General features: G+C 52.4%; 3 protein-coding genes and 1 pseudogene across 7 annotated transcripts in view; 2 read left to right on the top strand and 2 right to left on the bottom strand.

The window, feature by feature from the left end:
- LOC111152979 (chemokine like factor) overlaps positions 1-1,051 on the bottom strand; it is a 13,495-nt gene extending 12,444 nt beyond the window's left edge. Inside the window, exon 1 of one of the 2 annotated variants that reach the window (XM_022511762.1) lies at positions 867-1,051. In XM_022511762.1, coding sequence (XP_022367470.1) covers positions 867-941 — 75 coding nt within the window. In that variant the 5' untranslated portion in view covers positions 942-1,051. The remainder of the gene's footprint in view (positions 1-866) is intronic. The other variant, XM_022511761.1, reaches the window with a different exon arrangement.
- A 2,001-nt stretch (positions 1,052-3,052) lies between these two features.
- LOC111152794 (thymidine kinase 2, mitochondrial) lies at positions 3,053-33,177 on the top strand. 4 transcript variants are annotated; one of them, XM_022511432.1, is made up of 11 exons: positions 3,067-3,182; positions 4,013-4,050; positions 6,887-6,961; positions 10,770-10,823; positions 13,253-13,342; positions 15,236-15,309; positions 24,155-24,243; positions 24,824-24,903; positions 27,103-27,183; positions 28,338-31,544; positions 32,545-33,177. In XM_022511432.1, the coding sequence occupies exons 1-10, from the start codon at positions 3,068-3,070 to the stop codon at positions 28,434-28,436; spliced, it is 795 nt and encodes a 264-aa protein (XP_022367140.1). In that variant the 5' UTR covers position 3,067; the 3' UTR covers positions 28,437-31,544; positions 32,545-33,177. The 4 variants fall into 4 exon arrangements, with proteins under 4 accessions (XP_022367143.1, XP_022367140.1, XP_022367142.1 ...); XM_022511435.1 differs by having other exon boundaries at positions 3,053-3,182; positions 28,338-33,177; XM_022511434.1 differs by lacking the exon at positions 6,887-6,961 and having other exon boundaries at positions 28,338-33,177.
- Positions 33,178-50,952: 17,775 nt separating this feature from the next.
- On the bottom strand, positions 50,953-61,790 carry LOC111153053 (brain expressed associated with NEDD4 1). Its single transcript, XM_022511856.1, has 4 exons — positions 61,724-61,790; positions 59,458-59,718; positions 52,262-52,412; positions 50,953-51,292 (listed from the first exon to the last, which is right to left on the bottom strand). Exons 1-4 carry the CDS (start codon positions 61,788-61,790, stop codon positions 50,953-50,955), a joined length of 819 nt encoding a protein of 272 aa, XP_022367564.1.
- Positions 61,791-62,317: 527 nt separating this feature from the next.
- LOC111153052 lies at positions 62,318-66,517 on the top strand (annotated as a pseudogene).
- The last annotated feature ends 2,593 nt before the right edge of the window (positions 66,518-69,110 follow it).

Genomic DNA, 69,110 nt, shown 5'->3' with positions numbered 1-69,110 from the left:
TTCTTCCCTGATTACTCCTAACCCAAAGTAATCTCTGTCCTTTGAATTCCAGAGTAGTTTCCTAAACCTCTCATATACACTTTAACTTCTATTACATTAATTTCTCAGAATCACACACTTTTGGTGTGGGAGGGACCTTGTATGCAGTTTGTTCTACCCACTCACCCGAATTACAGCATCCTCCCTAGGTGCTTATCTGTGCATTTTACCTTTGCTGTTTGGGAATGTACTGCCTTCCCAAGTGATGTGGCCACTTAATTTGGGAAACTTTCCCAATAGAAAATTCTTCCTCATATTAAGTGGAACTCTTTGCCTGTAGCTTTTAACTATTTCTATCCCCTCCCCTTTAGGGATCACGTCTTTAAAATTTAAAAATCCCCCCCCCCAGTTCCTTCAACATACTCTCCTGTGACAGTCTCCACTTCTCTAACTAGCCAGGGCACCTCCCTCAAATGATGGCTCATTCCCTCCAGACCTCTGTGCAGAACTAACTGCAGTGCGCCCGGCATGCCTGACGCCCCAAAGCCGGCAGTCCCGCTGTCATGTGCGGGGTACAAGCGCAGCTGCCGTACCTGCTAACCTGGGTATCTGGTGTGCAGGTCCAAGTGGGGGCCACTCATGCAGACGCGCTTCCTTGGCTTTAAGAATGTGTCTGTGAACCCCTGAAGGGCAGGACAGTGCCTTCTTTTTCTCCTTCTGTCCCCAGGGTGCCCCGGGAACCGCCTTGCCTCTGGGGAGGCCTAGGCTGAAAGAAAAGGTAGGGGATTCCTCTTTATCCTTGAGAGCCATCCCCCGCTGCGCCTGAGCACGCCCCAATACCACCCCCACTCGTCCCAATACCGCCCCCACTCGTGGCCCGGCCTCACCAGCCTTAGGATTTTCACGTGGCCTTTTACGCTGAAGCAGAAGGGACGATGCTTCGGCTTCAGGGTGGGCATCATGTCTGCAGACTTGCAGCAGCAACACTTCTCCCCCTCATCCCCTCTCCTCGCCGCACAGCTCTGCCAGGCCTCGAGCGGCGACAGCAACCGCCAAGAGGGCTGTGAACCACCCTTCTAGGATTCCCGCCCTCGCGTGCGCATGCGCACGTCTCTACGGGGGGGGGCGCCGCTCGTGCGCATGCGCCTCACTGGGGCTGAGCAGCTCTGACTTTGCCGCCTTCTGGGGTTCGCCTGCTGCATTTCTGTGGATCTAGAGGGGTCGTGTGGTGGGGGGTGGCGCCTCACAGGCAGGCGGGCCTTTCTTATCGCTGCCCGGCTCCGCCGGACACAAACAACTGCTCTCCAGGTCTAGGTAAGGGCTTTCCAGTCAGGTAGTGCTTCTGGAGAGCGGTGCAGGGAGGGATTAGGAGGGTTCAGGAATGGCTGCAGGGTTACCCCGGACTATGAGCATCTCAAATACCAACTCCCTAGAGAAGCTTTCCCGTGGTCACCCCGTCTAGAACAGCCACCATCACCCTCTTCACAGCACTTATCAGTACCCAATATATTTTACTATAAATTGCACAAAAGCCAGGACCTGCCCGTGTATACTTCTCTCCCTGCAGGGTTCCCAGGGTCTGGCACATAGTAGATTTAAATTATGTGCTGTCTGAATCAACAGCCTGGGCCTCATTCCCTGCCCTTGACCCCAGGGTATCACAGTCTGAACTAACAGCCTCATCGCAAATCAGAAAAACGTTGAACTTAATCTTGAAGAGGGCGTGTTTATGGCAGATAATACCGGGTCCGTGGCAGATAATATAGAAAGCACCAGATGGGGTGTGGCTTTCTGGTAGCAGATCCAGAGACTGAGGGAGCCCTCTTGCAAATGACTTCCTCTCCTCTGTCCTAGAGGAGACTGCTAGCACCTTGCACTCCTGAGAGAGGAAGGAAGCCCCTCCACCCAAGGTGTATAAAGGGCATGCCCACACCGTTCGTAGTGCAGCTTTTTAGGTTTCAGGGCCTGGGCCTGTTGAATTATATAGACCCCATCTACCTCACTCCTGGGCCGAATTTTTGCTACCTGACTACAGATGAAATTTGCAGGCTTCCTTCCCATCCCCAGCTGTCTGTTCAGATGGAATATTGGTTGCACCTTTGTTAAAAGATAAACTGAGATGTATTAAACATCTTAAGAGTTTGGGCAAGAATTGATTTGATTTGGGCAGCATCCAATCTAGCAGATAGAAAGGAGCTCCAAGGAGCTATACAAAATGAAAACCTTTTATAGGCAAAAGGAAGCAGGAACAAGGAAATAACACTGGCAAAGAAGCTGGGTGTTTGTTGCAAGGTTAGTTTGCTTTAGGTGTTGGCCAAAGTCTATAAAGCAGATTACCTAACTAGTATTGATCACCTAGGCTATTCCTTAAGGACTGGCCTAATGTTCCATTTCTAGAAGAGCCAAAATAATTAAGTCTTGGTTTGGTGAAGTGGGGTTTAGCATAAGCAACTCCATTTTGGGCCCTTGTGGTTTTTTCTGTGGTTTTGTTTTGTTTCGTTGTTGCTGTTGTAACACTTTCTTGAGGCATCTAGTACATTTATAGTCTAGACCCTGGTTATGTTCAAGTGCAGAGGAAAGAGTGCAGGCTGTGAGGCAAGATAGATGGCTTGAATTCCAGCTTCGCCCCTTAATGAATGCTAAAAAAGTCACTTAAATTTCCGAGGATCAGCTCAGCGAGGATTATGCGAGTGACAATATCCACTTGCAGGACTGTTGGGAAGAATAAATGACATCCTAAGTGTGTGTCAGGTGTCTGGATACAACACGTGCTCAATTAAGTAATCTCCAATAATTAATTCACCAACCAGTTGAGGGTATTGTTGGCCACCCATCCCCCAAGCCTTGCCAAGTCGGGGTTCATTACGCCAGCGTCCCGTTAGCGGGAAGATTTCTTGGCTGCAACCTGTTCAGGTCCCGCCTTGAACTGTTTTCCCTCTCGGAAAGCGGGTGAAAAGCGACCGGGTCTCTTTAAGAGCCCGGTCCCAGCAGGCGCCCCGGCGGCCAGCGTGGGGATGGAGGCGGTGCGCTACGCTGGCGCAGACTCGCGCAGGAAGGAAGCCGCGCGGTCGGATCCGGCAGCCGGGATATGCTGCTGCGGCCGCTGCGGAGCTGGGCAGCCCGGGCGCTGCGGCGCGAGGGGCCTGGAAGCCCCGCCCCGGGCCAGGGGACGCGGGGGGCGCAGCACCGGGCCTGGCTTCGCGGTAACACGTCTCTCTGTTCTATCTTTGGCGGCCCGCGCCTGGCGCTCCGTGGCCGCCGGTCTCATTCCCCCCCTCCATTCCGCCTGAACCCAAAGCTACTCCTAGGCGCCGGGATTTTGTCCTGGCGGCTGCCGGGCGGTGGAGGGGCGAGGGCGGTCATCGCCAGCGGGCCGCGAGTGGGTGGGGCGGTGGAGATCCCTCTAGAGAGGAGTAAGACCCTCCCACCCCTGTACGCGGGGGCTGCTCCTGTCCCGGTCCCGCTCCAGTTCCGATTCTCGTGGCCTTGGGGGAGCCAGAGGCCTGGAGATGCAGCTAACCAGTCCCCAGCGCGGGGTGGGTGCTTTAGTCATCGAAGCCTTCCTGCTCCCACTGGGAGTGGAAACTTCCCCATTTCGGAAACGGGAACCGCCGGCGGAATAGCTACGTTACAGCGTTCTTTGGCCTCGGGCTGTTGGGTGGCACCTCAGAACCACCTGTGCCCGCTGCCCCCAGTGGAGGGCCCCCTTGCTTCCCTCATCTGTGAGGATCATAAATATGAAATGTGTGAAAAATGGAAAGTGTGATATACTAAGTGAAAAAAAGCCGAGTACAGGTGGGGCCCAGAGGTGCCAACTGGACCCAGGCAGCAGCTGCACAGTGTCATGTGGAGGTAGACAGCAGTGGCGGGTTTGCCTCCACCCACCCTCAGAGGGTCTTCCTTGTCATTGGAAGACATTTTTAGGCCAGGGAGTAAGTGTAAACATTACTGTTTTTGTGGTGGTTTCCAAAATTAGGAGAAAGAGTGAATAACTTAAAACTGACCTTAAAAATTGATTTTGTTTCTTTTGTAGATAAAAATAGAGAAAACGAAAAAGAGAAAAAATCAGTGGTAAGTCTTTTATGTGCACTCCCTAGTGTAGTGTGTGTGTGTGTGTGTGTGTGTATAATAGAGTGGGAGGATTATATATTCTGAGAGAGAAGGGGAGAGCTGAGGGCAGTGAAGGAATGTGTGCACATAGTAAAAGACAAAAATATGAGGATCTCCAGGGATGAGGAAGTCTGTCTCCACCGCTGGACCTCAGACCCCCTGCCCAGAGGCCGCCTGTCTCCAGGTGCTGGTATGTCCTTATCAAGAGTCTGCACTGTTGGGAACATACATGTATTCAAAGCCTTTAGGTGGGTTTGGACTGTCAGCTCGACGAATTATTACAAAAGGATTTGAAAAATGCTCCTCTGTGTGGGGAAGGTTGGTTTTGCCCTGGGTTAATGGGTGGCTGCCTGGCTTTGAGACAAGGTCTGCTCGCTGCCGCCCCCTGCCGTCCAGTGTTGAAACTAGTGGGTGGGTGGGGGTATCAGAGAGAATCCATGGGGGTCCACAGACATGGCTTCAGCCATTGTAGTGACTTTGAGATGCCAGCTGTGGAGTGGGCCTGGGGCTGGTGTGAGGTTGAAGGTTAAAGAGGGCCAAACTAGATATGTTCATGGGGATGCTGGAGGCTTTAGCTGGCTGGGGTGGGGAATAACATTTTGGTCACTGTCAGTCCAGAGGCTCAGTTCCTTGAGGAAGCTAGAAGTTGGTGGATTGGTAGCTTCTGTGCTCGGAAGGGAGTGGTTTGTCGGGTGGTGGCAGGACTACCTTGGCTGAGATCTGCAGAGGGCAGAAAGGGTGGGCAAGCCCCTGGGGTATTGGGGGGAGATGGAGAGGGCCTGGGAAGGAGTCAAGTCACACGGAGAGCATTGGTGATTGAAACACTTGAGCTTTATGGAAGTGTGTTGAAATGAGAGGTGGAGTGGGTTCTAAAGGTGGGTACCGCAGGAGAAGGGGTATTATGTTGCACTGGCTGGGAATTGATGCATTGCTGTGCTAATTATCAAGCTAGCACTTATGTGAGCCAGGCCTGTCCTGGGTGCTTTCAGACACATAGTAGGTCCATCAGAAGTGGTATGGAGTGTGCACTTAGGCCCAAGGCTACTCTTAAGCATTCAAATCTTCTGAGTTCTTGGGGACCAAATAGCCCCTGTTATTAGTGAGTACCTATTCTGATGGGGGAGATGGCAATAAATAGGACCGTGGTGGACCCAGAACAGCAGTGAATCTGGGGGCTGTTGAGTAGAGGACAGGGCCTCCAGAGGACAGTGACTGAGGGGAGCCTTGGGGAGCTTTGAAGCCTCCTGGGAGATGAAGGAAAAGGGGAGGCAGGAGTGTTGGAGCAGAGGGAGCTGCAAATGTGAGTCAGAAGGAGGAGAATCTGCAGGCCCGAGGATTGGGCCGGTCCTCAGAGAGCTGGTGAGGAGGGGCTGGAGATAGGTCCCAAATCCTAGAGCCACTGAAAGACTTGACTGGGTGTGATCTGGTTTGCCTCTCAGGAAGAGGTGGTGGTGAACTGCGGGTGGGGTTGAGGGGCACTGGTGGGCCAGACTGAAGGCACAGAGGCCACTGGGGAGGCTGCTCCAGTCACGTGGGGGTAGAAGCCTTAACTGGGGGCCAGGGGGACAAGCCAGGTTCTGCAGATGAGTGGGAAGCAGGGCCTGGAGCAGTTGCTGAGTTGCTGGGTGAGGGCCGGAGACACCCAGGGTGTTGAGGGGTGGATGGTGCAACCTTCCCTGAGGACTGGAACAGGAAGAGGAGCCGTATATGGGGGTTGGGAGGTGACAAATTGAGGTACCCAGGGGACGACACACGAGACAGGATGGTTAGGGAATGTCTGTGCGGAGCGAAGTCAGTCACCACCGTGGAATAGGAACAGGAACTTCTAGAAGAAGGTCTTATCTAAACAACGTTTTCCTATAGTGAACAGGAAAGAGACAGTCTATGCAGAACAGTGTTAGATTGAGCTCTTCTTCATTTTCTCGGAAGACAAAAAGTTGTTTCCTTTAAAGAGCAGCAACAAAACATCAAATCCTTTAGGGCCCTGATAGGATCTGCCTTTTGTACACTCTGTTAGGCTCATTTTGTGGTTTTGCATCCCAAGGGATTGAACTGGCAGGGACCCGGAATTGGAGGGGGGCCTGGCATCTGTCAAAAGTGTGATTGTCTGGTCTCCTGGATACCTGTTAGGATCAAGAAGGAGGGAAACCTTCACAGCTGATGGGCAGAGTTTCTAGTAGGGGGAGTAAAGTGAGATGGCCCCAGAGTGTGGGTTCAAACTGTCCTCTCTCCTTTATTCCCTCCTATAAGCCTCATTTTTCTCTTCTGTGAAAGTCTTGTGACCCCTGCTTAGCTGGCAGAGTTGAATATGGTACTGGTGCACGTTACCCATCTCATGGCACCCTTAGCAAGGTGCTCAAGCAAGTTCTCTCCTTCCGGATACTTTCTAGTCCATGTTTTTCTCTGTAAAGCAGTGAGTGGGGTACTACAGAACATACACGTTTCCCAGCCTCAAATCCGTTGGGCTCTGGTTAAGGAGGCAGAACACTTGGGCTTAAAATCTAATAGTTTGAGGGGCGGAGCTAGGGAAGGGGAGAGCTGGGTGGGCAGTGAGTCCAGGAGCCGACATAAGGGAGGGTCTGTCCTGGAAGTTGGTGGCCCAGTGGCCATCAGTGGTGGGCCTGGAGCTGAGGGTCGGTTTGTTACTGCTCGTGGCAGGACCCTGGAAATGTGTGCACATTGAAGTCTTGGACTGAATCATTTATGCTATTCACCTGAGCCTTTCCCTAAAAATTCTTCCCTGATACTCCCCTGGGTGCACGATTTTTGGTTCCAATGTGCATTTGTCTTTTGTTAGATCTGCGTTGAGGGCAACATTGCAAGCGGGAAGACGACGTGCCTGGAGTTCTTCTCCAACACAACGGACATGGAGGTATGGCCTCCATACTGGGTTCGAGAGAACCTATAAAAGCTATGGGATTTATTTGTCATAGAAATAAAATGCGAGCCACATGTGTAATGTGATATTTCTAACAGTTTTGCTAAAAAACAACAACAACAACAACAACAAAACCCGGAAAAGAATATTTAATTTGACATAATATATTCTAAATGCTATCATGTCAACATCTAATCCATATAAATACCATCAATAAGCTATTTTGCATTCTGTTTTTCACACTGAGTCTTCGAAATCTGGAATGTAGTTTATACATATGGTATATCTCAATTTGGACCAGTCACATTGGAAGTTTGTAAGAGCCACACGTGGCTTATGGCCACCATGTTGGGCAGTGCAGGTATAGATTCCCCTGTGGTCTGGTTAAGAGGGGTCCATGGACTGTTGAGAGTGGCTGGAATATGATAGTGTTACGTCTGAGATACCCGTGTCCATGCAGGGGGACATTACTGGGGGTAGCCCGTTAACATAATCTCATTTATTTTCAGCCCAGTCACTCAGAATAACCCCACAGATACTTGAGGAAGGCCTCTACACCAAGACCCTGACTCTTCTTCCTGGAAGAGTTCAGTGGTGTAATTTTTTCTGTTTCTCTTTTTTGTTAACTCTAGTTTCTACAGTTTTCATGCGTGTAGAGGTTTTTTCTTTCATTCTTTCCCTTCCTGCTTTTTACTTCTACTAAAAATATGTATGGCTTGAGGGGTGCCTGGGTGACACAGTCTGTTAAGCATCCGACTGTCAATTTCAGCTCAGGTCCTGATCTCAGGGTCATGGGATTGAGCCCCAAGTTGGCTCCTTGCTCAGCACAGAGTCTGCTTGTCCCCCTCTCTCTGCTTCTCCTTTCTCTCTCTCTCAAATAAATAAAATCTTTAATATATATATATATGTATACATATATATATATATATATATCTATGGTTTGATAAAAAGAATAAATTTTCTGGGGCGCCTGGGTGGCTCAGTGGGTTAAAGCCTCTGCCTTCAGCTTGGGTCATGATCCCAGGGTTTTGGGATCAAGCCCCGCATCGGGCTCTCTGCTCAGCAGGGAGCCTGCTTCTTCCTCTCTCTCTGCCTGCCTCTCTGCCTACTTGTGATCTCTCTCTGTCAGATAAATAAATAAAATCTTTAAAAAAGAAAAAAAGAATAAATTTTCTGTAGCCATAGTCTTGCTTGTATAAAAAAGAGTTCGCAGGGGCGCCTGGGTGGCTCAGTGGGTTAAAGCCTCTGCCTTCGGCTCAGGTCATGGTCCCAGGGTCCTGTGATCGAGCCCCACATCGGGCTCTCTGCTCGGCAGGGAGCCTGCTTCCCCCTCTCTCTCTGCCTGCCTCTCTGCCTACTTGTGATCTCTATCTGTCAAATAAATAAATAAAATCTTTAAAAAAAAAAAAAAGAAAAGAAAAGAGTTCGCAGGCCCAAGACTGCTGTCCTCAGCGGCTCGTGTGCCAGGTTGGCCCTTGTTTAGCGTGTGGGAACTTAGATTTTTGGGAGAGTTTTACCATTTCCTAACTCAGAGAAATAACTCTCTGTGCCTGAACTGTTTGTGCAAACAATACGGTTTATTCTGGATGCCTGCTTTCTTTCTGGAGGCTGGAGTTTTTCTGTGTGCTGGCCAGAGACGGCCTACATGCCCAAACTCTGATAAAAAGCCTGAACTGCAGGGCTCAGGCCAGCTTCCCTGGTAGACGCCGCCTCACATGTGTTGTTCCGGCTTGCTGCCGGGGGAATTCAGTTCTTCTGGTGTGACTCCCCCAGAAGAGGCCCCTTGGAACCTTGTGCCTGGTCTCCCCGCAGACTTTGCTCTGTGCCCCCTTTTCTTTGTGAATTTTGTTTTGTATCCTCTCCCTGTAACGAGTTGTAGCTGCGGTATCTTTGTAGGCTGTGTCCTGGGCGTTCTCCTGGTGAGTCATCACATTGGGAGGAGGCTCAGGGCTCCTGACATGCCTGTCCTGAGCGGTGGCACTCTGCACGGCACTTAGGGAGCACTTAAGTTCTCGGGTAAGACCTCGGACCCGGGGAAGAGCGACAGAAATAGTAACAATGATGAGAGTAAGCACCTGAGGAGGCTCCTACGGTACGCCAGGCACGGTGTTGAGGCTTCATTCTTTGTCTCACTGATTTTGTCCTTCTAAGGGTCCTCTCTGTGAGTAGGTACGATTACTACCTGGGCTGCAGAGCAGGAAGTGGGCTCTGTGAGGTTAAGAAATGGCCCGGGGTGGGGCAGCACAGCTGGTGTATGGTGGCGCCTGATCCCAGCCCCTGTCACTGCCTGGGCGACCACACCCTTGTTTGGTTCTGTAATTCTGAGGCCTTTGTTGGCTGTGGGAAAGCCTTACTTGGCCTTTGGATCTTAGCTCAGTGCCCTCAGACCTCCCCAGCGAGGTTACCCTTGTTGGTGGAGAGTCTTCTGATCTCTTTGTATCCTTATTTTGTACTACTTCTCGGGGTTTGAACATACATGATTTCTGTGATGATCTGATTAAGGTCTCCTTCTCCCAGTAAGGTGTTTTTGTTTTTGTTTTTTTTTTTTTTAAGATTTCCTTATTTTAGAGAGAGAGTTGGAGAGAGTGTGGGCAGGAGAGTAGTGGGAGGGGCAGGGAGAGAGAGAGAGCGCGAGAGAGCGAGCACGGCTTGAGTAGACTCCCTGCTGAGCACACAGCCCCATGTGGGGCTCGATTCCAGGACCCCGAGATCAAGATCTGAACCTAAACCAAGAGTCAGATGCTCATCTATCTGATTGAGCCACCCAAGTGCCCCAAGTTCAAAGTTCTGTAAAAGCAGGGACCGAGGTGGTTTTGCTCTTGCCTAGCATGGTACCTGGTACAGCAAGTTGTCAGTAAATGTGGCCTGATCGTGCCTTGGCTGGGGCACAGGTCAGGGCCGCCTGTGACCAGCCTCCGGTGGCGGCCTGAGTAGAGCAGCACATGCCGCTCGGGACAGGAATAGAGTGCTGAAGACCCAGAAAGAGAGGACATTTGGGAGGGTCAGGGCATGACTCACAGAGGAAGGAATACTGGAGCTGGAATTTGAAGGATGTGTAGGAGTTTTCCGTTTCATGGAAGTTGATGTGAAATCAGGTCACATGGGCATACTGGGCAGAAGGAACAGCATGAGCAAAGGCACAGAGGTGTGGGAGGTGGGGGGAGGTTACTCATCATGGCTCCCATGCATTGGTTTCCTCTGGTCTTCTGTGACCTATAGACCCTGCTCACATGTACTCTCAGGTCTCCAGATGGATCCAGGTACTTTCAAAATTTTGGCCCCAATGGCCCCATTTAAATCCTTTCCAGCACATACCTGTACCCCAGAGAGGGTCTGGCACGGTTTAGGAAGTAAAATAATGCAGTGTGACTCTTAGCTGTCAACATGCCCAATTCAGAGAACAGAGGGAAAAGTGGAGGGGGAGCAAATTGACTGAGGTCACAAGAGAGCCACCAAGCGGGGAAGCTGGCCCGAAGTGCCTCAGGTAGCTTCCCTCTTGCCTTCTCTCCCCTGTCTGCCCAGCTGGACATGGGGACAGTCAGGGCTGCGGTGGAGCACACGGAGGAGAGGTTGAGAGAAGCGCCTTGCCCTTAGGGAGCTCCCGAGGGAGCTGGAAAGGTGGCCTGTGTGCAGACTTGCATGCAGGGACAGACACCGTTCCAGGGTCACTTTGGGAAAGCGTGTGAGAAAGCCATGTCCGGGTGGAGTTGTGGGTTCCAGGAGAGGGTTGCCCAGCTTTCAGTCATCCCAGGGGCCTGTATCCCGAGGAACGGCAGACTGCTCATGTTTCCTTTTTTTGCAGGTGTTACCGGAACCAGTGCCCAAGTGGAGAAATGTCCGTGGTCATAATCCTCTGGTGGGTGTGCTGTCTCCTGTGTGAGCTGCCAGCTTCCGCCTCAGTGCTCGGGCCTGAGCCTGCTCCCTCCCTGCACAGGCCTTTTCCAGGCTCTTCCCTGGGCTGGAGGAGAAGAGGGAGGGGAAAATGGAAAACGGCCTTGAGTATGAGTATGTCCTGAGGTCAACGGTCTCTGAGGCCTGGCTGGGTGTTCGCAGGTCATGGGGATCCCCTGTCAGCTGTCCGAAACTATCCCAAGTGGTCTCTCTTGGCTATGGGGATGTCCATTTCTTGCTGCTCATTCTTCCCCTACCCTTTCCTAGAAGCAACTCATTAGGAGCGAGGTCTCCCCAGGCCTAACCCCTAGGACCTCTGTCTGTAAGTAACCAGGTTCCTTGGTAAGCCTCTGATTTGGGTTTGCACGTGGCAATGTCCAAGGACTGAATCTGGCTCACCCCAAGGCTACCTGTCTGCTTTCCCAGGTATGGACCTAGCAGCATGGTATGCTTGTGTCCCTTCCCCTGTCTGCGCCAGGCGGAAGGCTCTGCTCTGGCTGCTTCCAAGAGATGGGTGGGGTTTGAGTCCGGTAAGAGGGAGCTGAAGAAAGGGATATTGTTTCTGGGCTCTTGCCCCGTGATGGACAGATGCTTAGTTTTAGTTTTCACGTGAGGGAATTGCAGCTCAAATAAGCTGTCCAAGGTCTTATTGCCGGTGAATGACAGACCTTGGTCTGACTAGAGGAACAGGGGAGCTGGTGCTGTCTCTTCATTTCCAGCAATGCTACTGACATCTTGTGTGGTTCTGTAGCCTGTGAGTTCCACTAGTGGCAAGGACTGTGTCTAATTTGGCTGACTGTTGTTTGCTAGGACATAGTGTTCTGCACTTGGTGGGTTCTTAATCATTCCTTCTCCCAGAACTTACTGCATGCTTACCACGTGCCAGACTCTGTCCTAGGCACTCGGCAGGGAGCAACTCAGAGCTCCTGTTCCCTTGGCCTTCATAGTCCCGTGCGGGGAGGCAGAAGGCAATTTGGCGTATGATTTGGTGGGTGGTGATAGGAGCTATGAAAACATCTAAAGCAGGAAAAAGGATTTTATTTCATAAGGCAAAGACTGTTAGAGTCTTTGAATAAAGAATCCCAGAGACATGAAAAGAATCCCAGAGACATGAACAGTTTCATCTCTGTGCATGTGGGAGAAGAGGGAATGCCAGTCATTCTCATTTGGGCATTAACAAAGAAGCCTCAAAAACACTCATATTCTCTGGGAACCAGGGCTGGATTATTAGGTTAGACAGGTCACAGATGTGTGTTAGGGCTCAGAGGTGACATTTTACAGGACGCAGTCCCAGTCTCAGGAGTCTGTGTCTCTGTGGTACAAGGAGTATTTCCAATGACAGTATTATAACATGAAATATATAATAGAATTAGATATTTTTAAACACGTTTCCACTCTGGACAGAAGAGCGAGATTGATAGTTTTGTGAAAAGTCTCATTTCATCACTTTGTCTGAATCGGCTCTCCGATGCAGGAAGGTGTCTGTTTGCACAGCCTTCAGACAAGGAGGGTTTCTCCTAACTTGTCTCAGATTTTCTTTCACCTGTAGGTACGAATCTGCAGTTTCCTAGGCGAGCACTGGAATTTCATTTGTTAGCACCAAGAGAAAAAAACAAAAGCAAAAATGTGGAAAAGAGCAGAATTTCAGATTATTAGCAAGAGGAATGTGGAACACGGACTGTTCTATATGTACAGGCAAGAGAGAATGCTGGGCATGGGGCTGCTCATTTGGCTAGGATAGTTGGGGAAGGCATTTCTGCTCAGGTGACATTGGAGCACAGACTTAAACATATATCTGGAGCAAGAGTGTTCCATTAGAAGGCACAGCAAATGCAAAGGCCCTGAGGTGGGATTGTGTTTGGGTGTTTGGAGGAACACTGAGGAGGCTCCTGTGGTTGGAAGCACATTGAGTCAGAGGGAGGATGGTATAGGACAAGGGAAGATGGAAGTGATTTCCTAGGGCCCTGTGGGCCTTGATAACAGCTTTGGATTTCATTCTGGATGCAATAGGAAGCCACTGAAAGGTTCTGAGTAGAGGAGTGACAAGAGCTGACAAGGAGTGACAAGAGCTGAGGTTTAGCAGGTGCACATTGACCGCTGGGTGGGGAAGGGAATGCAGGGGGCTCCACAAACACTTGTTAAGCGACTGAATGAGTGGTCCTTGGGGACTTTGTATAGGCTCCTGTCACAGCTATTACTTGGTTGTCCTGTCAGTGCTCCAGTGCCTCTCCACTCTGTCCACTCTGTCCTCAGGGCCCCGACACCATGTTGGGTTCATTCCTGGCCCCACCGCAGTCCCATGTGGGTTTCACGAGAACCCCTCGGTGACTGAAGAGACCAGAGTGCTACAGCTAGAGCTCTTTGAGGTAAAATGCTGCCTTCTCCCTCGTGCAGGGGCTGATGTACCATGATGCCTGTCGATGGGGCCTCACGCTGCAGACGTATGTGCAGCTCACCATGCTGGAACACCACACTCGTCCTCAGGTACATTTCTGATGCTCGGCTTCAGCCTTCTCAAAGTGTTCTTCACATGGGGGGTGTAGGGTTGCCAGGAAGGGAAACCCCACAAGGAAGCTGCTCGGGACCTGGAGCGCTGCTCAACCGTCTCTGTGTCTGGGGCCAAGTTTTCCTGTCCCTGCAGCTCTCCCAGGTCCAGCCTCTGGCGCCCCTACCCAGCAACCTCAGGTAGCCCCAGAGTTGCTAGGGAGGCCACAGTGAGCCCCGGTCTTCACGACCTGACCGCTTCTGGGCTCAACATTATTTACCTCAGTTCTTCGAGTGTGCCTGGAGCTGGAGCAGCAGAAGCACCGGGAACTTGTTAGAAAGGCACATTTTCAGGCCCCATTCCAGACCTGCTGAACCAGACATTCTGGAGCTGGGGCCCAGCAGTCTGTTTTATCAAGCTCTCCAGGTGACTTCAGTGCATGCTTTGTTTGCACATTTGAGAACCACTGATCTAACCTTCACAAGATCTGGCTCTTGGTTCCGATTGTTGGGAGAAAGAATTGGACTGGCTCAGCTTGGGTCCTGTGTCTAGCCCTGGGCCAGCTGGGTGTTGAGAGAGAGCACAGGGCACAAACATGCTGCTTAGACCTCTTCCATCAGGCCTCTGAATGGGGGTGGAGTCTCTTAGAAACCTGGCTGCTGAGGAGAGCCTGATGGGCACCTGTGGTTCAAAATTGAAAGCACCACTTGAAAGGCGAGCTTTGGGTGCTCTCCAACGGGAGATCCCTACAGCCAGCAACGTGGCCACAGCTGTCTGCTGGGCGGTGCGATCCAGGGCTGGGCAGTTGTCACTGTAGCTCTCATTCTACAAACCTGTGTCTTTTAAAAATGGAAAGATGGAAGAAGAACCACATGAATTTCTGTCTCCCCAAGTATCTGTCTAAATGATACAGATCTGAGCATCTGAGGTTGGCACTTTTCCCCTTTGCCCACTTCCCCCGAGCAGGACTGGATTGCAAATCTAAATAGATCTGAATATAAGGGGATATGCGTGTGTTTCTCTGTTTAAGGAGATCTACCATGAAAGATGCAGAGAGAGGAAGAGAGATGGACAAGGAAAGAGAAGTGGAAGGAGAGAGGATGAGTGGGGGGCTAGCAGCAGATGGGCAGCAGAGAGTCCTAAGTAAGGAGAGAATGAAAAAAATAGGAAGGAAGATGGACGGACAGATAAACGCAGGGAAGGAGAGTCAGGAAATTCCTGGGTTATGGCCTCAAAGGTGTCTGTGATTTGCTGGTCCAGGTGCCATGCATGCTGTGGGCCAGGCTGAGGGAGAGCAGGGTGTGCCCAGTTGGGCACAGTCCTTCCCAGTTTCCAAAGGGCTGCAGTGATCCCCAGCCAGCCCTGTGAGGAGGTCTCCCATCTCTGCAGGATTCCAGAAAGCCAGGCTCTCAGTTGCTGAGGGCAGAGTCCCCGAATGTCAGCGGGGGTGCAGCCACACCCCAGCCCTCTTGGGGCTCTGCCTCCGGCATACAGAGCCCTCTGCTTGAGCAAGTGCACACTATTTAGCTCCATAGCCACCACACTTCACTTGACAGCCTTCTGCTGGACAGCACTTGGCAGTTTTTCTAGCACTTCCCCCAGTCGATAATCCGGGGGAGCCTCACCTCTCCTGTGGAAGAGGCTGCTGCTGACGAGCCGTCAGTCCCTGCATTGCTGCACTGGCCACAGAGCTTCGGGGTGTGGGGAGGGTCCCCGACCGAGGGCGGAGCGCCGCTGAGCCCCATGCCAGACCCACACTGTTGCTCTGGTCACTGCCTCCCTCTCCCACAGCTTCTCTGTTCTTGTTTGGTGTAGACTGTAGGCAGGGGGAGCAACAGGAGTTGTTCAAGCCTTCCTGACCTGAGTCAGTGAATCACTTTGTTTTCTTTTAGACATCACCTGTACGGTTGATGGAGCGGTCGATTCACAGCGCAAGATATATTTTTGTAGAAAACCTATATAGAAGGTACCGTAGTTTGCACAATTGATAATTTGTGGAACCATTTATTTTGTAGAAATGAAATTGGAAACTGTTTATTCACGTGACAGCGCTTGAATGCCTACAGTGTGGTATTGCTTAGTTCCTGCCACAGTAATGCGCTCTCACAACCAGCCACAGACCCTTGGGACGGACAGTTTGCTTGCAGGGATTGCTCAGGCGGAAAGGGTGGTCGACCTTGATGGCTGGGCTCCGTGCTGTGTCTCAGATGGCTCTGACAAGGGTGACTGGGGTGACTCATCTCTCTCTTCTTGCCTCTAATCCTCCTCTGGGACCAGCAAGCTAGCCTGGACAATCGTCCTGGTGACGGCAGAGAACAGGGGCACCAGCAGGAATGCACCAGTGCTATTGAGGCTGTGTTTCACATTTGCTAACATCCCATCGGCCAAAGCAGAACCCCCCCCACACCCCGTCCCCCTGAACTGACCCCAGGCCTAGAGGCTGGGAGGGCCCACATGGGTCACATGGCAGAGTGGGAGGGTATGGGGCTGGCTAAAGACCCAGAGCCACAGGGCATTCAGTCATTTTGCGCAGTGTTTGTTACAGTTTCACTCCAAGCTGTCTTCTGCCTTCATGGGAGTGAACTCTGTCATGTAGACATAGTTAGGGGCCTTCTGGTATCCCACCGTGCTGAGGCCTCAGAGGCTTGGGAACCTCCCGATTTCTGTGCTCAGTGGACCGCTGATTCCAGCGGAGGCGGGCTACTGGCTGCCGTCTGAAGCGCGGGCTCCTTCCACGCCCCTCCCTCCTCAGTAGCTGTGTGCCTGGTCGCCCTCGCCTTGCCAGCCCCACCTTACTGTGTCTTCCCGCCCTGAGCTCGCTGACCCAGAGGTCCTGATGTCAGATTTGTCCTGACATCTGCCTGCTGCTCTCCACATGCTGGCTCCCTGCTCCCTCATCTGCCGCTGTCCTCAGTGTCACCTTTCCCGGCCCCCAGCCACCCTGTCCAGGTTGTCAGCCGCTTTCTCACTTTTAATTATTTCTTCCTGTTGCCTTTCTTCATAGTATTTAAGACAACTTTTAAGTAGGTTGAACCATATGGAATCATGAATATTTGACCAGTTTTGACCTACATGAATGGCAGTAGCACGTGGTCCAACTTCATCCATGTTTATTTGTTCAGTTGTCTATTGTGTGTCGTCCCCATCCCCTCCCCCCTGGCTGGTTCATCAGCTCCTTGGGGACAGGAGGACCAGCCATGCCAGCTATACTTGCCTAGCACGGACCCAGCCCAGGGCTGGCACCTGGGGCGTATTGTTAGCTGTTGCTGGGCGATGAGACTCGGGGCTGCTCTTGGGTCTCCAGCCAGACGTGATCCTCAGGCTCTGGCCCCAGCTGCTTCACACCCCTTCCTACTGAAAAGGCTTCTCCCATTGGTCCTGAGCTGCCATGGGTCATGCCCGTCGGCCTGTGTGGCCCCAAAATGAGAGCCTCTGCTCTCATCTCTTCTGAGCATTAGACTGATGCCTTGGGGTCAGGACAGCAGCCGGGGCAAGTCCTGACTGTAGCTTTGTCCTCCGACCTTCCAGCAGGGGTGGGCCTGGTGTTAGAGCCCTGTCCTCCCCACACTGTCTGGGATTTCAGTGGGGCCGAGGTGTCCACTGCAGGCTTACCCAGGCCTTCACTCTCCTTTGCTCCCTGCTCATCAGTGCCTCCACTGGAGGGAGGGACAGGAGGGAGGGACAGGCAGAGGAGGGGAGAGAAAGAACAAAGGAGCCCCACCAGTGTTTGTTTATTGCTCTGATGAAAATGTAGCCTGACATGTGGACCCTGGGCAGCAGGGTGGGACTTCCTGCGCCCTTCCCCTAGCGAGGCCGGCTCTCTTGTAACTGCCAACACCTTGGCCAGTTCTCTGTGGCAGCCAGTGGCTCCTTTTGAAGAGGGTAACCTGGAACGCCATGACCAGAGGCCCAGGGGAGAGAGTGAGGTACAGGGTTCGAGGAACCTGGGTCCCCTCCTGGCTCCGGAATTTGCTATCTTTGTGAGCATGGCCAAGTTCCTAAAGCTCTCCCAGCCCTTCCGATCTCTAATTCCTGTCGGCTATCTCTGGAGAGCCTATGGGGCAGTTGCCTAGTGTAGGTTTTGTGCCCCTTATGCAGGTCCTTGCCTACCCTGCTCTTAACAAAATTCACCAGTAAACCCCCCCCCCCGACATCCCCAGTCCCCTGCCTGTAGGCTGCCCCACACCTGGTGGATTTCCCCAGGAGCCATTAGTCCCTGTTTTCCTAGGAGGCAGTGTTAGCGGATGTCCGAGGGCTTTGGGTACTCATGCCCGTAGCCCTTCATTCCAGCACTTCTGATGGCCGGTTCTGATTTCCTGATCTCTGTGGCTGTGGTTGAGGTCATAGGTCCAGAAAACATGGCTCTTGCCCTGTGAGTAGTGTAGGAAAAGACTACAGCTTTTAATTTTTTTGAGCTCTTTTCCTGCCCTGTTAACTTCATATTTATGCCTCACCCTGGCCCTCCAGAATGCCCAGCATCTGTGGTTAGGGTTTCTGCAGAATAGTGAACCACAGGAGAAATTTGTCCTGTGTCCCTCTTCCTTTTCTTGGCATCTGATTGGTTCAAGTTCCTACAGCCTTGGGAGAGCATGGATTCCCCTAAAGATCTCTTTGGAGCCTGAAGATTGGTGGCTGCTATCACTTGAAGCAGCCCAGAGGCTGTTGGTTGGTGTGTGACCTTGGGCACTCCAGGGGCTGCTGGGAGCACCGTGGCAGCCTGGGGCAGTGGTGGCAGGGTGAGGGTGAGGCCATCTGCCACTTCGGTTTCAGGGAGATAGGAGAAGGCGGTGCTCCTCCAGCCCTTTCACTGAAGTCCTCCAGAAGCCGAGGACTGCTCACACAGGTGGCTGCTTCTCCACGGCCCTCCGAGCCCACGGAGCCCAAAGAAGCCTGCTAGCAAACCGGAAGTTACTTTGAAGTCTCCTCTTTTGTCTAAGAAATTCACATGGGCTTTGCATTCTGTTCTGTAATGTGTTCTTCTGTTTGTTTCTGTAGGAAACACCATGCTTACAATGTGGCTTGGAGTACCCCCTTCCTCGGCCACATGTTCCAGAGTTCCCAAATTTGGGAGGCCGAGAGGACTCCTGGGGGAGGGGCCCTGAGAAGACCCTTCCTAGCGTGGGTGATCCTCTTGTGGCCTGCACCAGGTTGTCTGTGCTCCCCGGAAACGAGGGCATTTGCTCACGTGGTTGAGGACCAGGCCAGGAGCCACATTTATTGCTGGTTCTTCACACTCCTCTCCTTTGAGCCCTCAAGGCAGCTCTGATTTATAGGTTCTGTTGACCCTTTTGGCGGAGCAGACACTGAGATGGGATCAGAAGGTTGGTGCTCCTTCCTGACCCGGCGGGCGGCTGGGCAGGGGGAGCTGCCCTCTGGTCTGCCGTGTGGGGCAGCAGGAATGAGGGAGTGGTGAGAGACCTCTAGGTTTCTCTCCTTAAGGCCAGAGGCTTCAGACTGGTTGGGACCCCCAGGTCGGCGCCCTGGGGGAGCTAGGCCTCTGTCTCTTTCTACCCAGGCATGACCGTGGGCTTCTCCCACAGATCACCATACATCTTGTTAACATACACATGCTGCTTTGCGGAGTCCAGGGTGGGGTCTGAGAACCTGCATTTCTAACTTAAGAGCCCTGGGAGAATCCTGCTGGTTGGGGAGCACACTTAGCAGAATAAGGCCTCAGAATAAGCCAGCCACCAGCTGCAAGGAGCGCTCTGCTGTGAGGCTGGGCCCTTTTCCCTGGCAGTTTTGTTCCTGTGGCTTCCTTGGGGTCAGGCAAGAAAGAGCCCAGTCCTGCGGGCTTTCTTGGGGGTGGGCAGCCCATCGCGGTGAAAGTTCTGCAGTGCGGGGCTTCCTGTTTCCTGCTCTGCCCACTGTTTGTTCCCTTCTCATTCGTTTCTTCGGGTTTTAGTTGTTGGGGGTTTTGTTGTGTTTGCTTTGTTTTAAGGGTCTGCAGGTTTACTCCTGCGCCAGGAGAGGTGCAGCCGTAGGCCAGAGGTTTTCTGTGTGGAGGCAAGTAGCGTGTTTGTAGCCAGAGCTACAGGTAGTGATGAGTGCTGGGTAGCGTGGAATGTGAGCTTTCCTCGCCGTCAGTCTTCTTACAACACCAGCTTTCCTTGATGCTGTGGGTCAGCCCCCACAAAGTGTTGTTGACAAAGGAGGTGTTTCGAGAGGTTTCTGCTCCCCCCAAATACAGATGACTGTCCTTTTGAGCCTAAACCAAATGTATGCTAGGACTGAGTTTGGCTGGATCCTTGGCCCACACCTAAAGGAAGATGTTTTGGTTCCCACCTGTGGGGAGCTCAGCTGGGCACTGGGAACCCCAGGATGGCATGTGTGGCATGTCAGCTGCTGTCTGACCTGTCTCCCCCCACCCTCAGGTGCTCAAGGAGAAAGCTTCCTACCATGCTGTGATGGGGGCAGCCCTTTCCCAGGGTGGGGAACATGTTGCTGCTGCCCTTCCGTGTTGGGGTTGTTCCTTTTCTCTTTCTCAAAAACCGTTGAGAAACATTCCAACCTTGCCTTGGAATCTGGGGGCATGGTGGAAGGTTCCAGCAGGCCACATCCCAGTGTGCAAAATTTCTTGAAGGTGTCCTTGCCTTTTGGGCCGCCTAGGGAGAGACCTGCCTCTTCTGGACCCCCTACTGCAGCGAGTTCTGGGCGGACAGAATGTAAGTGCACTTTGGCTGGCCAGGGGTGAGAGCAGTGTGGTAATTGCTGAAGAGGAAGATTCCAGTTACATTGTCTCCTTAACAACCGCACTTGTGAGGCGCTGAAAGGAAAAGCTGAAGGTGGCCAGAAAGCCTCACGGGCAATTATGTGGCCCAAGCCCCGGGGGGCTGAGTGATTGAATTCGAAGGTTTTACAAGATTGCTGGCCGCCTTGTTCTAAGAACAGAAGTGGGGGAACTGAGTGGGACCCATCTGGGAAACGACAGCTGACTCACCTGGGGATGGTGAACATTGATTAAGACCCTGCATTTGGGAACAATAGGCAGGTTGTCCTACCTCCCTAGCTGGCCTGGGGGCTCGGACTCTTCCCCTGCTCTGGTCGAGACTGAGACCGGTGACTTGGGCCTGGGTCATGACCTTGACAAGAGCTGTGCCTTTCTTCCCAGCTGAGGCCAAAGAAGCACTAGAAAGTCCAGAACAGCCCCCACTCCATGGACAGACCAGGGAGGGCGAGTGACATCATGGAGATCATATGGGTTTGGGGGCCACGGAGAGCCAGGCTTAAATTCCTGCATTCCTGCTCAGACTGAGTTGGGCTTCACTGCTCTGGGCCTCAGTTTTCCTCATCTGTAAATCAGGACTAAAAGTGTCCCCACAAGGTCTTGTAAAAACAAAACAAAATAATGTAAACAGGCGGGCTGGCATTGGAGTGTGAGGTTTCTGTTCTGACCTGTGCTTTGCAAACTGGGGATTCTGTGGGCTGCAGGGGGGAGGTTGCAGCAGACCGTGCCAAGCAAAACAGCCAGCAGGATTCGTGTGGGCCCAGGACCTGTTTTGCCACCCTAAGGAAGGGGAAGGCACCGTGAAAGCTTCTCAGTGCACCCAGGCTGCTGTTGGTGGGTCACGTGGTTAGATTTTCCGTAGAGCGGCGCTGCCCCTGGCAGGGGCTTGCTCGTGCTGCTGGGCGCCCCATGCTTGAGGCAGACGCAGGAGGAGCCAGGCAGGGTTTCCTGGAGGAAAACTGCAGCCGTGGATGAAACCGTGCCTGCTGCCTGGTGTCTCTGTCCTGCACACCAGGCCTAGGGTTCCTCACTCAGTCAATGACAGTCTGTTGTCGATACCCTCCCCCGCTGCAGCCCCTCACGGTGCTCCCAGCAGCCTCCAGAGGGTTTCCTGGAGCTCTGCCTGCTGACCTTGCCTTCAGGGAGGCTGCCCCAGAGCACTGTCCCCATAGAGAACCTCTCCAGGAGAGCCTTGGAAAGGGAAGTCCCACTTCCTCTGTCTGCTCTCAGCCCCATCGGGGAAGCCTCCAGTTTGGGCTGGGGCGGCCCCTGAGCCATCCAGGACGTGTCCTGAGAGCACCTGGAGCTGATTGTCCGGGGAGCAGCAGCGCTCAGGCTGCAGAGACCCCCACACATGTGAGTCCCGTCCCTACGTCTTTGTGTCCTTCTGTGTACATGTGCCACTCTTTTTTTTTTTTTTAAGATTTTTACTTATTTATTTGTCAGAGAGAGTGAGTACATGCAGACAGAGTGGCAGGCAGAGGCAGAGGGAGAAGCAGGCTCCCCGATGAGCAAGGAGCCCGATGTGGGACTCGATCCCAGGATGCTGGGATCATGACCTGAGCCGAAGGCAGCTGCTTAACCAACTGAGCCACCCAGGCGTCCCACATGTGCCACTCTTTTCTGGAGGTGTTGGTTTAGGTTCTGATATAACGCTCAAGTGTACTGTGTTGTGACTCAGCAGTGGCTGCTCTGGGATCCGGCAGCATCTGCCTAGACCCTTATGGACACGAGTGGTGTTCTCCAGGGCAAAGTCTGATGCCTGACTGTCCAGGGTCCTTGACTTGTGAGATTGCCGCCCTGGGCAGCTCTGTGCCCTCAGCCCTGTATTGCTAGTCTGCTCTATCTGTGTGTTTGGTGCTGGAGGAGGGAGGGGCTGATGAGCGGCTTCCATTTTGGAAATCCTCACTCCCTCCCAGTCTCTTCTGTTCTGGAGAGCAAAACTTCGTTTCCCAGAGAAGGGAAGCCTGTAAAGAGAGTGGTTTGGTTTCTTGAAATCAGATACTCTCAGCTGCAGCTAACCATAACCCAACTCAGAGTAGCCTGAGCAATGAGGTTGTCACTGGGTGTCTTAATGGCAGGCTTTAGAGTTGGTTTCATTCGGTGGCTCTGGCCCTGTTTTCCTATTCTAGTCTTGTTTGTGTCCTCAGTATGATTTCCTCATGGAGACAAAATGGCTGTGGTAGAAACAGGCTTCTCACCTGCTGGCCAGAAGGTAGGTGTCTTGCCAGTGACTTTTCTCTAAGTATGAGGAAGCGTGGTTTCCTTCAGCCCCTGCAAACCTCCCTCATGTCTCACTGGTCTGGGCTGGGCCCCTGTGTGCAAGGGATGCCTTATCCTGATTGGCTTAGCTTGGTGAGAAGTGAGTATTTCCCTTCAACCAACTGGGCTTCCTCTGGGTAGGGAGGCCTGGGCTTGGGATGGGGTCAGGTTTCCCTGGAACACTCAGGCCTGTGGCTAGACCCTGAATAAATAATGGGCTACTCTGACGGAAATAAGAGGAAAGAACTAGGGTCTAGTTCTTTTTATGGTCTTAAGACCATACTAGCCTGTGGTCTTAAAGCCCTTACCTCTAGTTCCTGGATTTCACTGGCTCTGGTCCCCCCTGCAGTGTTGTGGCCCTTCCTCCCACTGCCTTCCCCCACCTTTTCAGGGAGCCCTCATGTGTTAGTCTGCTCTGGTTTCCTGATTGAGGTCCAATGCCTGAAGGGCTCCCAGGTGCCAACAGCTGCTCCTCTGCCCCTGCTGTTCTCTCTTGGGCACTGTCCACCTTCCTGCTGTGCAGGCTGAGCACAGCCCGTCTCCCCTATGGGCACCATGGCAGTCTCAAGGACTAGGGGCTGGTGTCCCTCTTCAGTCTGTGCCATGTTGTCATTTGGGCCCCCGGCAGGGCTGCTTGTGGCCTTAGTCTCCCAGAGAATCCCCCCTCCGAAAGTCTGAGCTTCTTGCCTCCCTCCGTGCCCTTCCCTACACCCCTCCTCCCTGCGAGGTGGAAGTCTGTTCACAGTGCCCCGCAGGGGAACGGCTCCAGACCACCCTTCCAGTGGGCTCTTCTCCCACTCCAGCATTCATCGGCAACCAGACCCCCCTCCCCCCATGTACTCTGGGCCCAGGCACAGTTCCTGTCCTGTAGCCAGGCCTGCCAAACCCTGTTCTGAGTGGATCCAAGATGGTATCCAAGGTGGGTGGGGTGTTAAAAGAGAGAATTCCCCTCCTGGGCGGCAGAGGGTCACCCAGCCTTTGACAGGTGTGTGTCCTCTGGTCGCCTGTCCTCTGGCTCTTCCCTGTGGGTTTCCTTCTGAGAGGGGGAAATGCTCAGGGCCTGGGAACAGATGCCCGGCCTCTTACACTCTTGGTTTCTTGTCTTGATTTCTTCTTTCCTTTTTCAGTTAACATTTTAACAATGTAGTTACTTCCCTTCTTCCCAACCCTTGATCTGGGAACTACTATGTTGCTGATTTTGGAACCTACAGGAAAGTAGAAAGAAAACATTCAAGTCTCCTATAGACCTGCAGCTCAGAGAAAAGCACTGGATGCATTTTGTTGTCTTTCTTTCCAGTCTTTTTTCAAAACGTGTGAACGGTTTCTCACGAAAATACAGTTGGGTCACACTACGCACAATTTTATGTCCTGCTATTCTCACTGAACGCTCAATTGTGAGTGTTTTCTGTGTCATTAAGTACTATTTCACGACAGCATCCTTCAGTTCCTGCATGGTTTGCGGTTATCTCGGCATGCCAGGATTTCATTTTTCATTATTTTTGGTGGTGCTGCCATGGGCATCCATGATTATTTGCACAAAATAAATTTCTAGAGGTAAATTGGTTTTCTGCTCCACCTTCCAACCTGAGCACTGTCCCTGTTCTCCAGGGATGGGCCTCAAAGCCCCCTTCTGTGCTTGGAGTTCAAATCCCAGCTGAGCGTTCCCATCAGCTACTTCCGTGGCACTTGCTGCTGCTGAGCGGAAACCGTCCCCTGGCGGCAGAGGGTCATGCTGTGCCCTGGTGTCTTGGGCTGTGCTCTTTACACAGAAGCCACCCACGGATCCTTTTGAAGCATAAAACCCTACCGCCTCTCGTTACAGCGGGAAGATGCCCGAAGTGGACTACGTAGTTCTGTCCGAATGGTTTGACTGGATCGTGAGGAACATCGACGTGTCTGTCGATTTGATAGGTGAGAGGCCCCTCTCCCTGCCCAGGGCCCCAAGAAAGATGTGCTTTGTGGGACTGCCAGCCAGCAGGGACAGCGGGCAGGGCCCCAACCCTGGTGATTCTTTCCCCCACGTTAATTCTGCCTCCTCTCCAAGGGCAGGCAGGATCTGGGGACTTTGGGTGCCTCCTTGTCTTTATTCCGCAAGCTGCTCTCCCCTGGGTCCATTGTGATTTGATGGTTCTTTCAGTGTGTAAGGGAGGGAGGAGGGACAGAACCAGGACATTTCCCGAGGCCCACTGCGCCGGAACCCGGGCGAAACTTTGTGCCCATGTGGAACCTCATTCAGCCTCCCAACAACCCCGTGGGACTGGTGACATGGCAAGAAAATGAAGTGGGGTTGAGGGTCCAGATGCCTGAAGGCCACACCGGCAGTCAGTGGTCAGACTGGGAGCTGGCTGTGGTCCATGTCTCCTGCTCCGAGCGCCTGCAGATGATTCTCTCCACGCCTGACGCACAGGCCTTCCTTCCCCCTCACCCTGGCCTCCACTTGCAAGCCACAAACAGAGTAATCGGAGCCACATTCTGGATCTTTAAATCTCAGTGTACCTGCGGACCACTCCCGAGACCTGTTACCAGAGGCTGCAGCTGAGATGCAGGGAAGAGGAGACGGTCATTCCCCTGGTAAGGGCCCCCTGGAACCCATTCAAAGACCGGGAAGCCACGTCCATCCCAGCCTGGCCCCTCCGTCCATGAGATCCTTGTGCTGTCGCCATGAGAGAGAAGTGGGAGTTTAGCACACTGCCTGGCAAACTCTGACTTCCGCTGTGGCGCGAGACCCTGTGTGAAGTCCAGAGTCGCCTGATTTCCCAGGGCCCCGGATGCTGTGGTTGCCACCCTCTCTGCCCGATGGTGTCCCTTCTCCCTCCCCCTGCCGGGCACCCCCAGGGCGTGTCCTATCCACCTCCTGAGGATTGCTTGCCTCTGTGCCCAGCTCTGGAGCCTTGCTAGAACACTCCCTCCTCGCAGCTATACCCCCAGCGCTGAGTGCCGTGCTGGGCTCGGAGGTGGTCCTCTCAGCTCCTCGCCCAGTGCCTTGCCCTTCTGGGCTCTGGCTCAGGGCCATAGGGCCTCCTGTCAGGACCGTCGTAACTGTGGGACTGCTCTCCTCTTCCTCCTCCTGCACTCCCCACGTTCTCTCCGAAACTGGGCTTCCAGTGGCTCCTGGGGCAATGTTTCTATGACAGAACACCATTCCTGCAATTTCCCAGCCACCAACCCTTCGGTGTCTTGCTGCTGTCTAGAATAAAGGCCCCGATGTAGCATGTCAGCCCAGATTCTGCTAGATCGGCGTTGTCTCCCTCCACTCCCTGCCTTTCATGCTCTGGCCATAGATACCAATCGTGGCTACACACACACTCACACTCGCCCTGCAGTTACACAAATGTGCCTTTGTGCAGTGGTTTCTGTTGCCTTCCAAGTTCAGCTCAGATGTCACCTTCTCCAGGAAGCCTTCCCTGACCTTCCCTCCATTGTACTCCCCTAACCTCTGGGCTTACGATGATCACGGCACTAAAGACAAGCATACTGAAACTGTTAAATATTTGTTCCCCGTCCCTTAGCAAACTGAGCTTTTTAAGATTAGGTCTCATTCCCTGCATCCCCAGCAAGTTTTCCAGAGCTTAGCACCTAGGAGTTGCTCACTTAATACTGAACTGAATGCCTCATGTGAATGCCATTGGGACAGAGGCTGGGCAGGCATTTTCTGGGACGTCATGGGAATCTGAAATCAGGATGGGCTGGTCTGCAGGCTCGGGAAGACCTGTCTGGCTCCTGAGGCCCACCCAGCCTTGTCTTACCCAAACACCAGTAAGGTTAATACCAGCCATGAGGGCGTAGGAGGCCTACGCCCTCCTTCTAGGTAGCTCCTTTGAAATCTAGAAACATGAGTGATGGGAGGAAGGGCGCAGTGGGGCAGGGCTGGGCCAAGCCGTGGTAGGACACGGGCACTCTGTGTGGTGACCCAGATGTTCTGAAGAAATGGCATGTCTGGAGTCCCTCCTAACCATTATTAGCCAGGCCATTATCTCAGTGTTTCTGACAAAGTTTATAGGACGTATCTGTCATTGTCAAAGGATAACTCGGGGATGGATGAAAAGGTGGCATTGCAGTTTCCCTGGGAGCTTCTGGGCTGGCAGTAAATTGGTGCTTGGGAAGGTGGCCGTGGGTGGCCAGAGCACTGTGGCCTGCGCATGAGAAAGTGTCCAGTTCTGCCCAATGCAGAGGCACCAATGGCTTAGGGGTGTGTCCAGACCTTCCCCCCGGGTTTCACCTTATGGGACTTTCTGATACTGGTCTTCATGATCTAGAGGACCCACAAGGCACAAATTGTCTGCTGGGTGGAAGCAGCAGGAGGGGGTCTCCTAGGCCAGTGAAGGTCACAGTCTTCTTGGGAAGGACAGAGTGGATAGGGTGATTGAGAGGCTGCCCAGGGCTGGAATGTTCGGCCATGGAGCAGCTGTGGACCCCACCACGAAGGAACTGGTGGCCGTGCTGACGGAGAAGTGGGTGTCAGAAGAGAGGCCAGGTGGATGGTGTGTGCGAGCCACCAGCGGCGCAGAATAGCGCTGGAGGGAGGGAGTAGGCAGTTGGAGGGGTCCCTCTAACTGTCACCGTGCTCCGGCTGGCTGGGTGGAGGGAGTGGCTGCATTTATGGCTCTCCTCCTGAGCAGGTTGGTGGTTGCAGACCCCTTCGTCTAAGCCAGCACCCCGTGGCCATGAACACTCAACACCCCCGCCTGAGATCCTTGCTGGAGAGGTTTGCTCCCCTCCCCGATGGCCTGTGTGCATATGTGTGTCTCTCTGTGTGTGTGTTTCCTGCAGGAATACCTGAACGCTATTCACCACCTCTATGAGGAGTGGCTCATCAAAGGGGGCCTTTTCCCTGTGGCAGCCCCTGTTCTGGTAAGTACCCCTGGCAGGGCTGAAGACTTTTCTGGAAGGAGGAGTGACCCAGGGAACGTCAGCCATTCTGCAGTCTGGGGAAGGGCCAGGTCCTTCAGAGCTGGTGGATTGAAAGGAAGGAAGCAGGGAGGGTAGATGGGGCCCTTTCTCTCTCCTGGTTCCTATTCTAGACTGAGTCTCCGGGTCCGTTCGACGGACCCAGGAGAAGGTGGCCTGTCCCTGTGTCATTACACCAGTGGCTACAGTAGCATCTCACTTATCCAGTGTCATTGGTAAAGGAGCGTTCCAGATGGCTGAAGCCTCTAGACCTGGGTTTTGGCTTTAGCCCCTGGGGATGGTGGTCTCTCTGATGCAACCATCCCTTCTCCAGTGGATGGCAGCCACGGAGCCTCGTTGCCCCATTCCTCGGTGACCCAGGGCATCTGAAGAAACACCGGTCGCTGTCCTGGTCTGTTACAGAGTGGTGCCCTTAGGAGGTGCTGAGGTGTGTAGGGTGGTTTGCCCTAGACCACTCTTGTCTTGGAGTTCCTGTTTTGGCTTCGTGTAGCAGCTTCTCCTGCCGACACTTGCCACTTCTAACTGCGTGCCGTTTCTGCCCTGCCTTTCCCTGCTTCCCTGTCCTGTCCTCCCCTGATACGCTGCTGCTCAGTTTTTCAGGCAGGCAGATGGATCCCGAGATGGTCGGGAACGTGCACCCAGTGTAGGATCTGAGGGAGGGCCGCGCACAAACTTCTGTGCGTGGCCTGAGGGACATCTGTGTGGGCTGCTCGGACACGTCTACTCATCATGGTGCTTCCAGGCTATGAGGTTGCTGGAAAGTGAGATGTTACTGTACTGGATTTTTAAGGAAATAAAATCTGTTTTCCCCCATCATTATTGGATAATATAAAATGATGGGGGGAAATCATTCACAGGCTAGCTGCAGGGACAACTGTAGCGGATTCTTAAGTGGAAACGTAGTTGAGAATGTGAATTAGCCTAGAACCTGGTGCTGTTCTGCTCTAACCCTCCTTTTTAATCTGCCTGTGACCTTGGACTTCTCTGCCTCTCCTTGCCTCCTCCTGCCTGCCTCCATCTCTCTCCCTCTTCATCTGTAAAGGGAGGGTGATGTTGAGGTCAAGTGCAGCCCTGTGACCCATGTGTTTAATTTCCAGGTGATTGAGGCTGACCACGACATGCAGAAAATGTTAAAACTCTTTGAACAAAACCGGGACCGAATATTAACTCCAGAGAATCAGAAACATGGTTCATAGGATGGGAAAGATCATGCCAGAAAAATGCCTGCTGCTGTGAGGTTAGCTATTAGGAGCAATTTGGAAATACCCACTCTCGGGAGGGCTTGATATCTGGCCACATTTGTTTTCCTGATGGTCTTTTCCTCTTTGTCACCGTCTTCCTCCTTGGTCTCTGGCCCTTGTGGGTAAATGACAAATGGGACCAATGGGTTTGTCATGCCCTTTGGTGTTTGCAGCCTTGCATTCCCCCAGCACTTCTCCTGGTGGCTTCCCACTGCTGGGTCCCTGTGATTAAGGAAAGAGCCACCCGAAGTTATGCTGGGCTTAGGGTCTCTAACCCTTCCGACTACCCAGGAGGGCGAGGTAGTGGCCTCACATCCCAGGGAGAAAGTTGAAACTCAGAGAGGCTAAGTGACTCCCCCAGGGTCCCACAGCCAGTGACAGTGGTGTTGGCACAATTCAGACTTTTGGTGACTCTAGAACATTCTCTCCTTCATCCTGAGAGCCTGTCTTCCCTTGCTAGAGATCTCACATGTGTATGGAGAGCCAGCAGTGCGTGGAGCCAGTGTCATCATTTTCTCATTATCTGAGCAGTTCGCAAGGACAGTCGATGTTCTTAGACTTCCATAAAATTGTGCTGTGTTTGGCTTGAGCCCAGCGTTAAGTGGTTTCCCAGCAGGAGGCTGCCGTGGCATTCGCTACCGCGGCATCTGGCCTTCCATGTCCTTAGGAGAATCACGCAGCGGGTCCTGACCGGTGCTCGGTCTCCTTGGCGATGAAGGCCTTGCCGGGGCTGATGTCAGTTCTCAGTCAGGAAATGGCTTTGGTGCCTGGGTGGTTTGCCCAGGGCCAAGCTGGGGCGAGGGGCCACCAGCCCTGGCTTCTGAGGCCTCCTTACTCTACTGGCCTCGTGTGAAGAGCTTTGCCCTTGGAATTACTGAGAGTCTGTGGCCCGGGAGAGAGACACACGTGGCCTTAAGAATTTTTAAAATGTTTTTCTATCCAAGAGACACTTTGGACCATAGAGCATGAAATCATCTTTATTGGTTCAGAAAATATCTTAGCTTCACTCAGCTGCAACAATGCATCAAAGCCGCAGCTGTCTCTTGAGTCAAGTGGAAAGAGAAAGAAAGAACATTCTTTTAAGAGGGCAATCTGGACTGGAAGATCAGGGCTTGTAAGCAGAGGCTCTTGGAGCACGGGTGCTCCTGATATTTTGGAGGTGGGCCGAGAGAGCTTCGAGAAGACTGGTTGTAGACATGGGGAAGGGTCAGTTGTGACTTTGGGGAAACAGGCCTCAGCCTCTCCTCACAGTGGTTGGCATCAACGAAGGTTAGACGGCCTCATTCTGGCCTCTGCGTGAGTGTGGACTCTGTCCGTGCAGTTCTCTGACTCGATGTGCGTGACTGGAGTCCTGGTGGTCCGGTCCCAGAGGGAGGCAAGCACTGTGACTCCTGGACCAGTTCTTGGGCTCTGTGAGCAGGACGAGGGGCGGCAGCCTAGCAGGGACGTGTCTCTCCGCCCAGATGTCAGGGATTGACCAGAAGTCTGGGGTCAGGAAGCAGGAGCCTGTGCTGCCAGGTGTCGTGACGAGCCCCGGACGTCTTTGGGAATTTGTAAGTGAACAGTCCAGGATTTGCCCCACAGCTGAATTTGAGCATCTCTTTTGGGGGAAATGCGATTTAAACAAAAGTAAAGTCTTGCCCTGTGGTAGCCAATATATCCTTCACCTAAAACCTGCCGTGAGTCTTAACGTGCTGCCTCGGCCAGGGATTTGAGCTCTGAGCAGCAGTAGGATAATGTTTTCATTTGTTTAGGCCTCATCTTTCCTAATGTGGGATGTGCGGGTCTGGGAGAGCGCCCTATCCTCTCGCTCTAGGACTGCGGGTGCTGTGGGTCTGCGGACAAGGGTTGCTTTCCCGGTGTGGCAGGTGGGGCCAGTGGCATAGGGGTCGTGGAGCAGTTACAGAAGCGAGGGCAGAAGGAGGGCAGATGGCCTGTGGTGGGCACGGGGCCTGGTTTTTAGAGCAGAGGGAGGCGCGCTCCAGGACTCCCAGGAATGGCTGGTGTCTCTAAATTGCCAATACAGCGAGTCAGGGCAATGACATCCCCGATTTGCTGGTGTCACCCCATTCTTACCCTGATGCGGGGTTCCAGAGAGCATAACAGGAGGATGCCCCAGAGCGGCCCCAGCTGCTTTGACCCTTGATAATTAAAAAAAAATTTTTTTGAATAGCATATACATTTGCTTTTAGTCAGTATTTTCAGTGAAATAATTCTATTTACACTTCAGCTTTTTAATTTTACATGCAAAAGACATGATTGGAATCATTCAGAAATATTTCCTGTACCTGGTGATTAAAAAAAAAACAACAATGAGGTGGAAGTGTATTTCTGTGTCGCATGGGAGTGTGGAGGTAGGTGATTCAAGGCTGGTGTGGTGGCTCCAAGGCCGTCAGGGTTCTGGGCTCTTTCTGGCTTTCTGTTCCCAGTTCAACTTCCTGGTTCATGGCTTCCTTCCTCCAGGGACTTCCCTGTCCTTGGTGGTGCCAGAGCTCCTACTCTGCCTACTGTTGGCATCAGGGCACCCTGTGCCCTGCTCACACGTTCTAATGTGGATGATGACCTTCTCAAGGCTCAACTGAGATAAGCTGGAAGGTTCTAGGCCTTGGAGGTGGGACAATGACAGGAGGGAAGTCTGGATTCACGAGCTCGACCACAGGTCTGGCGTCAGGGCCATGGCGCCCTCTGGCCCATCCTGTCCCTCCCTCCTGCCCTCACATCATGTCTCCCTCACTGCCTGGTGCTCTGGTGTCCTCAGCTCAACCTGCCTCCTGCGTTGGGCGGAGCCAGGTGAGGGCATGACCACCGGACTGCCGCACTCCCACAGCGTGGCTCTCGGGAGGTGTAAATGACACCTCCCTAACTGTCGGCCCTGAGAAATGATGTCACCTCTCCGTTCCTCTTCCTACCCCCTTTCATTTCTGTCTGAGCCCCTCACCTAGATGCGATGTGCACCCCTCCCTGCCTGTGGAACACCTCAGTCAGAGACCCTTTCGGGACCTCCCGAAGATTCCCACCACCAGACCCAGGGAAGGACTGAAGCATTTACAACTCTGGGAGCAGGTAATTGTTTCTAGAACCTGCCTACCCCGGCTGCTGTTGAATCTGTGCCATGTTGTTTTCCTAGAGCCCTGGAGCCAGATGGGGGCGCTCACTTCAAGTGCTCCCCTGTCTGTGGAATGAGTAACATTCATCCCAGTGGCCTCTCCACCCTGAAAAATTACAGTTATTAAAGTAATTGACGAGCTCCTGGAAATGTCAGCCCTCCCTGTTGAAAATCTAATAACAATAATAGCCCGCCTGGTGCTTCTGGGCTCTGGCGGTGGATTACTCACTCAGGGCCCCAGGGTCACTGGCATGGGCCTTTCTTTTCCTCAGAACCCCAGCCCCGCCGCTCCCCTAAGGCTGAGTGAACTCCGTGTTCCTCTAGTTTACATAAGACAGTGAGCTTGCCAAAGGCGGTCATTAAACAGAAGCCAAGCGAGAGCCAGTCTTGTGGAATCCAGAGTAGGTATCGGCATTTACTGCTGTCTTCCTGAATTTCTGCATTTCTTGGCTTTCCCTTCTTCAAGGCTGGGGTCCGTGGAACACAGGTGTCCTAGGAGATAATAATAGGTGTTGTCAGAAAGGGGGGTTCCTTAGTCTAGGAGATTCAGGAAGCGCCACCTGGGAACTTTCTCTGAGACGCACAAGGTGCATTGGTTTAGTTAAACTCGAGCAGTCCTGTGATAAAAACACCTTTTCAACTTTATTAAAGCCAAGGGACTCTCAAATTCATTGACAGTGGAAGCCCTCACTGGGGAATAGCCATTAACAGCCTCCAAGTGTGCCTATGCTCCTCGGAACACACATGGGAAAAGCATTGTTTTAGGGCACCTGCAGCTGCTGCTGACTCTCAGCTCTTGTGCCCTTTGGGAGTCTCTAGCTCCTGGTTCTCTGACTTCAGTGCATCTGAGTCCCCTGGAGGACACGTTAAACCAGGGATTACGAGGCCTACCCCCAGAGTTTCCAGTCGAGCAGGTCTGGGGTGTACATGAGAATCTATTCTCTCACACCGTTCCAGGTGACCAGGAGGCTGTGGTCCAGGGACCACCCTTGGAGAGCCACCTCTCTAGACTGACATTTTCTAGAATTGGACATCCCAGAATTCCAAGAAACCTTGGCACCTTTTTGGTTGTTGAACATCTTGTGATTGTTGGTTATCCTGTCTGTCAAACGAGAGAATTGCTCACCTCTCAGGACTTGGCACATGGAAGGGGCCCGGACGAGGGCTGGGTATGCTGCAAGTGTCCCTGTAAATGTTCGTTTGTCCAATGTGGCCCAGAAAATGGGACCGTGACGCAGTTACTTGGTGGAGGAATGGCAGCAGCTGCACTGACTGGCACTTCCCGTCAGAGTGGTGTTGACGTGTGCTCTCACCGGCTCATCAGGGGCCACCATGACTGATCTGTTCAGTGGGCACAGGCCACAGGCCTGGTGGAGTTCTGGAATAACAGAGCATGGGGCAGGCAGTTGGCCCTTCTCTTCATTTTAAAAATGTTCCTCCTTCTCATGGGGTCTTGATCTGTACCTGGCATCCCGTGGCATGAGAGGGAGGCCTGGAGAGACATAGCTGCTTCTCAGGCCATGGGACGGACATTTCCTGTACCAGCAAGGTCCTGGGTTCCTCACACAATAAACTGGTGGTTTTCTGTTCTGTCTGCCTTCTTGGAGATCTCCTTCTCACTGGGCTCAGGTCACCACTCACTCGTCCTTTCCCTAATACACAGAGCAGATTTATTTGTAGCCAGGGATGTGTAGATGTTGGCAGCTCTGGGGTCATCTTAGGAAATGCCCAGAGAAAATGGTCAATGGCCAGTCGTTAAGTTTTAAGTGAATCTTACCTTTTGGGATCCAGTTGGCTTTATGAGTGGGACTTGGGCTTTTCGGTCAGAATATGGGCTGGGATCCCAGTTTCCTTGGTTGTTGGGTGCAGAATCTTGGACAGATCACCTCATTTCTCTGGTCCTGTTTCTTCCTTCTCTGGACACTGGGGTTCTATTTTCTCCCTCATAAGGAGAGAGGCTACACAGACTGTGAAGGGGTAAGTTAAATGAGGGATGGACACAGAGGATCTGGAGCGGTGCCAGGCTATTCCCTGCTCCTTCAAACCCCTTCCAACTCTGTGTAGTTGGCTGGAGAAGAGACCAGATTTTCTTGTACCTTCCTGGAGTAGGAAGCTGTTGGTGGGCTGCTCCAAGCCAGGGTGGTGGAGATCTTGCATTTTCATTTTATTTATTTATATATTTAACATATAATGTATTATTTGTTTCAGGGGTACAGGTCTGTGATTCATCAGTCTTACACAATTCACAGCACTCACCATAGCACATACCTTTCCCAGTGTCCATCACCCAGCCACCCCATCCCTCTCACCCCCCTCCCTTCCAGCAATCCTTAGTTTGTTTCCTGAGATTAAGAGTCTCTTATGGTTTGTCTCCCTTTCTGGTTTCATCTTGTTTCATTTTTCCGTCCCTTCCCCTATGATCCTCTATCTTGTTTCTCAAATTCCTCATATCAGTGAGATTATATGATAATTGTCTTTCTCTGATTCACTTTTTCACTTAGCATAATACCGTCTTGTTCCATTCACGTCATTGCAAATGGCAAGATTTCCTTTTTTGATGGCTGCATAATATTCCATTGTATTTATATACCACATCTTTATCCATTCATCTGTGGCTTTATTCATCCATCCATGGACATCTAGGCTCTTTCCATAGTTTGGCTATTGTGGACATCCCGCATTTTCATTTTTAAGACTTGGTTCTTCATCAGGGCTACGGGGGAGTTCGTAATTCACCATCTTCGCCAGCCATTTTCTCAGCCCAGAGTCCTCAGGCCATCTGTAAGCAGGCTTCTGTTCTCTCCCTGTCTTTCGACAGCACTTCCCATGTATCAGTCCTCTGCCAGGCCCTGTGCTGGGTGAGAAGTGCACACTGGTGAACAGGACAGACGTGGCCCCTCCACTAATGAAGCATGTAGTTTAGCTCCTCATAGATGCCCCGACCTGAAATATCTTTGAGAAAACCCACACTGGGGCAGGAGGGCACCAGTAGCCTCAGCACTCCTTTCTGCTGGGGGAAAGAATTAACAACATAATATATTCCAAAAAATCAGTGACAAAAGTAATACAAACAATAACATTTTAGTGAAGTAGCAGGATACAAAATTAGCATATGAAACAAGAAACAGCGGTCATAATGGTAGTGAAAATCCCATTTACAATGGTAACTAAGATGGTTAAATGCTTTGGAATAAATTTAACAATATATGTACAAAAACATAGAAGAAAAATGCTAAAAACTCTCCTCAAAGATAGCAAATAAGACTTGAACAAATGTAAAGACATCTCATTCTTGGAAAGGAGGGATCATCAACGTAAAGATGTCAGTTCTGCCTAACTTAAGTTACACATTTAATACAATCTCAGTAGAGACACCATAGTCTATTTTATGGAATTCTACACATCATTCTACAGTTCATATAGAAAAGTGAACATTCAGGAATAACCAGGAAACCACTCAAAAACAAAAACGATAATGGAGGACTAGCCTCACCAGACATTCAAAGGTATCTGAAACCTCTAGTATTAGAACAGTGTGGTACTGCTGCATGAATAGACAAAGCAGTGAATCAAATAACTCAGACCTGAGCACACGTGGAAATTTACTACATGATCAAGATGTCATCTCCAATTGCTGGGGTAAAGATGGACTTTTAAACAAATGGTGCCAAGGTGACCTTTTGGGGAAAGATAAAGATAGATCCATATCTCACACCATACCCAAGAATAAACTCCAAGTGGTTAGGGATCTAAATGTAAAAAATTGAAACCAGGCAAGTACCTTGATTTAGGGAAAGCTTCCTAACTGTGATTCAAAATCCAAGGGCAGCTAAAGGTTAATCAATTTGACTAAGTAAAAATTTTTAAAAATTGTGTGATAAAACCCATCATGAACAAAGTCAAAAGACCAGAAACCGGGAGAAAATGCAATTTACAAAACAGACAAAGGGTGAATATTCCTAACTACCCATGAAGAATTCTTTAAAAATGAAGGGCAAAGGACCAAAAATCAAATAGAAGAATGGGAAAAAGATGTGAAAGACAGTTTACAAAAAAGATCTAAAAATGGCCTGTAAACATGTGAAAAACACTCAAATTCAGAAATACAAATGCTATGGTCTGAATATTTGTGTCCCCCCACCCCTACCCCACCCCACCCCACCACCAAATGCACATTTTGTAAACATAATGCTCAAGGTGATGGTATTTAGGAGAACCCTCAGGAAGTGATTAGGCCATGAGAGCAGAGCCCTCATGAATGGACTCAGTGCTGTTATTAAAAGGGACCCCACAGAGCTCCCATGCCTCTTCTACTATGTGAAGACACAGCAAGACAGCAGTCTGCAAACTGGCCAAGAACCTTCGCCAGAACCCAGCCATAGTGGCACTACATTGTACTTCCAGCCTCCAGAACTGTGAAAAATAAATTTCTGTTGTATGTAAGTCAGCAGTGTGTGGCATTTTGTTATAAAAGCCCAAATGGACTAAGCAAATTAAAAGAACAGTGACATACTATTTCTCGCCTACCAGACTGGTAATACAAACCAAACCTATCCAAAACAACAAACACATTCTGTTGGTGAGGCTGTGGGGAAACAAGTACTCACATACGTTACTGGTGGGAGTACACGTTTGTATAGCCCTTCTGGAGAGAAGTTTGACAACAGCTAACAAACTACACCTGTACTTACGTTGTGACCCAGCAATCCCACTTCCGGGTTCCAATATATACTTCCTACAATATGAAAATATCCATGCACCCGGTTATTTATTGCAGCATTGGTTTTAACTGCAAAATAATTGGAAACAACCGAAAGATCGTACATAATCGCTAAATGAACTACGGTGCAGCCACACAGTGGAGTAGAAAAAAGAATGAGGAAACTGAACAGGTGTGATTTCCAGGATGTAAAGAAATGTTGAGTGAAAACAAGCAAACAAACCAATATCCAAAGGAGTATCTTTGGTACGTTACTTCCTATAAAAAGGAAGAAGAGACCTAAGAACTACACAGATGCAGAGGAAATGCAGGAAGGGTAATCCAGAAACTGCACAGACTGGTGAGTGAAGGCTGGAGAGAGGGAAGGATGGGATGGGGTTGCAGGGAGGAGAAGGGAATGATTCTTGTGTGAATGTAACTTTGTGTCACTGACTCTTAGAACCGTAAGAATGTGTCACTTTACCCCTTCAATAAACAAGATCAACTAGAACGTAGGGGAAATGGAACACAGAATATGAACGTAGCTGATCCTGACAGCGTGGCAAGTGAAAAAATGGCCACACTGGAGGGCAGGGGAATGGGAATAAAGAAGTAGCCTGAGTAACTGGAAAACAGTATTTTGACTGGATGCAGAAAGAGTAAAAGCAAAAATCACTCTTCCTAGATGGCTGTCCTATAGATTTACAAGTGTTTCTCATGGAGGTATGGTCAGCAATTCTGGAATTACAGGAATAGACTCGAACACATAAGTAGACAGTAAAAAAAATTTTTTTTTAAATATTTCATTTATTTATCTGACAGATTGAGAGATCACAAGTAGGCAGAGAAGCAGGCAGAGAGAGGGGGGAAAGCAGGCTCCCTGCTGAGCAGAGAGCCTGATGTGGGGCTCAATCCCAGGACCCTGATACCAGGGACCTGAGCTGAAGGCAGAGACTCAACCCACTGAGCCACCCAGGTGCCCCAAGTAGACTGTAAATTAAGAGAGCTGGGTTCATTCTCTTCTAGAGAAGGAAGTTATAAATAAAAGGGGACAGGTAGAGTAAACCCAGTGAGGTTGGATTAGAAGCAGAGGTATCAGTATAAACTCAAGGTTTTAAAGTTCTATGTAGTTACGGAAGTAGAGCCACATGTGTATATGCATGGGTTAGGACACATCTCTGTGTTTCCTGACCATCCCCTGAATAGGCTTGGAAGCAGTGACACCTGGTAACAGAGAGCACACCTGGCACCTGGGTCTTGGTGTCTAAACATCATTCTCCAATAAAAGGAACCAGGACTCCTAGGACAAGGGATTTATTCCAGGGATGCAGCAGGTAAATATCACCCGTAATAAGATGTGTTAATGTCATGAACCCTTCGATAAGATGCACCAAGGACACAGCAAAGTTTTTTCATGATTTTTAAAAAAGATTTTATTTATTTATTTGACAGAGATCACAAGTAGGCAGAGAGGCAGGCAGAGAGAGAGAGGGGAAGCAGGCTCCCCACTGAGCAGAGAGCCTGATGTGGGGCTTGATCCCAAGACCCTGAGACCACGAACCCAGCCAAAGGCAGAAGTTTAACCCACTGAGCCACCCAGGTGCCCCAGTTTTTTCATGATATTTTGCCAGAAATGCATAATTCAGCCATTAAAAAAAAAAAAAAAAAAACCTACCACACTAGACAAACCCAAATTGTGGGAAGTAAATGAAGTAAAACTGGTCAGTATTATGTTTTGATGTAAATGAAGTAAAACTGGTCAGTATTATGTTTTGAAGTAAACTGGTCAATGAAGTAAAACTGGTCAGTATTATGTTTTGATCCAAAGCATCAAGATCATGAAAGACAAGAGACTGAGACGGTGTTACAGACTGGAGGAGAGGAAAGAAAAATAACAAATGCCATGTGGGATCCTGAATAGGATCCTGGAATGGAGAAAAAGTATAGTAATGGGAAAACTGATGAAATTTTTAAAAGGTACGTGGTTTTGTTAACGCTGTATCAGTATTAGTTTCCTGTTCTTGACAGTCATACTGTGGTTATGTAAGATGTCATGTTCCGGGGAAGCGGGGGGAGGAGTATAAGGGAATTCCTTGTGGTGTTTTGTAACTTTTCTCTAAATTTAAAATTAGTTAAAATAATTCTCTTCCTGGGAAATAAAAGTAGAACACAATACTATAAATATACAATCCCACATTTACAAGAAAAGACCAAGGGGTGCCTGGGTGGCTCAGTTGGTTGGGTGTCTGACTCTTGATATGAGCTTGGGTCTTGATCTTAGAATTGTGAGTTTGAGCTCCGCTCTGAGCTCCATACCAAAAGGAATTAGGCCAACACCATAACATTGAGTGCCTCCCAATGGTGGATATTATGGTAACTTCTGCTTTTGTTTTCATATTCATCTGTATTTTCTTTTTTTGAAGATTTTATCAATTTATTAGAGAGGGGAGTGCAAGTGGGGGAGGAACAGAGGGAGAGGGACAAGCAGACTCTGAGCTGAGCACGGAGCCTGACTCGGGGCTCGATCCCACAACCCTGAGATCATGACCTCAGCCGACATCAAAAGTTGTACACTCAACCTATTGAGCCACCCAGGTGCCCCTCATCTGTATTTTCTAAGTTTTCTACTCGATGGTTTCATTTGATGGATCCTTGGAAACCATGGTGAATGAGTCAAGGGGAAGTTTCTCAGTTTATGTTCTAGTGTGGGAAATGGAAAAATGAATCAATGAAATGTCTTCGTGTAGAAAATAAACCAAACTGATGTGATAGATGGGTGGCTGGGGTCTCTCCAAGAAGGTGACTTGTGAATAACAAGAAAGATGGGGATGGGGTGCAGAGTGGGGAATTGAACAGTTTGCACAGAGGCTGGGAGGTAGGAGTTGGCTTAGCTTGTTGGGGAACCTAGAAGACACTGGTGTGTCTTGTCTGAAGTGGGTTGGGGGTGGGGAAAGGGCGCAAGATGAGGTCCACAGGATAGTGAGCCTCTGGGGCTTGTGGCCTTGGGAGCCCCTGGAGAAAATTGAGCAAGAGAATCCTGGAACTTGGTTTAGACAGGGACCTCTGGCTTCAGCTTGTGCATAGATGGGGTCATTTGCTTGCATGGGGAGTCCTATGGGGAGAGCAGCACCTCTGGATGTACCCATTGTGTGCAAGTGTGTGTGTGTGTGTGTGTGTGTGTGTTTGCACGCACATGTGGGAGCAAGAGGTGGCTGGTGGAGGGGGGACGCAGCCCAGATGAGGGGAAACCCGACCGCTGGATGGGGAGCCAGCATATGATCCTGAGCACCAAAGTGTGGTTTTGTTCTCTCTCTTTTTTTCCCCTAAGATTTTATTGAGGGAGGGAGAGAGAATGAGCAGTGGGGAGGGGGGTGGGGAGAGAGAGTGAGAGCGTGATAGAGAGAAGCAGTCTCCCCACTGAGCCAAATCCCAATGGGGGCCTCGATCCCAGGACCCTGAGACCATGAGATGAGCCGAAGGTAGGTGCTTAACTGACTAAGCCACCCAGGCGCCCCAGGTTTGTTCTCTGTTAACCAGAAATTAGCAGCGAGAGAGGGGAGGCTGACAGAGGAGTCTAAGCAGGTTCAGAGTATAATCTGAGTCTGTTTATCTACACAGCTGTCTTTTCATCTGCCCTGTGACAGGTGCCTTAAGGATGCTGAAGGAAACTGCCCCTCGGAGGTGCCCAAAGGATTTGGAGGGACAGGAAGTACCCAGAGGGAGGCAAGAGGGGGCGCTGTGCACCCCTCATCTCTCTCGCTCTTCCCAGCTTTCTGTGAGTGGGTCTAACCACACTCGCTTTACCCATGAGTAAACAAGGCTCAGAGACAATGAGTGGCCCAAAGTTCCACAGTCAGTAGGTGGCAGGGCTGGGACCCGAGGGACAGATGAGCAGACTTCTCCCTGTGCCTGTCAAGCTGTGGGTCCCAGCTCTGCTGCCTGAGTAGTCACTTCCCTGGTGGAAGAGCTGTGTCCTCAGTCAGGGTGTCTGTCCCGGTACCATCCAGTGGTGACATTTTCAGCTGTTGCCTGAATGGTGGTCTTGGGTGGGAACTCCCAGCTCCCACAGGAGGGAGATAGTGAGTGTTGGGGGGCTCTCGTGCATGAGAGGGCATCTGAATCGCCCTCCAGGGCTGAGTGACCGTATTGTCTGGGCTGCCACCCTTGCTGGCTGGCTCTGGCCCCCTGAGAGGCTCTAGTTCACTCTCTTCAAGACCAGGGCCTGGGAAGCCCCTCGGATGGCGCGCTAGAGTTGGGGGTCCAAGGAGTTGGGAGAGGCGTTCACAGAGCTCATCCATCTCAGAGGAAGTGTTTGGAGGAACAGTGTCCGTGCCAGGGGTGGCCAGCTCTGGTTCTACTTCTGGCTTTGGGTCCAAGGACTTCCCAGACAGTTGGGGACCTGGTGTCAGGCAGAGCTGGCTGGGTACAGTGACCACTGTGTTCTCAGGAGCTGCATTAGGGACCAGGGACCACTCATTGCTGCTAGCTAAGGAGGTGACTGCCTCACCTGAAGGTGGGCTGGGAGCCAGGCCTGGGCCCTGGACTTGCCCTCCCTTCAGGCTGCTCGCGAGAAGGTCCTTGGGGAACAAGGGCGTGTGGTGCAGAACAAGGTCACTGTAGCAGGTCAAGAACTCCTCACTGTTTGAGTATGTGCTGGCGCCCCGCTGGGAGTCTAAGGGGAGCAGGGGGCCAGCAAGGGGGGTGCGGGGCAACGTCGAGACCTCAGACAGACTCAGGGCCTCTGGCACAGTGCTCTGATGGTCAGGGGCCTCAGCCAGGTCCCTCTCAGACCCCAGCCCTTCTGGGGGCCCCAGACCTGGCCGGGTCCCTTCGGGGCAGTTGTGGGCCTTTACCAGCCTTCTCCCTGAGCTGCGCCTGGAGTGGGGCCTGGCCGATTCCTCTTTTCCCAGTCCCAGGACCTGCCTGCTCGAGGTTTCCAGAATGGCCTCACATGCAGCTCTCGCCAGGAAGATCTCAAACACCATCTGCTTGGCGTCCTCCTTGCCGGTGGCCTGGACTAGCGAAAACTCTGCCTCGGAGGTGGCCGCGTAGCCCAGCATGCCCAGAAGGGTGTGCATCGTGTGTTTGGAAAGCACAGGCTGCACCCGGTAGGCGAAGTTCCCAGTGTAGGTCTGGAACCAACAGGGGTATTCATTAGAGATGGGACACAATGCAGCAGAGTGGCTGTGAGTGGCAGTGAGTGGCCAGGCAGGACTGAGGGCTGATGCCTGGGGGCATTGGAGGCTCTTGAGAAGCAGTGGTCTGGAGCATTTGGCCAGAATGGAAATCTGGTCCATGATCATGTTATCCTCTGTCCCATTTTACAGAAGGGCACACTGAGGCCTAGAGACTGAACAGGACCTGGGCTCAAGTTAAACATAGCAAGAGAGTAACTGAGCTGGGGTGAGGCTCCGATATCCTGGCTCCCAACCCAGCAGTCCTGGCCTGGAGCTTGAAGAGATTAAAGTTTCCAGAGCCAGATTCCTCCCCTTGTTGATTATGAGTTCCTCGGTTCCTCCTCTCTGGAGAGGCAGTATGGTCTAGCGGCTGGATGCTGTGCTGCCTGAGTTTGAGGCCTATCTGGGCTACTTATTAGCTGGTGACTATGGATAAGTTGCATTAACCTCTTCTGCTCTCAGTTTCTCCACCTATAAAATGGGACCAGAGTCAGTGGACAGGATGGATATGCTGTCCACCCCCCCCAGATGCAGAGCTCTGGCCCCTACCCGAGACCCCTTTGCTCAGAGGCATGGTGGTGCCTACCTTCAAGGACCTGATTTCCTTCCGACAGGGAAACAGAAGTAGGTTGACAGATATGAGCTCCAGAAACTCTAGTGCCTGTACCAAGTTGTGGCAGACATGCCGGGCAGGGCTGGGCGCCCCCTGGGAGTGAGTGGTCCCCGGATCAGGGACCAGAAGCTCAGGCAGATAGAACCGAGAGGGGGCTCCTGTGGCCAAGAGCCGCTGGGCCCTGTGGGTGAGGGCTGCGTCCCTGCAGACCCGCAGTCGGCCTGCCCCTGCCTCCTCTTGGTAGTAGCTGACGAGGTCACCCAGGAGGGACTCCAGGGCAGCCTCCTCTAGGCCCGGGGATCGAGGCTGGCTCATGGTGGCTCCAAGGGCCTGGGTGCCGAGGAAAGCCGTGGGCCTCCCCAGGCCAGGCCCAGGCTGGCCCGCCTTTGGCCCGCCCCAACGCTCAGACAGGAAGCCGAGGAGGAAGTGTGCTAGCAAAAGAGAAAGCTGCACACGGCCCGGCCCACCACTGCTTGTCACTCTGGGGGACTCCAACCTGAGAGTGGCTGGGGCTAGGCCATCTCCCCACCCCCCGACCCCCCAACCGCCTCCCTGGAGCAGCGCCAAGTTCAGGCTCCGTCCTCGCCCGTCCCCAAATGGGAAGGCAGATACAGCAGCACCCACATCCGTCCGCACCCGTGCCAGCCTGTAGCCTTCAGCCCACTCCGGATGTGCCTGGCCAAGGTCCTTACGCTCCTGCTTGAGAATGTTCTCTGGCTCCAGGAGTGTGCTCTGCTGGTGTGCGGAACAAACGGTGAGGGCCAGGATGTTAACACCCAGGCCCAGCCCTCGGCCAGCCAAGCAGGGTGGGCGCACAGACGCCCTAGCTTCTTGCACTCGGTGGGACAGTTCCGAGGTGTGTTTGCCCTTGCCCCCCAGCGGTGGCCCACAGCAGTAACCTGCTCACGAAGGCACACTTTGTGGGTTCACGTCCCTCCCTTGTCTTCGTTCCCTACTTCTCCTGTGCTTCCTGCCATCACTGCCCAAAGAAAATGTACACCAGTCCTTGGACTGCTTTTGGGGTAACAGAGCCCAATAGTTATCTGTGTACTCTCGACCCTTGACCATCTCTCTCCCTCCCAGCCTTCAGCCATCCGTTTTCATTTTTGTTTTATAGCTCACTGGTTTATACTCAGACTCGAGATTCAAATTCTGCTCTATGGCCCCGGAGGGGTGGGGATCATGCTACAATCTCACCAGATCCCAGTGTTCCCTCAGGAGGAAGTAGATTAAAATGACAATAGAGATGGGGCGCCTGGGTGGCTCAGTGGGTTAAGCCTCTGCCTTTCGCTCAGGTCATGATCTCAGGGTCCTGGGATCGAGCCCCGAGCCCCGCATCAGGCTTTCTGCTCAGCGGGGAGCCTGCTCTCTCTCTCTCTGCCTTCTTGTGATCTCTGTCTGTCAAATAAATAAATCTTAAAAAAAAAAAAATGACAACAGAGGAGATTTTCTCTTTTCATACAGACCCAGGTATAAATTAGGGCAGCATGGTTAGGATCTGGATTCATCCTACTGTCTGAGCCCCTTCCCACATGGTGGGGCAAGGTGCATTTGGGGAGATATGGGTGAGGGACAGTTTTCAGAGTTGGGCTTCCTCCCTTTCTTCCTTCCTTCCTCCCTCCCTCCCTTCCTTCCTTCCTTCCTTCCTTCCTTCCTTCCTTCCATTCAATCACCCAATACTTAATTAAGTCATGATTCACTCATTCAGGCACTCAATGACTCACTCCTTCCGTGCAGGTCAGCATTTCTCAAAGGGTGCTCCACAGGGAGCCCTTACTGGGGGTTCATAATCAGTCTTATGTGAGTAAGAGTTTCCTGTGGCCAAATTAATTCTGCTGGGCTACTGAAGGGTCCCCTCGCTCCTCGGCTCTAGGACTTCTGGAGCAGGTGTCAGGGTGTGAGTTTCTGGGGGGGGCACAGCACGTGCACTCTATCCTGACTTCTCAGACGCTGGGTCCCCTTTCATGTCCTCCCGTGATGCTTGGGGAAGAGCTGTCCCTGGGCAGCCAGCCTGTGTCCCAGTCCATGCTGTCATGGGGGCTTCAGAAGCCAACAAGACAAAGCCCCAGCCCTGGGGTGGCTCACAGCTTGGAGAGCCCCAAGGAGGGGGTGGTGTGACCTGTAGTAACTCAGCCCAGGATTCTTTCTCATCAGCTTTCTGTGACACCAGGCTGGCCTCCGGGCCCTCCAGTCACCAGGAAGGGCATCTGCCTGGTGCTTGGCCTTGTAGCTGCCTCAGACCTGGCCTCGCCACATCTGGGGGCTCTCAGATCCTTGCCTCTAGCTCCCCTGCCTCTTGTAACCTCTCTTGAGCCCTGCGGCCCAAGGGGAATTCTATCCCCGTGCTTGGGAAGTCACTTTCTCATTGGAGGACTCCTTGATAATGGGTTGCCAGGGAGCAGCACCTCTCCTCCCGAGCCCGTCCTGGAGGGTAGCAGGTGTCAGTTTCTCATTCTCCTCTTCCGCCCCTTCAATTTGGCGCGTCTTCTCTTATGCTGACCCTGAGGCCTTCCCCTGGGGACGACCCCTGGCGTCCTATTGGGTCTATCTGGATAACCCGGGTTCGTTGCCTCCTCTGAGTGCCTTCGCCACGGAAACTAACACAGTCTCGGCTTGTGGGAATTTGGACCTGCACGTCTTCGGAGGCTGTTACGCAGCTTACCATGCCAGAGGTATGAGACCCAAAGCCATGCTTTTCCCTTGATGCCAAAGATTTATAAGGGCAGAGAAGGGGGAATGGTGGATTTGGGTGAGGGGATATGTAGAGTTCCAGGCCACTGAGCTCTATGGAAGAGGCCATCGCCAGGCCAAGGAAAGGTGGTGGTGGTGGTGGTGGTGGTGGTTTGTGTGTCTAACACAGAAGGGCCTTCATTCTCATCGTCTCTTCGTCTCTGTTTCTCTCCTTGGCCCCAGGCGGATTTGCTCCCTAAGGAGCGGGCTGGAGTGGCTTGTATTTTTTTCCCTATTAAAAAAAAAATACTTTATGTATTTATTTGACAGAGAGAGAGACACACACGGAGAGAGAGAGCACATAAGCAGGGGAAGCGGCAGGCAGAGGGAAGGAGAGAAGCAGGTTCCCTACTGAGCAAGGAACCCAATTTGGGCTTGATTCAGGACCCTGAGATCATGACCTGAGTGGAAAGCAGATGCTTAACGGACTGAGCCACCCCGGCACCCCCTTTTTTCCCTATTAATAGCCAAAATTGGTACACACAATTTAATCTCCACTGCCACCCCCAATCCCGTGTAATTCTTCTGTTGCTTTTAGTTACTTATTGATATAACCACTTCACTCATTCTGGACATCTTGTTCCTCAGCTCTGGGGAAGTCCATCGTGCCTGTGAATTGTGTCTCTAGGGTGGGCCAAGAGTGTGGTGGGGAAGGCTGGGCCGGGGGCCTGGAATTCCCACTCTGTCCTCTGGTGCCTGGGTCAGCTCAGCTTCTCCAGGACCAGCTTCCTCCCCACCAGACCTCTGCGGCCTCGTCAACTGTTGGATTTGGTGGTGTTGTCTGGGCCCTCTGGTGAGTGACTGGCTTAGTGAGAACCTTTCTCTGCCTGCCGGGCTGACTAACTTTGGTGACAATGCAGGAGACGGAGAGTGAGGGGGGCACTGGAGATATGCGGGAGCTGTGGTGGGGTCAGGGAGGGTGGGGGTCCTGAGGTCCAGAGAAGGAAAGGACCTGGCTCAAAGTCACAGTGAACTGATGACAGAAGTAGGGACAGCCAAGCGTCTGGGTCCCAGCACCTAGCCTTCCCTCACAGCTATCCCTGCTGCCCAAAGGCTCCCAAGTCCCCTGCAAAGCCTAGGAGCTCAGGGACACTCAGGACCCATAGGGACTACAGGGGTGGGTGCTGCCTGGTCAGGGGCTCCCAAGTCTGGAAGTCTGCACTTACCCTCCTCCAGGCCGTTACACACAGAGGAATTTGTTTCCATTGTAATTGAACAGACTGCTCTGGTCAGTTGTCCACTCCATAAGGCCCCCTGATCCCTGGGGTTCGCCACTCAGAGAAGAATCATCCAAGTCTGGCAGGGATGGATCAAATACACAGGGATAGGCCAGGAAGGGAAGGGAGGGCAAGAGGACGAGATGTCAGAGCCCAGCAGTGAGATAGGCCCTGAGGTTGGGCCATGAGCCAGCCAACACAGACTTGGGGCGTCCACAGCCATTGCTCCTCTGGGAGAATGAAGGTGACATGGTGGGCAGCAGAGCCAAGAGAGGCAATACACCTGCCCATATTCTTGGACCTCCTGGATGCAGCTGAGCCTGAAGTCAGAATTATCACTTGGACAATTTAGTTACATGAGTCAATAAATACGCTTAAGAGGGTTCAAGTTGGGTTTCTGTCTTGCAGTTGAGTCATGGAGATAGGTAATGGGTCTCAGAACCTGCCAGAAGATAGAGGGTTCCCCTTTCAAAAGTTGCCCCCCTCTCCCTGTAATCCAGGTGGTGTGGTTTTGTGGTGGGTCATGGAGCAGGCAGCTCCCAGCTGTGGGGCAGAATGCTGGCCAGCCCCAGGACCTCAGGCGTCAGGCTGGGGAGGAGTTAGTGTGGTAAGGCTGGGGCTGTGACAGCTGGGGCTGGGGACCTGGAGCCTTGGGATTCCTGGGAGAGATGCCTAGCAGGCACAGGGGGACTGCGACCCTGGGGGGCAAGGGCGTGCCCAGCCCCCAGCCCCGACATACCAGGCCTGACCAGGTAATTAGCTCTGATTGAGAGAGTTCACCTGACTGGGGAGGTTCAGTGTGAGGTCAAGCAGAGCAGAGCCCACGACCAAAGATTCACTCTCTCAGACGCTGGAACTGCTTGTCATTCTACTGTTCATGTCCATGACCTGGTCAGTCATCAGGTGGACACAGTGGTGGCACCTGAGTAGAAGTGGGTGGCCTCGGAGTGTGCACGGGGGACCCCTGAGCGTGTGGGCGCCTAGTGTGGGGCACTGGCGTGTGTGCCCCAAAGCCGCCCAAGCGGGCGTGTGTGTAGCTACGGGCGGTGTGAGCTGAGTGAAGCACACATAAGCGTGTGTCGGAGGGTGTTGCGAGGAACTTGGTGTGAGAGACCCCTCTGTGTGCATGTGAGGGGGCAGGCTTAGTTATTTTGAGCCAGGTGGTGTTCTGAGGGGGTGGCTGTGGGTGGCCAGACTTTGTATCAACCCTCCTTCCTCTCTTGGGTGATTCGGGCTGCTCATGGGTGGCCAATGTTGGTGGTGCCCTGTCCGAGACCTTGGAGTGCGCCGTGCCTGTGCATACTGGCCCGGTGGCAGAGCCTGCTGACTGTGGGGAGAATTTTACCTGCCAGCCATGGCATTCCCCCATCTGAAGACTTTCTTTGGCCACAGAAGCCCGCTTGGCTGCACCAGGGATAAGGAGAAACGATGGCCCTTGAGAGTCTGTGAGCTACTGTGAGTGCTGTTTCCTTTCCTGTCTGGTGGCTAACTTTGAGGTGTGCTCTCCATTGCCTCCTCGGAGGGGGACCTGTGTGACCACAACACCCTGAACTGGCTTCCTTTCCTTCCTTGTTTCGCTGCCCTCTCCATCTGGGTGCTCCTGGGTCACCTCCCTCATCAACCCCTGGTGCCCTCCTCCTGTCCCAGGACCTGGTCCTGCCCCACCCTGTTCCCACCATCCTGAGAATTGTCACCTCCCCTCTCACTGGGCCCCTGATGAGCCCCACTGCCTGGGGTGTGCTGCTCGGCCCCACCCCTCAGGTCGTGGCAGAGAGAGGCCAGTCTCCTTGTAGGAGTGTGCCGTATGACCTTGCATGTGGCGCCATGTGTAGACACAGGGTGTGTCATGGATGGGGGAGGCAGGAAATGCCAAGCCCCGCAGTCTCCTGGGCTGGTGGGGGATCCTGTGTGTCGTTGGAACTGGGTGTTGGTGTAGTTCGCGCTGGAGTGGCTGGACACCATCGCCGTGGTGCCACATTCATTCTGGACAAGAGGGCCCCAGAGCACAGAGGTGGCCCCTGAGCCACACACACTGGTGTTGAGGTCAGAGGTGTGATTAGTTTGCATACAGGGAGGGGTGCTTAGGCCTCAGGCTTGCCCAGAGAGAGGCTGGGGGGCAGGCGGGATTCCTGAGACTAGAATGCTTGACTGGCCAAGCCTCACGGAATATCACCAGGGTGGAAGACCAGTTCAGAACCCAAACAGGTTCTGTCTACAACTGCTAATGTCGGTGCGCGGTAGCTTTGCAAGTGAGAGAAGGGACGTGCGCGCTATTTTTCCAAGGCAGACCTGTTGGCTTTGAACAGTGGCAGCAGGCGGCCAGCAGGTGGCAGTGTGGGCTTGGAGTGGGTGCAGGACGGCTGGGACCTGGAACTGGCGTGGCACCTTTCTTCAGGACTGAGCCCCACTTTCAGGGTACTCCTGGGTCTAGGACTCTGCTGGTGGATGCCACTCGAGTTTGAGTGGGAGGGAAGGGTGACAGAGGAAGGCAACCAGCCTCTTCCAGAGAAGGGATTAATGAACAAAGCTGAGGTCTTATGGAGAGCACAGAAAAGAATTTCTGCAAGGGGAAGAAAGCAACTCATCTCCGTCTAATTACCAACCCTCCTACCCCCTTCCTGGTAGTTGAAACCATCAGGGTGCTGAGAATCAGCTGCTGGGCTAGGAGAAAGTTCAGTGTCCAGGGATCCTAAAGTCAAGTCCAAAACTTGATGGCTCGTGTTGGTGACATTTACACTGACCACAGCTCAGAGAGATGAAGCTGTGTTTCAGGGAGATTAAGAAAAGAAGCGAGTCAGCGTGGAAGTCCCTGACTACCCCAATAGCCGTGTCAACAGGGAAGTGACAAGATTTCAGGGCTGCTCCTCTTGAGAGAAGGAAGGTACTTCCGATTTGCTGTTATTTACTTAACTTTCCTTACATATGAACGATGGCCCAAGCCCCTTACCACACACACTCCTCAAGAATATTATTTTTGCAATATTTTTATTGATACGATATATTTATTTTGAACACAGAAAAGATACATTGTTGCTTATTTAGCGCTTAAACCAGGAACGACAAAAGCTGTTTAGTTCCATCCCTCAAACACTGGTGAGTACTTAGGGATTTTTAATCTTTTTTCCCACAGTACTCTCTAGGGTTGCAGAAGCAGGATGCATTTCTTAAAAGAGTCCCATCCCTGGAGTGCATTTAAAGGCTATACAGTACAACAGACAGATATTTTTTGCCTAGAAAACAGTACACCACAGAGGCGGACAGAACTGCTTGTAAACAAGGTCCCTTTCCTGGCGGAGTTGGGTGCTTCAGGATACCACAGAACCTCTGCACGGATTCCTTTCGGTTCTGCACCGGAAGAAACCCTATTTCTACAGAAAGTAAAATTCACGGTTGCCATCCTTGTCACCCTACTTCTCAAGAAAGGGATTACTGAAATGTCTTAGCCCTTCATTAGAAGAATGGAAATGGGGGGCAGGGGTGGGTGGGGGCGGGGGGAGGCAGGGTGGACTCGGAGGTTTCCACTTCCTGCCGCTGGCAATGCTGGCGGGACACTCTGCAAAGCTGTTCGGCTGCCTCCCTCTGGCAGGCTGGGTCTTCATCCATCTTCTCGGATGGAAATTGCTGGGAGTTGTGGGCCACTCTGTAAGCAGGCACACCCATATATCCCCTTCCGGGTGCCTCTGGCGGTGAGGCCCAGATCCGATCTCTCATGGTGGCATGCTAGTATTTAAGGGGCCCGCTTCCCCAGTATTTCATCTCTGCAAGTGCCCTGGAGGGCAGGGGCAGAATGCATCAGCTCACGATTCCCAACTAGGAGCTGCCGCCCTGGGGAAGGGTAGACAGCTCACACTCGGGCCATGGTGGTCAGCTGGGCACGCACTTAGCGAGGGGCCACGTCTCTGTCTCAGAGCTGTGCCCAGGCCACCCTTCTCTTCTTTGAAGACCCTCAGCCCTGGGCCGTGGTTGGACTGACACGGGGACAGCTGTAACCCACCACCACCACTGTCGTACGCCCGCCAAGGACCCTGCTCATCACCAGTCGCTTGGGGTGGGGGCCCTCCAAAATAACGCCGCCAGCGCCATGAGGCCGGGGGCACTGGGATAGGGAGGGGGCGGGGGGGGCGGTGAGGGCTTCCAGGTTGTGCCTGGGCCCCCAGGCCCATGTCCCTCACCCCGTAAGTGTCAGGGTGGTGATAGTGTGGCTGCCCTGGAATTGAGGGAGGGGTCCAGTGTGTGGCTGAACCTCCTGAGGCCTGTCCCACTGCCCAGGAGGGCGTGTTGCCCTGGAGTGGGGGTGGGGGCAGGCGGCCGACCTGGGAGGGTCGGGCAGTTTCTGGAGGCAGAATCAGAGTTTGGGCACAGCCTGCCAGGCGAGGGCAGAGGCAAACAGGCCAGGGAGAGGGGGGAGCAAGGCCCTGTCCCTCTCCAACTGTCTTCTCCCAGCATTGCCTGCAAAGGCATAACCAACAGGCTGGGGAGGAGACGGGAGGTCAAGAGAGCTTCATTTTTAATGAAACCTTAGCAGATGGGTTTGTGTGGATGTGGGAGGGGGGCTGTGTGTATTCACATGTCTGTACATGTGTGGTGCATATCTGGATGCGTGTGTGCATGTGTGTCAGCGTGTATGTGTATGTACAAACCGTTCATCTGTGTGTGCACGTAGAAGTGTGTGCACAGCTGTGTGTGTGTGTGTACTTGTACAAACTGTATGTGCACATGGGAGTGCTGTGTGTGCATCTGTGTGTGTGTGTAGGTGTATAAACTGTGTATGTATGTGTGCACGTGGGAGTGCTGTGTGTGCATCTCTTTGTGTGTGTGTGTGTGTGTGTGCGTGTGCGCATGCCCTTGTAAGCCTGTGTGTGTATCTGTGTATGTGCACGCCCTTGTGGCTCAGCCCGAGGGACCGCAGGACCTGGCTGGCTGGGTCACTCACAGAATCCTTTCTGGACCAGAGGCCGGGGCCCGGGTCGGGGTGGGTGAGCCCGGGGAGCTCCTGGGCCCCGGTTCTGGGCCCGGCAGCGGCAGCAGACCTGATGGGGGGCCAAGCCCACACACGGCCTCATAAGGGGGCAGGGTATCCATGGAGATGGTGTGGAGGCCAGCCTGGCCCAGGATCCTCTGCGCCTGCTGGTATCGGCCGGGGCTGTAGATGATGCCCCCATACATGATGCCATCCAGCACGGGGTAGGAGTCGGTCAGCGAGTAGGGCGGTGGTGCGTCCGTGGGGATATACAGCTGAGTGGCTCCTGGCCCCACACACTCCTCATAACTACAAGAGAAGAGGCTCCCTCAGGGCTCAGGGGAACCTGGCTTCAGGGGCCAGTGTGGGGGCTTTCCCGAGGGCTGGGAGCCTGGTGACAGGGACGGTCGCCCTGGAGGTTTGTCATGCTGGCTCTAATGAAACCCTCCAAACCCCCCAGGAAAGGCACCCCCGAACCACTGAGACTGGATTCTAGTCCTGACTCAGCCCGGGCTCCATGTGAACGTGCTTGGGCAAGTCACTGAACTCCGGGTCTTGGATAGCTCAGAACAGCGGCCGCGGCCAATGGAGCAGCTTCCCAGCCGGCACTGAGAGTGCATGGTCTGGGGCAGCAACCTCGGCCTGTCTGACTCTCCTGGGCCTCAAGTCATGGAAGCGGCCCTTCCAGGCTTAGGAGGAGACCTTGGGGCTCCTCAGAAACCCATAGGTGTAGAGCAAAAGAGCACTCACAGCCCCCCAGAGGGAAAGAGGTACAGGGTGATGGGGCTGTGGCTGTTTGTGGGGCCAAAGGGGTCTCCTGGTAAGGAAGCAATGGAGGCCCTGATCTCTCTTCTTTTTCCAACTACTAACCTGTGGGTCATCTGCCTGAGGGTGCCAGGGAGAACCCACAGGCCCCCCAGAGAAGAATTCCCCAGTGGGACTGGGCTACCTGATGGCCATGAGTGCAGTTTGGACACAGTGAGGCCTGACCAGTGCATGGGGTTTGGGTTTTGGGGGTGCATACTAAGGAGCTGGGGCCTGGACCCTCCACCCCATCCCCTGACACCAGTCAGAAGGAGCTGAGCTTCTCCTCCAGTGACATCTGTTGAATCACGCCCTGTGTCTTTGGGACCTGCTTGGTCAGGAGATGGCCACATCCAGAGATTTTCTGCATTTACACTATTTGGGGGAGATGTTGCTATTTCCCCTGGGTGAGGGTGGGGATTCACACCCAGTGCTCTTCCGGCTCCTGCCCTCCTCCCCCAAAAGTCTCCTTACCCTGGTGGAGAATCTGGGTACATATCTCGAAGCACTGTGGCATCCACGTCCCCATCAGAACTCAGGTCCAAGGGAGGGGACCAGTCTTCGACAGGGCTACAGCTGTAGCGTATCCGGTGGCTCGAGCGACTGTACGTGTGCCCATCAGACACTGCAGGGGACAGACATTCAGCCTGGGCTTTAGACCGGGAGCAGGGAGGGTCCTACATGTGTAGCTGAGGCCACTGAGACCCTGTGCTCTCCAGCTCACCATCTGGTCCCTCACCAACCCCAGCAGCCTGTCATTCTCTCAGAGCTAGCCCCAGAATGTAAGCACCACTGCTGTGCTGGGCATGGGGTCTCTGAGAGGAAGTGGAGTGGGTTCTGCCCTGGTGGGGCTCCCAGGGTGGTGAGCAGCCTGTCCTGGTGACAGCCTGGTACTGAGTCATGAGATTTGATAGATGCAGCACTGGCCCTGTGGAAACAGGGATGAGCTGACTCAGCCTGGAGGTCAGGGAGGCCTTCCTGGAGGAGGGGCTCCTAAAGCTGGGTCTTATCTAGGAATTAGCCAAGAGAAGAGGGACAGACTGGGCAGAAGGAAAGAACAGTTGAGCTAAGGAAGGAGATTAGAAATAAGAGTGTGGTGTGAAAAGGAAGCTTTGAAACTGTGGAGAAGGGCTGGGACATGAAAACTGGGGAGTCAGGGAATGAGGGCTACAGAGGTCTCTGGGGTCAGGCCTCCCTTCTCCCTGCACCCAACCATACATCATTCCCTTAGTTATCCCAGGAGAATAGGCACTTCTGTAATGAATTCTGGCCACTCCATATACTGTCTTCTCTGCTGTTTTGTTTGTATGTTTACCATATAGTAGTACATTAAAGGCTCTGAAAAGTCCTGCAGCTGAGAATTGCATTTGACAGTACTTGGGCAGCATTTGATCACAGACTCTTCTTTTCTTGGATCTAGTAACACTGCTTAGGAGGTGCTGATAGAGCACATGCATTCAACAAGTGTGGTTCAGAGAGGCTCAGCGACTTGCCAGAGGTCACACAACAAATTACTGGTAGGACCAGAGGGCAGCTCAATAGCCTGGCTCCTCACTCTATAAAGCTCTCCACCTCCCTGTTTCTGGCAGTTCTAGTAGAGGCTAGGGGACAGTGGAGCTGCAAAGATGGCTGAGGCATGAGGTCTCCCCACCCACACTGGGGTCTCAGCAGGCTCCTCCCTTCAGAGATCAGGAGGCCACATCAGGGGGTGGGGCTTATCTGTCTGGGGTGGGGCTAGAGACCTGCTTTGAGGTCACCAGCACCATCCATCCCCATCTTATACACTGAGGATATCCGTCCCCATTCTCCATTCTACAAGCTGAGGCTCAGGGCCACAGAGCTGGAATTCATGCACAGTCGCTATAACCCTAAAGACTGTTCTTTCCACTCCCCTCATCTCTTTTTGCCCACTCTGGATACAACAGTGAGTAGAAAAATCTGGATGTGAAACTCTATCTGCAGGTATAATCCCGGGGTTATCTATGGACCTTGAGAAAACTCTCGGAAGAAAATATTCCAGACACGTTAACAGTGGCTCTGTCTTGATGACAGGATCATGACCCTTATTTTCTTCTTTGTATTTTCTGTATTTTAAAGGTTTTCCCACGGTGAACACATATTACTTTTCTACTAGGAAAAAGGTCCCCATAACGCATGCTATAAAAAGGAGCTGAAATGAGATTTGTTTCCCTTTAGGGCACCAGCTGAAGGGTGAGAATTTCTGGAAGAACTTGAGGAAGAAACTCAGGAAAGAAGAAAGCATGAAATAGGGTGAGGATAGAGGTGGGATGTGGGCCTCTGGGCTCTGGGGCCAGGAGGGGCCCACCCACCACGCAGGAGGTTATGGCTTGTCTCAACCTCGGGAAGCTAAGGCCGTGTCCTAGACCATGGTGGGAGAGCTGTGGTGGCACGCCCGACAGCTAATGGGCATGCCCGACACTGCCGTGCCCCTCTCCGCTTGGGCAGCTTTCCTGGGGCTTCCCAGAGGCTGAACAGCTTAGGGAAACTGAGGCTGCTCTGAGGCGCTCACCTAGCTCAGACCCCGATCCTGAGTTGACCCAGCTCAGCGCAGACAGAGTTCCTGAGGAACAGCTGGAAAGACTCCCCTGGCCCCTCATTTCAACTCCCCAAATTCTTTTCTCATCTCCTCTCCCTACTTCCACGTCAGCACAGACCCCAATGGTCTAGGCCTCTGGAAGTCCCCCTAGCCACCTCATGGGGAGTGAGATCTCCCTACCCCTTTGCCAAAGTCAAGAAACCCTTCAGCTCATGATTTAACCCCAATCTGAGGTAATCGTCCCTCCACAAGCCCAGGAGTGGAGAACAGGAATTTGCACCCACGGGCCACCTGCTGTGTTCTCGTCTCCATGACCACATTCACCCCACACCTGTGAGAGGCGCTGTGGCCGCGTCCTGCTCTCAGATGCAGAAACTGAGAGGTGGGGGCGCTCGCTCTAAAGCCCCGGCAAGTGAGAGACCCGATCTGCCTCCTAAAGCTGAAGATCTTTCCATCTTACAGAAATAGAATTTCTTTCATTCACTCACTGGCCCGCCCATTCATTCATTCATTCATTCATTCTCAAACATTTATTGGCTCTTCTCTCTGTGCCCGGCTGGATGGCAGAAGGACTCTGTGCGCAGGCAGAGGAGGGCCAGTTTTGTCCTGAGGGCAATGGGGAGCCACTGAAGGTTGTTGAGCAGAGGATGGACGTGTTCCCAGGTCAGTCACTTAGGTTGCCTTGCAGAGAACGCCTGGCAGCTGCCGGTTAGGTGGCCGGCAAGGGCCCGCGGCCAGTGTCACCAGTGTGGCCCTGGCTCAGGTTTTCTCGGGGGAGAAAGAATGAAAAGAGTTAACATGTATTGAGCACGGACTCGGAAGCCAGGTTCTGTGCGACTTAGTCCTCACAGTACCCTTTAGGGGTGGGTCCCTGTGTACCCATCGGGCCGGTGACTCGCCTGAGCTACACAGTGGTTAGACCACTTTCCCCGGGTCGTACAGTAAGACGTGGAAGATGAAGGCCATTTTGGATCCCTGGTTCTGAGGGGCTTGTGAGATCTTGAGGAGAGACGCCTGGGGGATCCCTGGCCGAGGGTGACCGGTAGTGCCTGAAACAGGGAGGTGGCTGAGGTGGAGCCGGGAGTGCGTGTAGAGAGAGGACCTGGGGCCAAGGGTTTGGCTCGGAGAGACCTTGCCATTCCTCTCCTCAGAGACTAGGAATCCACAGAGAAGTCTGAGGAGGCGCAGGCAGAGCGCTAGGAGCGAGAGCAGGAGAGCCTGAGTCACTGCAGCCAGGGGAAGGGGGTGTCTGGAGGACAGAAGCGTCCCCAGGACTACCGGGTGGGTGCTTGTCAGTGCTCTGCTGCTTTGCCCTCCCCACAGTGAGGCACGGGGTGCTTCTTTTCTCGCTGGCCTCCTTCCGAGGCTCCTGGCACCCCTGTGCACCCTCCAAGAAGCTGCAGGAAGCTATGGGGGGTGTCAGTGCCTCTCCCCGCTGAGGCCTCATGGAGGTGCCAAAGCAAGAGCTGAGAACCTAAGCAGGGCAAGGAGCTGAGAACCTAAGCAGGGCAAGGAGGCACCCATGGGGACAGGGAAGCAGGGCTGCGCGCATCAGCACTGGGCAGCAAAGGCCTGATGCCGGGTGTGGCCTGGCTGTGACCTGCTGTCACACCACTAACTCCAGAGATCAGGGCCAGGGCCTTGCTCATGGGGCACCTCCAGGCCCATCTCTCTCCTCAAGGCCAAGGTCGACCTCAAACCTCAGCTTGGGATTTACTCTGGGCCCCTCTCCCATGCTCTAAGTACCAGGCTCCTCAGGGCCTGGGAACTTCCAGGCTGTTCAACAAGGTGCTTTGGTATCCCGGTCTTTAAAATGGGCGAGGGGCACCTGGCTGGCTCTTGATCATAGGGTTGTGAGTTCGAGGCCCATGTCAAGTGTAGAGATGACTTTAAAAAAATAAAACACTAAATAAAAGGAAATGGGCAAACACAGCTCTTGCAGTGAGGAGGAAATGGGGTGGTTCCTTCCCTGATGGAACATCTTCTCTGGGTGAGATCCTCTGCTGGGCTATGGGCCCCACTGGTCAAGAGCTACCCACAGGTCCTGTTTTCCTTGGTGCAACCCCGCCATCCCATGACAGGGGCATTGGCAGAAGTGTGGGTAAATGCTAAGCAAGTACAGGGAAGGGTGATTCCACCCTACCTGGGCAGGATGTGCTGGCATTTGAGGTGGGCCTGAAGGACAAGTAGGCTTTTGTCTGTTGTTGGGGGGGCAGTGTGGGGAATGGCACTGTGGACCTAGGAAGAGCATATGCAGAGGTGTGGAGTTTCCTCTAACCCTAAACCTAACCCTACCTCCTTATTGGGAGTGGGCATGCCTGGGCAAGAGCCTCGCACTCCTCCAGGGGCCGGCTGGTGCTATAAGCATAGGAATAAGCCAGGCCAGTGCTGGGCAGTGCTCCTGGCTTGTCTTTTTGGGGAGTCCTCAGCTTCTGGGGACTCTACAGGGGACTGGGTTGGCTGAGCTTCCAGCACCTGCTTCATTCATGCTGACTCTTCTCTTTAGCTTCCCCTGTTGGGCATAGAGGGTGAACCACTGACCTGCTGACCTGCTGCCCCCTTCCTCCATCGTGGCCATATGTCCCCTGCCAGGTGATGTCCCTCTGTGTCTCGTTGAGAGGGCCAGCTTCCTGCTCTTCTGCTTCTCCTATCAGCATTGCCAGTGGAGCAACGTCCAGGTCCGCAGGACCCCTAGGTCTTGGGTGCATTTGCCAGATGGGGCCCTGGGCCCATGGGGCGCCCCTGGTGCTGTTTCCCTGACACCTTCAGCCTCCTTCAGTGCTGCGACTCGTGGCACGTGGTGGGGAGCCTGCAGGAGCCCAAGCCGGGCTACCTGGGCTCAAATCTGGGGTCCACCTGGCTGGCTGACCCTAGGTAGATTACTTCAGCACCTGACTATGGTCTGAATGTTTGCTAACTCCCCCGGCCCCCAATTCTTACATTGAAATCTGAACCCCCAAGTTACTGCTAGTATGAGCTGGGGACTTTGGGAGATGATTAGGTCATGAGGGTGAAGCCCTCATAATAGGGACCAGTGTCCTCACAAAAGAAACCCCAGAGAGCTAGCTCATCCCTTCTACTGTGTGGGGACACAGCGAGAAGGATGTGGGCCCTCACCAGATACCAGATCTGCAGGGGCCTTGGGAGTCTCCAGCCCCCAGAACAGAGGAAAAAAAGTTCTTTTGTTTACAAGCCACTCCATTTCTGGTATGTTTGTTATAGTAGCCTGAATGCCCCAACCTCAACTTCCTTTTTTTTTTTTTAAAAAAAGGATTTATTTATTTATTTATTTATTTATTTATTTATTTATTTATTTATTTATTTATTTATTTATTTGACAGAGATCACAAGTAGGCAGAGAGGCAGGCAGAGAAAGAGAGGAAGAAGCAGGCTCCCTGCTGAGCAGAGAGCCCGATGCGGGGCTCAATCCTAGGACCCTGGGATCATGACCTGAGCCGAAGGCAGAGGCTTTAACCCACTGAGCCACCCAGGCGCCCGTCAACCTCAACTTCCTTATCTGTAAATTGGGAAGGTAATAAAAAGTAGTCTGACCTCCAGGACCACAATAAGGGTGGAATGAGATCGTGCGTGAAAAATGTGGGGCAATTGGGGTGCCTGGGTGGCTCAGTGGGTTAAGCCGCTGCCTTCGGCTCAGGTCATGATCTTGGGGTCCTGGGATCGAGCCCCGCATCGGGCTCTCGCTCTCAGCAGAGAACCTGCTTCCTCCTCTCTCTCTGCCTGCCTCTCTGCCTGCTTGTGATCTCTCTCTGTCAAATAAATAAATAAAAAATCTTTAAAAAAAAAAAAATGTGGGGCAATCTGTCGTCCAGGTCTTCCCTGCTTCAGCTCCCCGTGGCTGGGTGCGGGAGGCGAGTTGTAGTTGCTGAAAGGTGGCCCCTTCCTCACCCAGTTCACTCTGTGTGGAAGGGGGAGGAAGTGGCACAAAGCTGTTGGGTGATCAGGGCATGTTGGGAGAGGACTGTGGATTTCAGGCCTCTGGTCCATGTGGATGAGATCCAACCCAACCAGTTTTTAAATTTTTATTTTCTTTCTTCCTCCCAAGCTCTGCCTGTCCCAGAGGAGGAAGAAAGATTCCCAGGCCCTGCCATGGCTCTGGAGCCTCCAGATGGCTTCACCTGCGGTGTGATGGTGGCCTCTGGGCCCATATGGCTCCCAGAGTCCAGGCAGAGGCTCCGTCAGGACTCCGGGGAGGCTTTTTCCTACTCTTGACAACCATTCTGGGAATTGAATGAATTGAGCTCCTTCTTGCTGCTTTTGGATAACGGTCCCCTTCCAAGTATCAGACAAAGTCAGGTGACTGCCTTCTGTAAAAAGTTCAGGCCTTCTGGCCAGATGGACACTTTTGGGACTGGTTGCCCCAGGAATTAACCACCACCTCTGTGTAAGGGAGATTCCCCTCATTGGGAAAATCTCCAATCAGTTCTCTATGCACTTTGCAGGCTCCCTGGGGGTAGAGTCACTCACTCATCACTCGTGCCATCATTCATCCATTCACTTATTCATATGCCCAACTGACCCCCCACCTGTCCATCCCACCACCTTCCTATCTGTCCATCTTTCCATCCACCCACCCATCCATCTATCCGTGCGCTCGCACAGCCCACCCAGTCCATGCCTGTATCCACCCACTCTAGCCATTCATCCTCTCTTCATGTGTCCTTCTGTCCGCCCATGTAGCCATCCATCTCCCACCCCACCCACTCACCCATCTTTCCCTTCAGCCACTGGTCTGTCCACTCACTCGCCCCACCCCATTCCCTCACCTTTCCGGCTCCTCACCCCCCTCCCCATCTGTCCTCCCATCCCACCCACCCATCCCTCTCTCCCTCCGTCCTTCCACGCAGGTCCCAGCTGGACCAGCTGTCAGTATAGCCGGGTCCACCCTGGCCAAGGCTGGGGAGTAGGACCACACCCTTCCTTTGACCTTCAGGGTCACTTTGGCAGACTCCTGGACCTCTCAGGCCCCTGAGAGCCTCTGATCTCTTCCTGACCACCCTGCCCCACCCCTGGCAGGGCTGCCCCCTCCCCTGTGTCTCTGGGTGGCTGTCAGAATCAGACAGGAGCCCAGGCCCCGGGGTGGACGGCAACTCACCGTATCCTTGCTCGTACTCTCGGTGGTAACGGCGGCGGTGGCGGTGGTGGTGGTGATGGTGACGGCGGCGGCGGTGGCGGTGGCGCTGGAGCCGGGCCTGCCGGTCCCTGCGGATACTGCCCACGATGATAGTGATGCAGGAGAGGATGATGACCACACCTATGACTGCACTGGCCACCAATACAGGAGACACCAGCAGGTGGCTGTGCTCCGAGCTCTCGGAGTACGTGGGGTAGAAATAGCTGGTTCGGTTGTACCGAGCTATCGGGAACAAGGAGAGGACATTGAGTTGGGGCACAGACCCTGCCATGTTTCCTCTTCCAGCCCGGCTGCCGCGTGAATGATGTGTCCCTAGTAAATGGGGGATAGTCAGGCTTCAGCCTCATGGACTGTGTCCCAGCTGCCTGTGACAGGGAGGAAGGGAACAGTGCTTTGCTCTACTCCCTGAAGGAGCCTCTGAGACTGGGGCTTGACCTCCCCTCCTCTTTTCTCCAGCTCTGGCCGGAGAGCTCAACTAACTCACAGGTAGGAGAAGAAAAACTCCAGGCAGTAGACTTGTCCAAGGTCACAGAGCAAATCAGTGGCAGAACTGCTGCTGCCATGGCTTGCGTTGTACTGGTCACCCATGACTCAAGGCAGACGTGCTCCCGGAGAACTGGCCCATCCAGGATGGTGCCCAGCCTGGCTCCCTAGAGCTGGATATGAGTGTGTCCGTTCTGTGCTGCCTCAGGGTCACCTTGAAGATGCCCTGCCCTCCTCCACGTCACCTGCAGATGAGAGCCTCGCCCCCCAGCAGTGCCAGTCTCATCTCCAGTTGGGTGCAAAGATGGCATCACCTGTGCCTGCAGACAGAGCCAGTTGGTGCCGGTGCCCACCTGCCTGGCTGGTTGAGGAATTAATCTCCCAGTTACCGGGACTGGCAGAGGTAGGTGCTACTTTAAATTATGAGGGAAACTCTTCCAATTTCTAAATGCAGGGCCCATTATATCAATAAGATATGTAGGACTGCAGAGAAATAACACGAAGACAGCCCTCCTTCCCACCCCTCTGCCTCCCCGTCCCCCTACACCAGCTGTGGCAAGCACAGAGGATAAGGCAGGTTTTGCCTCTATCCTGGACTTTCTTCCCAAGCTGCTTCTACAAAGGTGCCCATGGTCAAGAGGAAGTTGTGCCTCAAAGTTCCAGCTCTTCCCTGAGAGGCTGCCCTCCCTCCACAGACCAGCCTGAGTAGCTCCCCTTTCTGGAACATCTACTGTGGGTCCCACACTGTGCTCGGTACTCCTCACACACTTAATTCTAATGATGGCCTGGGGTAGGATCCCCAATTTAACAGGTGGAGAAACTGAGCCCGACAGATTAAGCAACTTACCCAAGGTCACGTGGCCCACAGAGAGGGAGCTGGGTTGGGGGGCAGCCTCAGGCCCACACTCTGAGACAAGGGCTAGAGCCTGTGACTACCAGGTACTGGGCTCTGGGAGCTCATGTTTTCTTGGATCTTGATAAACTAAAAAGTTCCTATCTCTAAAATGATGCTTGGCTGCTTCTGGATCCCTTTATTGTAGTCAGAGCAGGCCATGACCTACAGCTTATGCAGGGTGAAGGTGTACAGACAGCTGAACGTTGCTGATAAGACACCAGGATTCCAGAGAAGGGAGCCCGTGTGTGTCAGGAAGAGACAGATTGGGACAAGTAGGTATTCAGGGCTGAGGGGCTGGGGGAAGGGACCCTTCTTCTGTGTATCTTCCATTTCTGCATCTGTTCCAGAGATGTGGTTGGGACTGTGGGGAGGGGCCCTGGGGCAATTTCTCCACAGAGGAACAATGTGAATACTAAGGTAGCTCTCACCGAGCACTTACCAGCACTGGTCAGGCTCTACACCCTTTATAAGCACCATAATCTCATTTAAGCATCACAGCAACCTGAGAGGCAGATGTCTTTTCCACCCATTTTACAGATGGGGAAGCTGAGGCACAGAGGTAGTAAAAGGGGTGGAGCCAGAAGTTAGATCCAGCTTGTTCTGTGCTGTTCCCGAGCCTGCACTCATACTCCCTCTGGTTCCACATGGGGAGAGAGCCCCTGGAGGGCAGGACCTGTGTCCCCTGGCCTTGTCTTCTCACTGGGTTTTTCCAGTGTCTTGGGCAAGGCCAGCCAACAAAGGGAACTCAGGGGCCATTTGAGTCCCAAGGAGGGAGGTCAGGGATGGGTTGCTTGTGTTCTTGGGGGCATGGGGACGGGCTCTGTGAGCTACTCCGTCATTCTCACTCACCCGCTGGCACGTCCTTCTGCTCATCACTCACCCAACCGTCCAGCCCAAATGCAGGATCCGCGCTCATTCATAAGCCCTGGCAGATTGTGGGAATGGAAGGGGAGTTACCGTCTAGGGGAGTGGATCAGGTCTTAAAGGAGGAGTGCAGGTCTGGGGTGGGCTCCAGATCGACGGTGAATCAGTCTGGCAAATCCCACCACAGGAGAACCTTGTGCTTCTGAGGAGTCATGAGAGAGGTGGAGGCTGAGGCTGGAGGGGCTGGCAGTGGCCAGACTGTGAAGGGTTTTGAATGTCAAATCAAGAGACCGTCCTCTATCTCTAGGGCAGAGAGGAGACTTGGGTGAAGGAGTGTGGTCACAGTGTTCTAGGAGAGCCCTCTGAGTGCAGACTGGGGGGCCAGGGAGGAGGCTGCTGCCAGGGTCCATGTGAGCATGGGGCTGGGGTGGGGGAGGCTGAGGCCCACGGCCCTGTGCTGTGCAGAGCCGAGTACGGAGCCAGGTTCCAGTGGACGCCCTTGGTAGGCAGAAGGCTACTGCAGAGTTCCTTTGCCTCTCTGATTTGATGTGCTCTGAGCAGGCCTCAAGGAGAGGCCTGATGCTTCCCTACTCGGCAGGTAGGGTCCCAAGGGCCCCTTTGAGGCTGGGGCAGTACCCCGGGCCATGGGCCACTGCTGTGCCGGGCAGAAATCTCTGCCTCCAGATTTCTGGTCCAACTGGGAGCCACAACTGAGTCAGAAGGCTCTACGTGACCCAGGACTACATGTGGGGCAGGGTCTGGGACTGGCTTCTCTTCTATGCAGATACCTTTGTCACCCTCATTTGTAGATGAGGACGCTGGGTCTTGGTGAGCTGAAGATTTGCCCTGGTTTTGTGGTAGATCTGGGATTTGAACCCAGGCTGTCTGACAACTCATCAAATAGTGGCACCAAGCAGGGGAAGAGAGTGGGATATGGTGGGGTTGGAGGCAGGGGAGCTGGGCTCTGTGTCTGGTTCTATCGCTGACTTGCTGTGTGACCTTCGGCACACTCCTGCCCTCTCTGGACCTGCCGGCACTCTGTCCAAAGAGATACCTATTCTTGAATGTTCATCCCTCCAGGGTGGGTGAATGGGTCTGAGAGGGGTCAGGAGGGGGTGGCAGCTGGGTGAGCACAGTGGGTGTGAGGGTTGGCGATAAGATTCAGTCCTATGTCAGGAGGATGGGGTCAGGGCTGTCTCCAGTCTGGGGAACAGGCAGGGCAGGGAAACTGAGGCAGAAGATCACTACCAAGTCCTTGTTGAGTGTAGTGTGCAGGCAGCTCTACAGTCCCTCTGTCTGGGTACAGGGAAGCGGTCTTTGCTGCCTGAAGCTCCCTGAGGAGCGCTGACAAGGGAAGGGCACCAAGACTGGAGGTGTTGAGCCAATATCTTTAAGCCTCTAGTCCTGCCCATTCCCTCAGAGAGGATGGCTAAAAGGAAAAGGAGGGCCATCAACTCAAATCTGACTGATGGCTCCTGTCACAGGAAAGTCTGAGGACATTTGTCATGGGTCCACTTCCCTGGCAAGTCTGGCCTCAGCTGTGCGGTTCTTCCTACACTGCTGAGGCCGCCAGGAGGAGGCCAGTGAGGTCACTGGAGGGAATATGGGAAAGAAAATTCAGACGCCATCTTCCCTCTGCTGGATGTTGGCAGGAATGGGCAGAGGGGCTGGGGCAGGGGACATGGCAGGGCGGGCTCACTTGCATGGGCATTTCTGGGTCTCCTCCTTTGCTTTTTAGGGTAGCCTCTCAGCCCATTTGCCGATACCTGTCCTCTCGCTGCCAGGTGTCTGTGATGGAGAGATATCAGAGTGCTGGGGCGGGGTTCAGGGATATCCACATGGTGGGGCTGGCTCTTGGAGGACAAACAGAGGAGGGAGGAAGGAACACAGAGAGGTGAGATCCCAGCAGAGCTCCAGAAAGGAGGAGGTGCTTCTGGGGTGAGGCTGTAGGAGGTCACCTTGATGGCAGCTAGACATTGGGATCACGGAAGTGAGGAAAAGGCAACTTGGTGTTCAAGATTCTTCTTACAGTGGGGATGCGTCTCTACAAGAAGTCAGCTAATGTCATGTCAAGGTCTTGAAATGTTTTACTTGGCCATTTGTGGCATTATAAGCGGGGTAGATTATAGTGGAGAGGAGGACTGGAATGTGAAGTCATCTACCCTCAATCCTCTATAAATTCACTCGGCCAACCAACCATCCACCCTCCGTGTATTTATTTACCTGGGCATCTACACAGCATTCTCTTGATCATCCATCTATCCATCCATCCGCTTGTCCATCCACTTACCAATACTAAGTGCATTTTCCATGTCTGGACATGTGCTAGACACTGGGAACATGGTACAAATCAGACCACAATGAACCTCTAACTGTGGGAAGTAAGAGGTCCTACATAGGTGCCCCAGGGCCAAGAAGAGAAGCTTGGGACATGATGGAGCTCCCTGCTCTCCCTTCACACAGAGTAGCTCTGTTTCCATCTGTTTCACACATCAGGCTTAACAGGGGAGTGCTCTACTGCCTACTAGAAGCTTCTCAACTACTACATTAAAATATAACTGGAAAATCTAAGTGACTACCCACAGGCTTTTCATGACTCTATAAATACAAGATGAAAGTGGTTTATTCCACAATTAAGATGCCACTTAAATAAACTCACCAAAATGAACTCACATGGACGATCGCTTCTACATATCGAACAAGCTTACTGTCTTGTTATCATTCACTAAAGTTTTGTCTCTGGTTGGGTGGATAATTTTTTATTGGCTGGGGAAATTCACTGTAACAGTGTTACAAACCACTTTTCCCTATTTCTTTGGACTATTTCTACGGAGCAAATGGTGAACTGGGCGACATCACAGAAGGAAAGCCATGACAGAATTAGGCTTTCCATTTGAACCCACACCAAACTCTCATTTTCTTGCTAGAATCATCACTGGTCCCGACCTCCTCATTTTCTCTCCTCTTTTGTCAACATCTAAAGTTGGCTCTTACGCTGTTTTCCACAAAGAACATAGGTTTTTATAACACTGGCTGAGTCATGGTCAATGCTCAATGAGTAGGAAGTCATGTAACTGTGTTGGGAAGAAGATGCTGGGGGGCTGGCTTGGCCCACCCATCAGCTGGGGGGATTAGCTCCCACATCCCAGCTTGCATTACGAGACTCAAAATCATGGCTTGGAAAAATGACCATTTACTACAACATGGACTTTTCAGGAAGTTCATGAATAATTGATATATAACATGTTGAATTTATAAAAGCTGCAAATTATCCTCAGCTATCCCACCACAAGCTGGTCCAGGCTCGATCTATGTACTTGGGCTACAGTATTCTCTTCCTTGAGTTTTGTTTTGGCCTTTTGCTTTCATGGGTTCTGATTCTGGAAAACGTTAGAGGTGATGGGATTTTGTCCCCTGCTCCACAGAGGTTCTCTCAGCTCCCAGAATTTATGAGGCCATCTGGAAAACCACCAGGGCAACAGTGTATTAAAAATAATGTCCCAGAAATAGACAGGGCTTCTTCTGGAAATGCAAGAATGGATTAAGACCAGGAAATCTATTAATATGTCATTTCCGTAGATAGGATGCGAAAAACTAGATGGGGCAGAGCCAGGCACCTCTTGGCCATGATCTTGGCGATCTTAAGTGGTTGTTAGCATCACACTGAACCATGGAACTCTGGAATTGCTTCTTAGCATGTGGTTCATGGAACATGGATTTCTAAAAATGTTATGGGATGTTTGGGAACAGCCTTTGATCCTCTGAACCCCCAAGGTTGCTTTGCAGCCCTTAGTGGTCTTTGGAGCCAAACAGGCACATTACCAGTCCCTTTATTCACCAATATTCTGAGAAGGGTCAGTCCTCACCTGCCTTCCTTGGGGGGAAAGTCTAGCACTCCTACATAAGTGTAGCTTGTTCTAGGCTGTGGCTAAGTAAGACACAGATGTCCTGGGTTCAAAGCCTGCTTCTTGCCCTCTGATCTCTTCACCCCTCTGAACCTCTATCACTCACTTCATCTGTAAAATGGACTAATTAAAGCACAGTGCCTAGCAGGATGCTTGTCACACTGTGTGTGCTCAATATAGGACAACGAAACCTTAAAATCTTAAAGATATCCCCAAGACATCGATCTAAGTGTGAAAGGCAAATCAGTAAAGCTTCCAGAGGAAAGCACTGGAGAATGTCTTCATGACCTTGGGTTTCTTAAGCAGATACAAAAATACCATTAAAAAATTGGTAAGTTTGACTATATTAAAATAAAGATCTTTGGTAGGAATTTGGGCTTTGAGGTGGGCTGGGGGCCAAGGAACTCAGATGTGAACAGGGTTGAGGCCAGGGCTAGAGCAAGCAGAAAGTTTGGAAAGACTTTCTTAATATATTCATCATTTGCAACCTGCCCCAGGACATTGGAGAATGCTGCCCATGGAGGTTCCTGTCTGTACAGGTGCCTGGAAGTAGTTAAGAGATCCCAAGACACTAAAGGGTCCTTCTTCACATCTCTGTGGCACATCCACTTTTTCAAAATTAGTTATTTACCTCTAATGGGTTTGTTTTTTTGTGGGATACCCCACAGACTAGCAGCACCATTAGTTACGACAGACAGTTCAATGTCAAACAGTGTTAACAGAGTATAATACATCTCGTGATGCTACGGGAAAACTAATTTTGCAACCTAGGCCTCGTGTTCAATGCTGGAACCTCAAACAGCCTTTCTTCAAACAAGTGATAAGTAAAAAGCCCCGCAGGATTTCTTTTCGTTTAGAAAAATGCAAGTCTTAGCAGCAGCTGACAGGAAATGTGCGATATTTACCCGGCCTGTCTTTTGATGATGACTCACATGACCGGTGCCTTTGGTGCCTCTGATTACCTATGTTTCAATATTCGTGCAATATTGAAAACTTCCATCCTGCAGTGGTTTCTACAGCACAACCATGGTCCTTGGGTGCTGAATCAAACCTACAGACAGACCCTCATTCTGTGTTTATGGCATGTTTTTGTTTTCTGTTCTCCGTCAAAGCCAATGCCGAACAAAGGGAGAACACCGTGTGCACCTTTCTCCTCTTACACGTGTCCGTCACCCTGCCATCCCCGTGCCTCTTGTAACAAGACAACGGCGTGTAGCTGGGCCTCTCGTTCTTGCGCACTTAAAAATAAATCCTACTGAGAGAGAAATGCTGGATGTGCTCAGACCAAGCAGGAATGGAGATTGAAATGGTGGGTAAACGTTCGTTAAACCCTACGCTGAACTTCTGCCCCGATCGAGGGGAACTGTTCGGTTCAGTGTTTTTACTTAATACTCAATATAATTTATATTTTAAAGGCATTCCAAGAACACTCCACAGGTTTCTGAATATACAAATCCTGTTATAAATTACAAAGTGTCTGAGAATTTGATAGTCATGTTGTTTTAGATAATTGGATTTTACGCTCCGTAGATGTGCCCGTGTGCTGGATCGCACAGCTGTCATTGATCACCCTGCTCCCTCCCGAGGGTGGCATGGGGTTGGGGTGGGGGGTGTGCCCAGGGCTGCGGTTCCCACTGCTTAGGGAGTGGCGGTGACACACAGTGCACAGACCACAGCCACGTGTGCTGTAACCACAGTCCTGAAACTATTGGAACCACTGTCAATATTTTAAAATGTTGGCGGTAACTTTTTATCTCGGAAAAAAAAAAAAGGGAGATTTTTGAAAAAGTTTAAACTATTTAATTTCATTGAACCAAAAACCTAAAATTTCAAAAATAGATGGAAACTCTTTAATAAGGCTGCTTATCCAACTTAAGAGGAGTCCGCCCTGGCTTTTTGGATTATAAAATTATATTCTCGTTTTTATTGCATCACCCCTAATCCTCACCCTTACCCCCATTTCTGGGGGAGACAAGTGTTATCCAGGGGCTAAAGAGCCTGGGGTATGGGCAGAGGAGAGCTCTGGAATGATGGTCTCTAGCAAGGCCTAGCAGTCACCTACATGATCACATGGAGTCCAGGTGTGGTCTAGTGGGCTGAGGGAGCACCCCCTAGAGCTGATGGTTAGGGAACTGATAGAGGACACGGAGAGAAGCAAATAGAGAGGGCTCTGGGAGTTGAAATGTACCTGTGCTCCCAGAGGGGTCTGTGTGGCCAGTGCCCTGGGCTTAGATCCAGGAGCCCTGACTTTGAATCCTGTCTCCTCCTCTGGCAGGTCCCTGGCTATGTGACTTGCCTCTCTTAGAGCCTCTCTCCTCTCTGGAAAGCAAGTAGGCCTGCACACGTCTGCCGTGATGTCACAGAGGACAACCAGTATTTCCCAGTCACCCTAGGCACAGTTTCAGTTGCAGGCAGAGCTGAGTTTAGGGGTCGCTAGTCTAGGGTAGACCTTGGCAGAGAAATGGCTATGTACTTACACATTCCTGTTCGCAGGAAAACCCATCCTCTCCTCTCAGTGTACCTGGCTTTGGGATGCCATAGGTGACAACTCTGTCAATCGTGCTTTCCTTGGCAAGATTTCTGTCCCCTCCACCATCCCACGGCTCAGTTTCTAGAGCTTTCCTGCCATGCTACCTGGTTGTGGAAGAAGAGTCTGGACAGTGGTCCAAGAGATGATGATGGTGTCTTGGTTCAGGGGGGCAAGATTGAGCCAGATTTGAAGATGAATCCATTAAATGGAGTTGGCAGTGGATGAATTGGAGAGCAGTGACAACTGACAAAGTTCAGGGCCTGAGCCCAAGGAAGGACTGAGCTGTCATTTAATGAGATGGGGAAGATGATGGGCAGCTTTGATGCGGGACTATGAGTCAAGATTTCAGGTCTTGACATGTTACATCTGAGATGCTCTAGAGACCCTGAGTGGACATCTGAGGGGCCATACATCTGAGGGGGGCAGATGGTTGGATATATGAGTCTGGAGCTCAGGGAGAGTCTGAGCTGGGGATGGAAATTTGGGGGCTGTCAGCATATCTGTGTTCCTTGACGCCATGAGGCTGGATGACATCACCTGGGAGGCTCACCATGATAGGTTTTCCCCCGCTATCTGAAAGTAGAGCGTTCCCACAAAACCTTGCATAAGCCAAAATGGTGTAAAGTGAAGAAGCGGTGATCAGTAATTCATTTGAAAAAAAGTTCTAGCGTTCCCAGGCCCAAAAAATAACCTCACTTAGGCTTTTCTGATACCTCAGGCTACATCTTGCTAACGGATGTGCAGAATTAACTGGGATAAGGAGATGCTCCCAGATGCAGTTCCAAGCTCTGGTGGCTGGAGGTGGGGATGCTGCCTGGTGTGGTTTTGGGGAAGGAGCCCGGTGGAACGGCTCTTGCCGTCTTGCGCGTGCAGCTGCCTCTGTTACACTGGCTTGCTTTGGAACAAAATGCCGAACCGTCTTCAGTTTTCGTGAGAG

Source organism: Enhydra lutris, unplaced genomic scaffold (genome assembly GCF_002288905.1).
Source record: "Enhydra lutris kenyoni isolate GAN:26980312 unplaced genomic scaffold, ASM228890v2 scaffoldscaffold30, whole genome shotgun sequence".
Lineage (NCBI taxonomy): Eukaryota > Metazoa > Chordata > Mammalia > Carnivora > Mustelidae > Enhydra > Enhydra lutris.
Note: the sequence above shows the minus strand (reverse complement) of the source record. Positions and strands in the feature narration are given on the sequence as shown.

Coding starts and splice junctions, on each gene's coding strand:
- LOC111153053 (XM_022511856.1), bottom strand. CDS start 61,790: ATGAGCGCGGATCCTGCATTTGGGCTGGACGGTTGGGTGAGTGATGAG. Junction 59,719..61,723: donor GCAGAAGGACGTGCCAGCGG/GTGAGTGAGAAT, acceptor TGTTCCCGATAG/CTCGGTACAACCGAACCAGC. Junction 51,293..52,261: donor TACCCAGATTCTCCACCAGG/GTAAGGAGACTT, acceptor CTTCTCTTGTAG/TTATGAGGAGTGTGTGGGGC.
- LOC111152794 (XM_022511435.1), top strand. CDS start 3,068: ATGCTGCTGCGGCCGCTGCGGAGCTGGGCAGCCCGGGCGCTGCGGCGC. Junction 3,183..4,012: donor GCACCGGGCCTGGCTTCGCG/GTAACACGTCTC, acceptor TTTCTTTTGTAG/ATAAAAATAGAGAAAACGAA. Junction 24,244..24,823: donor CGTGTCTGTCGATTTGATAG/GTGAGAGGCCCC, acceptor TTTAAATCTCAG/TGTACCTGCGGACCACTCCC.